The sequence below is a fragment of the Nerophis lumbriciformis genome, linkage group LG01 (genome assembly GCF_033978685.3).
Source record: "Nerophis lumbriciformis linkage group LG01, RoL_Nlum_v2.1, whole genome shotgun sequence".
NCBI classification, from domain to species: Eukaryota; Metazoa; Chordata; class Actinopteri; order Syngnathiformes; family Syngnathidae; genus Nerophis; species Nerophis lumbriciformis.
In genome coordinates this window covers 63,694,864-63,755,811 of record NC_084548.2, presented here as the reverse complement: position 1 = coordinate 63,755,811, position 60,948 = coordinate 63,694,864, and the positions used below count along the sequence as shown (strand labels likewise).

Below are 60,948 nucleotides of genomic sequence, written 5' to 3'. Positions count from 1 at the left end.
CAAAATGACAGTGTGAATGTTTGTTTACAAAATGACAGTGTGAATGGTTTCTTTTTTTTTACAAAATGACAGTGTGAGTGTTTGAATGTTTGTTTCCAAAATGTCAGTGTGAATGTTTGTTTCCAAAATGACAGTGTGAATGTTTGTTTACAAAATGACAGTGTGAATGTTTGTTTACAAAATGACAGTGTGAATGTTTGTTTACAAAATGACAGTGTGTATGTTTGTTTGTTTACAAAACAACAGTGTGAATGGTTTTTTTTGGTTTACCAAGAAACAGTCTGTATGTTTGTTTGCTTACAAAATGACAGTATGAATGTTTGTTTACAAAATGACAGTGTGAATGTTTGTTTGTTTACAAAATGACAGTTTGAATGTTTGTTTACAAAATGACAGTGTGAATGTTTTTTTTTTTTTACAAAATGACAGTGTGAGTGTTTGTTTATGAAACGACAGTGTGAATGTTTGTTTACAAAATGACAGTGTGAATGTTTGTTTCCAGAATGACAGTGTGAATGTGTGTTTGTTTACAAAACAACAGTGTGAATGTTTTTTTTTTGTTTACCAAGAAACAGTCTGTATGTTTGTTTGTTTGCAAAATGACAGTGTGAATGTTTGTTTGTTTACAAAATGACAGTTTGAATGTTTGTTTACAAAATGACAGTGTGAATGTTTTTCTTTTTACAAAATGACAGTGTGAGTGTTTGTTTATGAAACAACAGTGTGAATGTTTGTTTGTTTGTTTACAAAATGACAGTGTGAATGTTTTTTTACAAAATGACAGTGTGAATGTTTATTTTACAAAATGACATTGTGAATGTTTGAATGTTTGTTTACAAAATGACAGTGTGAATGTTTGTTTACAAAATGACAGTGTGAATGTTTGTTTACAAAATGACAGTGTGTATGTTTGTTTGTTTACAAAACAGTGTGAATGTTTTTTTTTGGTTTACCAAGAAACAGTCTGTATGTTTGTTTGTTTACAAAATGACGGTTTGAATATTTGTTTACAAAATGACAGTGTGAATGTTTGTTTACAAAATGACAGTGTGAATGGTTTCTTTTTTTTTACAAAATGACAGTGTGAGTGTTTGAATGTTTGTTTCCAAAATGTCAGTGTGAATGTTTGTTTCCAAAATGACAGTGTGAATGTTTGTTTACAAAATGACAGTGTGAATGTTTGTTTACAAAATGACAGTGTGAATGGTTTCTTTTTTTTACAAAATGACAGTGTGAGTGTTTGAATGTTTGTTTCCAAAATGTCAGTGTGAATGTTTGTTTCCAAAATGACAGTGTGAATGTTTGTTTACAAAATGACAGTGTGAATGTTTGTTTACAAAATGACAGTGTGAATGTTTTTTTGTTTTTTTTTACAAAATGACAATGTGAATGTTTGAATGTTTGTTTACAAAATGACAGTGCGAATGTTTGAATGTTTGTTTACAAAACGACAGCAGATTGAAGTCCTTAAAGTGCGGTGTAGAGAGCGAAAGTGATTTTGTGGGCCTGTAAAAAGGCAACATGTTGGAATGGAGAAGAGGCGTCCACCATGTTCATGCCCAGTAGCAAGGGTCAGAGGTCACAGGTCAGCAGGTGTGTGAATGTTTGCCAGCACATGTCTGAGAGGACACCAGTCTGACCAGATGGGATGTAAACGTTTAGATGGTTAGTTCACCCTCATTGCTTCTGCCATCTGCTGCTGGCCTCAGCCCGCCATGCTTCAAACGCTCTTCACACGCCAACACTTGTGTGTCAACGCATGCATCTTTCATTCATGTTTTTGTTTACATGACAAATCATATTGTTGATGTAGATCATCTTTATCTGCTTTCTGTTGCCTTATTTGTATTACACTTTATTTAATGGATTTATTTCATGTTTGGACCGGAGCAAGAAGGGATAGAAAGAAGAAAAAAGGAAGGCAGAGACACAACAACAACAACAAAAGCATCAACAAAAGCATCAACAAATAGGATATGTACAAACATGATAATAAAAGTGATATCAAAGAAGCAGTTAGTGAAATAAATAATAATAACACAGAAATGACAATGAGCATTATTACACTACAAATGGATCAATACAAATACCAATATAAATAATAATAATAATAAATAATTAATAATCTATTATCAACAATGCAATTGTTTCAAATGCAACAATACATATAGGTCATGATAACTTGAAACACAAACAAATGCAGATAAATGGAGGGGAAGAAAGAGAAGCCAACTGTATTAACCTTGTAGATTGTTATAGTAACAATAGGTTAAGCTTTGTCAGTGTGTTGCCCAGTTTCCTCTAGGGCAACAACGTTGATATTTGTTTGATGAAACAAGGCTTCACGGTGGCAGAGGGGTTAGTGCATCCGCCTCACAATACGAAGGTCCTGAGTAGTCTTGGGTTCAATCCCGGGCTCGGGATCTTTCTGTGTGGAGTTTGCATGTCCTCCCCGTGACTGCGTGGGTTCCCTCCGGGTACTCCGGCTTCCTCCCACTTCCAAAGACATGCACCTGGGGATAAGTTGATTGGCAACACTAAATTGGCCCTAGTGTGTGGATGTGAGTGTGAATGTTGTCTGTCTATCTGTGTTGGCCCTGCGATGAGGTGGCGACTTGTCCAGGGTGTACCCCGCCTTCCGCCCGATTGTAGCTGAGATAGGCTCCAGCGCCCCCCGCGACCCCAAAGGGAATAAGCGGTAGAAAATGGATGGATGGATGGAAACGTGATAATATGCATGAGTGTAAGTATGTACAGTATATGTACATATATATGTACAGTATGTGTATATGTATGTTTTATATGATGAGGAATATGAAGATGAAGATGATGAGGAATATGACAATGAAGATGATGATGAAGATGATTAACATGATGAGGAATATGACAATTACAATGGTGAGGAGTATGATGATGAAGATGATGAACATGATGATGAAGAACATGATCATGAGGAGGAATATGATGAGGAAGGTGAGGAAGAGGAGGAGGAAGAGGTGGATGATGATGATGAAGACGATGATGGGAAATATGACAATCACAAAGATGAGGAATATGATGATGAAGATGATAATGAGGAATATGATGATGAGGAATATGATGATGAAGATGACGATGAAGATGATGATGAGGAATATGACAATGAAGATGATGATGAAGATGACAATTAAGATGATGATGAAGATGATGATGAGGACTATGACAATGATGATGATGAAGATGAGGAATATGATGATGATATAGATGATGATGATGATGATGAAGATGATGAACATGACGAGGAATATGATGATGAGGATGATGAACATGACGATGAAGAACATCATGAGGAGGAATATGATGAGGAAGGTGAGGAAGAGGAGGAGGAAGAGGTGGATGATGATGATGAAGACGATGATGAGAAAGATGACAATCACAATGATGAGGAATATGATGATGAAGATGATGATGAGTAATATGACGAAGATGATGATGAAGATGACAATTAAGATGATGATGAAGATGATGATGAGGAATATGGCAATGATGATGATGAAGATGAAGAATATGATGATGAAGAAGATGATGAGGAATGACAATTACAATGGTGAGGAGTATGATGATGAAGATGATGAACATGATGATGAAGAACATGATCATGAGGAGGAATATGATGAGGAAGGTGAGGAAGAGGAGGAGGAAGAGGTGGATGATGATGATGAAGACGATGATGGGAAATATGACAATCACAAAGATGAGGAATATGATGATGAAGATGATAATGAGGAATATGATGATGAGGAATATGATGATGAAGATGACGATGAAGATGATGATGAGGAATATGACAATGAAGATGATGATGAAGATGACAATTAAGATGATGATGAAGATGATGATGAGGACTATGACAATGATGATGATGAAGATGAGGAATATGATGATGATATAGATGATGATGATGATGATGAAGATGATGAACATAATGAGGAATATGATGATGAGGATGATGAACATGACGATGAAGAACATCATCATGAGGAGGAATATGATGAGGAAGGTGAGGAAGAGGAGGAGGAAGAGGTGGATGATGATGAAGACGATGATGAGAAAGATGACAATCACAATGATGAGGAATATGATGATGAAGATGATGATGAGTAATATGACGATGAAGATGATGATGAAGATGACAATTAAGATGATGATGAAGATGATGATGAGGAATATGGCAATGATGATGATGAAGATGAAGAATATGATGATGAAGAAGATGATGAGGAATGACAATTACAATGGTGAGGAGTATGATGATGAAGAACATGATCATGAGGAGGAATATGATGAGGAAGGTGAGGAAGAGGAGGAGGAAGAGTTGGATGATGATGATGAAGACGATGATGGGAAAGATGACAATCATAATGATGAGGAATATGAAGATGATGATGATGACAATTAAGATGATGATGAAGATCAGAATCAGAATCAGCTTTATTGTCATTACGCAAGGTAACGAGATTGAGGATGATGGTGAGGAATATGACAATGAAGATGATGATGAAGATGATGATGATGAGGAATATGAAAATGATGATGATGAAGATGAGGAATATGATGATAATATACTGTAGATGATGATGAAGATGATGATGAACATGATGAGGAATATGACAATTACAATGGTGAGGAATATGATGATGAAGATGATGAACATGATGATGAAGAACATGATCATGAGGAGGAATATGATGCGGAAGGTGAGGAAGAGGAGGAGGAAGAGGTGGATGATGATGATGAAGACGATGATGGGAAATATGACAATCACAATGATGAGGAATATGATGATGAAGATGAAGAGGAATATGATGATGAAGATGACGATGAAGATGATGAGGAATATGACAATGAAGATGATGATGAAGATGACAATTAAGATGATGATGAAGATGATGATGAGAAATATGACAATGATGATGATGAAGATGAGGAATATGATGATGATGAAGATGATGAACATGATGATGAGGAATACGACAATGAAGATGGTGAGGGGTATGATGATGAAGATGATGAACATGATGATGAAGAACATGATCATGAAGAGGAATATGATGAGGAAGGTGAGGAAGAGGAGGAGGAAGAGGTGGATGATGATGATGAAGACGATGATGGGAAATATGACAATCACAATGATGAGGAATATGATGATGTAGATGAGGAATATGATGATGAAGATGACGATGAAGATGATGAGGAATATGACAATTACAATGATGAGGAATATGATGATGTAGATGAGGAATATGATGATGAAGATGACGATGAAGATGATGAGGAATATGACAATTACAATGATGAGGAATATGATGATGATGATGTTGAAGATGACGATGAAGATGACGAGTACGGTGAGGATGAAGACGAGGATGAAGAGGAGGTGGGAGGGTCGACTTTGAGATGACATTGAGGCTGAGCACGAGTTGCTGATGTTCGTCTGCTGTTGATCGTCCTCCTCTTCCTCCTCCTCTTCCTCCTCTCGCTTCGCGCCACACAGGACATTTTTTTCCCGCGCTTTGGACGCCGCGTTTTAATGGCAGTCCAATGCGCTGATTGGACTTTACGACTCGCTCCTCACCGCGGACTCACGCACGTCTGCCGCAAGCTGCGCGTCCTCCTCCTCAGTCGCTGCACGTCCGCGGTGAGTACACGCAAGTCTGTGTGCGCGTGTGTGCGTGTGCGCGCGCGACGCGTTTGAATGCATGGGCAAGGCGCGCGCGTGAGAGCGTGCGTGTTGCACACGGAGCCGAGCGCCCTCCACGCTAATTAAAAAAGGCGAGTTGTTGTGTTGTTGTTGTGCGCGCAGGAAGGTTGGCGCTGTTTGATGCGTAAAAAAGCTTTTACGCACGGACATCTTGCGCGTGCATGTGCGTGACGTGTCCTGGATGCTGGCAAACATCATTTGGAGGAAGTGTCCTAAACATCTGCAGGTGCTAATTGCAGCACATTATATTGATTATTATTAATTTATTATTATTATTATTATTATTATTATTGCTATGCTTCGTTCTCATTGGCTCGTCAGTTTTGGGATCACAATCAAAGTTGCTTTTCTCTTCAATTCTGTTTCCGTGCTGATTAATAATGACGATGAATAATAATAATAATGACATTGACCAATGTGCTGAATAACGACCACGACGGCTTCTGATGTTGACCAAAGTGAAACGTGTTCATGTTGCTTCATGGCCGACGGCTTCTGTCACGTCTGTTTGAAATGCGCGTCTGAAGGCCCCCCGAGCGGGTCTCTGACCAGCGTCACCGGGCGAGGAGCGAGTGAGTGAGTCTCGGTCCGCTCCCGACGACGTGTGCTGTTGGTGCCTGCAGGTGAACGCCCACTGACCACCACCACCGCACCTTCCACCTGGAACCCCCGCCGGCTGCAGACATGGCGACCAACGGCACCAAAGCGGACGTGGCGGAGGCCGGCGAGGCAAACGACAGACCCAAGTCTGCGCACGTGCAGCCCGACAAGAAGAAGAAAGAGTTGCCGGCTCGAGAAACCTGGGGAGGGAAATTTGACTTCCTGCTGTCGTGTGTGGGTTACGCCATCGGACTTGGCAACGTGTGGAGGTTCCCGTACCTGTGCGGGAAAAATGGCGGAGGTAAGACGAGCGTGATTGATCAGATTGATTAGGATTGATGACCGCTCCTTCATCTCCACCCAGGAGCCTTCCTGATTCCATACTTTCTGACTCTTGTCTTCGCTGGGATGCCCTTGTTCCTTCTGGAATGTTCTCTGGGACAATACACCTCCATTGGGGGTCTCGGGGTCTGGAAACTGGCCCCTGTCTTCAAAGGTACATTTTATTACATATTTTATATGATACCATAAGGTGTGCATCTTACCATCCATCCATCCATCCATCCATCCATTTTCTCCCGCTTATCCGAGGTAGGGTCGCGGACTTCCCCCTCCCCAGCCACTTCATCCAGCTCCTCCCGGGGGATCGCAAAGCGTTCCCAGGCCAGCCGGGAGACATAGTCTTCCCACCATGTCCTGGGTCTTCCCCTTGGACTCCTGCCGGTCGGACGTGCCCTAAACACCTCCCTAGGGAGGCGTTTGGGTGGCATCCTGATCAGATGCCCGAACCACCTAATCTGGCTCCTCTCAATGTGGAGGAGCAGCGGCTTTACTCTGAGTTCCTCCCGGATGACAGAGCTTCTCACCCTATCTCTAAGGGAGAGACCCGCCACCCGGCGGAGGAAACTCATTTCGGCCGCTTGTACCCGTGATCTTGTCCTTTCGGTCATAACCCAAAGCTCATGACCATAGGTGAGGATGGGAACGTAGATCGACCGGTAAATTGAGAGCTTTGTCTTCCGGCTCAGCTCCTTCTTCACCACAACAGATCGATACAGCGTCCGCATTACTGAAGACGCCGCACCGATCCGCCTGTCGATCTCACGATCCACTCTTCCCTCACTCGTGAACAAGACTCCGAAGTACTTGAACTCCTCCACTTGGGGCAAGATCTCCTCCCCAACCCGGAGATGGCACTCCACCCTTTTCCGGGCGAGAACCATAGACTCGGACTTGGAGGTGCTGATTCTCATCCCAGTCGCTTCACACTCAGCTGCGAACCGATCCAGTGAGAGCTGAAGATCCTGGCCAGATGAAGCCATCAGGACCACATCATCTGCAAAAAGCAGAGACCTAATCCTGCAGCCACCAAACCAGATCCCCTCAACGCCTTGACTGCGCCTAGAAATTCTGTCCATAAAAGTTATGAACAGAATCGGGGACAAAGGGCAGCCTTGGTGGAGTCCAACCCTCACTGGAAACGTGTCCGACTTACTGTCGGCAATGCGGACCAAGCTCTGGCACTGATCATACAGGGAGCGGACTGCCACAATCAGACAGTCCGATACCCCATACTCTCTGAGCACGTGATCTTGTCCTTTCGGTCATAACCCAAAGCTCATGACCATAGGTGAGGATGGGAACGTAGATCGACCGGTAAATTGAGAGCTTTGCCTTCCGGCTCAGCTCCTTCTTCACCACAACGGATCGATACAGCGTCCGCATTACTGAAGACGCCGCACCGATCCGCCTGTCGATCTCACGATCCACTCTTCCATCACTCGTGAACAAGACTCCTAGGTACTTGAACTCCTCCACTTGGAGAATCTTACATATCTGAATAATAATGATCATAATGTTACATACAATACACCTTCATTGGGGGCCTCTGGGTCTAGAAACTGGCCCCTGGCTTCAAAGGTACATTTTACAGTCCATTGTCTTCACTTGCGGTTTGTGTGGCATTGCGGGGGTTTCGCTTCCTGTTGGGCAGGAACCGTGCCCGTCAGCGCAGACCTCTTGTTTGGTGTGGGTGCTGTGTCTCGGTTGTTTGGGCGGGTTTGGATTAGGGAGTGGAGTTTTTTAGTGGCGAGCTGGCACTGGCTGGTCTTCATGATCCTGTTTTCGTGTGGTTGTCGGTCGCAGTTTTTCGGTCGTTTTGATTTGATCGAGTGGTGCTGGTTGTCTGGGGTATTGCAGCCGTTGTTTCTGGTGTGGGCGCCTGTGGCTGCTGGGTCCGGTGCAGGGGGGTGGCCGATGCTGTGGTTTGTGGCAGCGCATGCACGTGGTGGTTGTCGGGGCTGGCAAACTTGCCGACTTCGTTCTCGTTTGTTGTCGTGTTGGTTGGCTTGTCGAGTGTCGGCTCAGGCCTGCCCTTGCACTGTGCCGCACCGTCCTTAACACCGAGTTCGTGCCATCGCCTGGGTGCAGGCTTGTTAGGGGTTGTCTCTAGGGGTAGAGGGGTGCGCGGCCGGACCTGTGGTTTGGTGAAGTGATCGGTTGGTTCTCGGTGGACAGTTAGTTCCGGGGCTAGATCGCAGCCTCGCTGGCCTGTGTTTGGATTCGTCTGTTTATGTGCTGCTGATTTGGGTTGGGCTTTCCGGGTGGCTGGGGCCGTATTTTGCCTCCCGCACAACTGTGGAGACAAATATATTGTACATAAATACTCACATACACACAACTATTCATACATACAGTATATACACACATACGTATATTCATTCATTAATACAAAACCCAAAACCAGTAAAGTTGGCCCGTTGTGTAATTTGTAAATAAAAACAGAATACAATGATTTGCAACTTATATTCAATTGAATAGACTGCAGAGACAAGATACTTAACGTTCCAACTGAGAAATGTAATTTTTTTTTGTGCAAATAATCATTAACTTAGAATTTAATGGCAGCAACACATTGCAAAAAAGTTGGCACAGGAGCATTTTTACTACTGTGTTACATGGCCTTTCCTTTTAACAACACTCAGTAAACGTTTGGCAACTGAGGAGACACATTTTTTAAGCTTTTCAGGTGGAATTATTTCCCATTCTTGCTTGATGTACAGCTTAAGTTGTTCAACAGTCCGAGGCTCCGTTGTGGTATTTTAGGCTTCATATTGCGCCACACATTTTCAATGGGAGACCGGTCTGGACTACAGGCATGCCAGTCTAGTACCCGCACTCTTTTACTATGAAGCCACACTGTTGTAACACGTGACTTGGCATTGTCTTGCTGAAATAAGCAGGGGCGTCCATGATAACATTGCTTGGATGGCAACATATGTTGCTCCAAAACCTGTATGTACCTTTCAGCATTAATGGTGCCTTCACAGATGTGTAAGTTACCCATGTCTTGGGCACTAATACACCCCCATACCATCACAGATGCTGGCTTTTCAACTTTGCGCCCAGAACAATCCGGATGGTTATTTTCCTCTTTGTTCCACAGTTTCCCAAAAAAATTTGAAATGCGGACTCGTCAGACCACAGAACACTTTTCCACTTTGCATCAGTCCATCTTAGATGAGCTCGGCCCCAGCATTTCTGGGTGTTGTTGATAAATGGCTTTGGCTTTGCATAGGAGAGTTTTAACTTGCACTTACAGATGTAGCGACGAACTGTAGTTACTGACAGTGGTTTTCTGAAGTGTTCCTGAGCCCATGTGGTGATATCCTTTACACACTGATGCCGCTTTTTGATGCAGTACCGCCTGAGGGATGAAAGGTCCGTAATATCGTCGCTTACGTGCAGTGATTTCTCCAGATTCTCTGAACCTTTTGATGATATTACCGACCATAGATGGTGAAATCCCTAAATTCCTTGCAATAGCTGGTTGGGAAATGTTGTTCTTAAACTGTTGGACAATTTGCTCACACATTTGTTCACATTTTGTTAGCTTATTCCAAAATGGAATACATTATCTTTTGTCCTTCAAGTTATATAGATAATACCCCATAATGACAATATGAAAATGTTCTGTTTTTAATTTTGCAAATGTTAAAAAAAAAAATGAAAAAAAAATGACATGTACATAAGTATTCAGAGCCTTTGCTCAATACTTAGTTGATGCACCTTTGGCAGAAATTCCAGCCTCAAGTCTTTTTGAACATGATGCAACAAGCTTGGCACACCCATCTTTGGGCAGTTTCTCTCATTCCTCTTTGCAGCACCTCTCAAGCTCCATAAGGTTGGATGGCAAGTGTTGGTTTTCATTCAGGATGTCTCTGGACATTGCTGCATTCATCTTTCCCTCTATCCTGACTAGTCTAACAGTTCCTGATTAAAAATCACCCCTGCAGCATGATGCTGCCACCACCATGCTTCACTGTAGGGATGGTATTGGCCTGGTGATGTGCGGTGCCTGGTTTCCTCCAAACATTCACGCCAAAGACTTCAATTTTTGTCTCATCAGACCAGAGAATTTAGTTTCTCGTGGTCTGAGAGTCTTTCAGGTACATTCTGGCAAACTTTTGACTAAGAAATGGCTTCCGTTTGGCCACTCTATACCATACATGCCTGGTTGGTGGATTGTCCTTCTGGAAGGTTCTCCTCTCTCCACAGAGCAACGCTGGAGCTCTGACAGAGTGACCATGGTCTTGGTCACCTTCCTGACTAGACTAAGATGAATGCAGCAATGTCCAGAGACATCCTGGATGAAAACCAACACTTGCCATCCAACCTGATGGAGCTTGAGAGGTGCATCAGATGTGAGAGAGGACATCAGATGTGTAAGTGGGACAGTATTGACTGTCAAAGTTGCAACAGATGTGAGAGATGACATCGGATTTGTAAGTGACACAGTATTGACAGTCAAAGTTGCATCAGAGGTAAGAGATGACATCAGATGTGTAAGTGGAACAGTATTGACAGTCAAAGTTCCATCAGATGTGAGAGATGACATCAGATGTGTAAGTGGGACAGTATTGACAGTCAAAGTAGCATCAGATGTGAGAGATGACATCAGATGTGTAAGTGGGAAAGTATTGATAGTCAAAGTTGCGTCAGATGTAAAAGATGACATCAGATGTGTAAATGGGAAAGTATTGACAGTCAAAGTTGCATGAGAGGTAAGAGATGACATCAGATGTGCAAGTGGGACAGTATTGACTATCAAAGTTGCATCAGATGTGAGAGATGACATCAAATGTGTAAGTGGGACAGTATTGACTGTCAAAGTTGCAACAGATGTGAGAGATGACATCGGATTTGTAAGTGACACAGTATTGACAGTCAAAGTTGCATCAGAGGTAAGAGATGACATCAGATGTGTAAGTGGAACAGTATTGACAGTCAAAGTTCCATCAGATGTGAGAGATGACATCAGATGTGTAAGTGGGACAGTATTGACAGTCAAAGTAGCATCAGATGTGAGAGATGACATCAGATGTGTAAGTGGGAAAGTATTGATAGTCAAAGTTGCGTCAGATGTAAAAGATGACATCAGATGTGTAAATGGGAAAGTATTGACAGTCAAAGTTGCATCAGATGTGAAAGATGGCATCTGATGTGTAAGTGGAACAGTATTGACAGTCAAAGGTGCATCAGAGGTAAGAGATGACATCAGATGTGTAAGTGGAACAGTATTCACAGTCAAAGTTGCATCAGATGTGAGAGATGATATCGGATGTGTAAGTGGGACAGTATTGACGGTCAAAGTTGCATCAGATGTGAGAGATGGCATCTGATGTGTAAGTGGGACAGTATTGACAGTCAAAGTTGCATCAGATGTGAGAGATGGCATCAGATGTGTAAGTAGGACAGTATTGAGAGTTGCTAAGAATTAAAGGTTCATTAAATGGGAACATTATCACCAGACCTATGTAAGCGTCAATATATACCTTGATGTTGCAGAAAAAAGACCATACATTTTTTTACCCGATTTCCGAACTCTAAATGGGTGAATTTTGGCGAAATAAACGCCTTTCTAATATTCGCTCTCGGAGCGATGACGTCACAATGTGGCGTCACATCGGGAAGCAATCCGCCATTTTCTCAAACACCGAGTCAAATCAGCTCTGTTATTTTCCGTTTTTTCGACTGTTTTCCGTACCTTGGAGACATCATGCCTCGTCGGTGTGTTGTCGGAGGGTGTAACAACACGAACAGGGACGGATTCAAGTTGCACCAGTGGCCCAAAGATGCGAAAGTGGCAAGAAATTGGACGTTTGTTCCGCACACTTTACCGACGAAAGCTATGCTACGACAGAGATGGCAAGAATGTGTGGATATCCTGCGACACTCAAAGCAGATGCATTTCCAACGATAAAGTCAAAGAAATCTACCGCCAGACCCCCAGTATAAGAGAGCGGATGAGGGTATGTCTACAGAATATATTAATTGATGAAAACTGGGCTGTCTGCACTCTCAAAGTGCATGTTGTTGCCAAATGTATTTCATATGCTGTAAACCTAGTTCATAGTTGTTAGTTTCCTTTAATGCCAAACAAACACATACCAATCGTTGGTTAGAAGGCGATCGCCGAATTCGTCCTCGCTTTCTCCCGTGTCGCTGGCTGTCGTGTCGTTTTCGTCGGTTTCGCTTGCATACGGTTCAAACCGATATGGCTCAATAGCTTAAGTTCCTTCTTCAATTTCGTTTTCGCTACCTGCCTCCACACTACAACCATCCGTTTCAATACATGCGTAATCTGTTGAATCGCTTAAGCCGCTGAAATCCGAATCTGAATCCGAGCTAATGTCGCTATAGCTTGCTGTTCTATCCGCCATGTTTGTTTGTGTTGGCATCACTATGTGACGTCACAGGAAAATGGACGGGTGGTTAAAATCAGGCACTTTGAAGCTTTTTTTAGGGATATTGCGTGATGGGTAAAATTTTGAAAAAAACTTCGAAAAATATAATAAGCCACTGGGAACTGATTTTTAATGGTTTTAACAATTCTGAAATTGTGATAATGTTCCCTTTTAAAGATTTCATATGCCAAAATGACCCAAAGCAGTTCCTATAGACTGGGATATGGGAACATTGTATCTTATAAGAGAACATTATATCTTATAAAGGAACATTGTATATTATAAGGGAACATTGTATCATATAGGGGACCATTGTATTTTATAAGGGAACATTGTATCTTATAAGGGAACATTGTATCATGCAGCTACCTCCCACGGTACGCACAACGCTCGCCGTTAGTCACCACGGAAGATTACCGAGTTTTGGCTGAGGAGGTGGACAGGATTCTTCTATCTGCTCGCCAGTTCAGCGTCCGAGCCCTGCTACCTGCACCGACCTATAATGCACCTGAGGAGCTCGATGCTACCGCTGTGGCTGCAGTGTCGGACTGTCGCCACAGGGAGGCGGAGTTATGCTTTTACCACCGCTGTTTTGGGACCAAGGCAAAGCGCTGCGTGCCATCTTGCGCTTTCCCGGGCCAGGGAAACGCCAGGGTTGGTGCTTAGTGGAAGCAGTGAGCACGGGCAGAGCGGATAAGCTGCTGTTTGTCCCCGACGGCTTGCCGGGCCGCCCCCTGGCTGGTAGACTCCGGTGCCCGGCGGAGTATCCTGCCTGCATCAGCCGTGGATGCATTGGAAGATGGCCACGGGCCCACGCTGAGTGCCGCCAATGGAACCAGCACCCGCACTTTCGGCACCACGACTGTTTCGTTTTCTGACCGCACGTTTGCCTGGGACTTTGTTAGTGCCTTTGTGGCCATACCTATTCTGGGGGCAGATTTTTTGTGTGCAAATAGACTGTTGGTGGACGTCTCGAACGGCCGTTTAATGGACTCTTGTCGCTTTCTCCACTATTCCATGCACACTGTTGGGGCCGGAGCCTGTGGCCCTCGCCAACATGCTCGCTGTGGGGGATGTTTATCAACGGTTTCTTGCAGAGTTTGCAAAACTGACTGTACCGACGTTTTCGGCAGCGGTTGCAAAGCATGGGGTGGAGCACTTCATCCCGCCTGTTTTCGGCGGCTTGACTGCTATAATGTTGTGTCGTTCGCGAACGATTCGTTCGAACGAACGAATCTTTTGAGTGAACGTACTGAACCAAATCACTTCATGAACTGATTCGTTCCTTTCTCAGTTCAGTTGAGCTCCGCCGCGACCATGCCGGTATGAGTGGAACGGGCGCATTCTGTGACTCACTGAACCCTCGACGTCGGTGAACGACGCAGCCAGCTACTCATCATGGGGGCGGGGGGGGGGGGGGACTGAGCGAACGATTCGTTCACCGCGGATTAACGACATGAATCACTCAGTGAACGACAGAATCAGGACTCGCGAACCTACTGACACAGAGAACTGACTGTGTTGCGGAGGAGGACGTCACATTGAGGCTCTCGTTCAGTCACTGTGCGCGTCGTTCATTGGGTGCTGAGGGCTTGTGTCGTTCGCGAACTGACACACACCGACATCTGCCGCTGGGGAAGCTGTTACTGACTGACTCATGATTCGCCGACCTGCACACAGAACTGCTGCTGCAGAAGTGATTCAGGTTCACGTACTGAACTGTGCTGACTGTGGCGCTGTGTCAGTCACTCACTGCCTGGTGTACTGCATGCACAGAGCTGTGTAGGAACTAGCGTTCACCCTATTTTTGAACGACTCAATTTAAGGAACTGATTCTAGTGATTCAGTACAGTCAAAAGAACTGCCGATCCCATCACTATTCTGCTAAACTGGCCCTGGCACGGTAGAAATTTGCCACTATGGAGAGACTGGGGATTGTACGGCGTTCCAACAGTTCTTGGGCTTCGCCTCTACATATGGTACCGAAGCTTGGTGGGCTGTGGTGACTTTCGCCGACTGAATAATTTCACCACGCCAGACCGTTACCCCATCCCGCACATTCAAGACTTTTCTTCCCGGCTGGCTGGAGCGTCTATTTTCTTGAAGGTAGATTTAGTGCGTGGCTACCACTATGTACCTGTACATGAGTTGGACATACCGAAGACTGCCATACTAAGTTTTTGAGGATGCCATTTGGCCTGCGGGTGGCAGCACAAACTTTTCAGCGGCTCATGGACGCTGTTTTACGGGATTTACCATCTGTGTTTGTTTATTTGGACGATATTCTAGTGGCCAGTCATCAGCCGGGGAACATTTGAAACATGTACGGCTGCAGTTCCGCCTGTTGAACGAACATGGCCTGATTGTGAACCCGACTAAGTGCCAGTTTGGAGTAACAGACATTGACTTTCTTGGCCACCAGGTGTCCTCGCAAGGTGCTGTTCCCCTGCCTACACGGGTGGAGGCAATTTCCAAGTTTCCACGGCCAGTAACTGTCAAGCTGTTTCAGGAATTTCTCGGAATGGTCAATTTTTATAACCGTTTCATTCCACGTGCAGCTTATCTCATGCCTCCCCTGTATGAGGCATTAAAGGGGAGGAAAGGTTCACAGGACAAGTCTCAGGACAAGCTGCAAGCGTTTGAAGACACAAAGTCTTCTCTGGCCAGCGCAACCCTGCTAGCACATCCCCTAATGGGGCGGTATAGCTCGGTTGGTAGAGTGGCCGTGCCATTGCAGGTTCGATCCCCGCTTCCGCCATCCCAGTCACTGCCGTTGTGTCCTTGGGCAAGACACTATACCAACCTGCTCCCAGTGCCACCCACACTGGTTTAAAAAATGTAACATAGATATTGGGTTTCACTATGTAAAGCGCTTTGAGTCACTAGAGAAAAAGCGCTATATAAATGTAATTCACTTCACTTCACTAATGCTCCTTTGGCTCTCACTACTGATGCCTCAAATGTAGCCGTGGGCGCGGTTTGCGAGCAGTGGGTGGTGGGGACATCTTATAAGCGAACATTGTATCTTATAGGGGAACATTGTATCTTATAAGCGAATATTGTATCCTATAAGCGAACATTGTATCTTATCAGGGAACATTGTCTCTTATCAGGGAAAATGTTATCTTATCAGGGACATTGTATCTTATCAGGGAACATTGTCTCTTATCAGGGAAAATTTTATCTTATCAGGGACATTGTATCTTATAGGGGAACATTGTATCTTATAAGCGAATATTGTATCTTATAAGCGAACATTGTCTCTTATCAGGGAACATTGTCTCTTATCAGGGAACATTGCCTCTTATCAGGGAAAATTGTATCTTATCAGGGACATTGTATCTTATAGGGGAACATTGTATCTTATAAGCAAACATTGTCTCTTATCAGGTAAAATTGTATCTTAACAGGGAACATTGTATATAGTAAAGGGACATTGTATCTTATCAGGGAACATTGTATCTTATAAGCAAACATTGTCTCCTATTAGGGAAAATTGTATCTTATCAGGAAACATTGCATATAGTAAAGGGACATTGTATCTTATCAGGGAACATTGTATATAATAAAGGGACATTGTATCTTATAAGGGAACATTGTCTCTTTTCACAGAAGATTGTACCTTAAAAGGGAACATAGTATCTTATCAGGGAACATTGTCTCTTATCAGAGAACATTGTATCTTATAAGGGAACATTGTATCACATAAGGGAACATTGTATCGTATCAGGGATCATTGTCTCTTATCAGAGAACATTGTATCTTATAAAGGAACATTGTATCTTATTAGGGAACATTGTATCTTATTAGGTAATATTGTATCTTATCAGGGAACAATGTCTCTTATTAGGGAACATTGTATCTTGTTTGGGAACATTGCATCTTATAAGGGAACATTGTATCACATAAGGGAACATTGTATCGTATCAGGGAACATTGTATCTTATCAGGGAACATTGTCTCTTATCAAAGAACATTGTATCTTATAAAAGAACATTGTATCTTATCAGGGAACGTTGTATCTTATCAGGGAACGTTGTATCTTATCAGGGAACGTTGTATCTTATCAGGGAACATTGTATCTTAAAAGGAAACATTGTATCTTATTATGGAACAATGTCTCTTATTAGGGAACATTGTATCTTGTTTGGGAACATTGTATCTTATAAAGGAACATTGTATCACATAAGGGAACATTGTATCTTATCAGGGAACATTGTCTCTTATCAAAGAACATTGTATCTTATAAGGGAACATTGTATCACATAAGGGAACATTGTATCGTATCAGGGATCATTGTCTCTTATCAGAGAACATTGTATCTTATAAAGGAACATTGTATCTTATTAGGGAACATTGTATCTTATTAGGTAATATTGTATCTTATCAGGGAACAATGTCTCTTATTAGGGAACATTGTATCTTGTTTGGGAACATTGCATCTTATAAGGGAACATTGTATCACATAAGGGAACATTGTATCGTATCAGGGAACATTGTATCTTATCAGGGAACATTGTCTCTTATCAAAGAACATTGTATCTTATAAAAGAACATTGTATCTTATCAGGGAACGTTGTATCTTATCAGGGAACGTTGTATCTTATCAGGGAACGTTGTATCTTATCAGGGAACATTGTATCTTAAAAGGAAACATTGTATCTTATTATGGAACAATGTCTCTTATTAGGGAACATTGTATCTTGTTTGGGAACATTGTATCTTATAAAGGAACATTGTATCACATAAGGGAACATAGTATCTTATCAGGGAACATTGTCTCTTATCAGGGAACATTGTCTCTTATCAGAGAACATTGTATCACATAAGGGAACATTGTATCGTATCAGGGATCATTGTCTCTTATCAGAGAACATTGTATCTTATAAAGGAACATTGTATCTTATTAGGGAACATTGTATCTTATTAGGTAATATTGTATCTTATCAGGGAACAATGTCTCTTATTAGGGAACATTGTATCTTGTTTGGGAACATTGCATCTTATAAGGGAACATTGTATCACATAAGGGAACATTGTATCGTATCAGGGAACATTGTATCTTATCAGGGAACATTGTCTCTTATCAAAGAACATTGTATCTTATAAAAGAACATTGTATCTTATCAGGGAACATTGTATCTTATCAGGGAATGTTGTATCTTATCAGGGAACGTTGTATCTTATCAGGGAACATTGTATCTTAAAAGGAAACATTGTATCTTATTATGGAACAATGTCTCTTATTAGGGAACATTGTATCTTGTTTGGGAACATTGTATCTTATAAAGGAACATTGTATCACATAAGGGAACATTGTATCTTATCAGGGAACATTGTCTCTTATCAAAGAACATTGTATCTTATCAGGGAACATTGTATCTTATCAGGGAACGTTGTATCTTATCAGGGAACGTTGTATCTTATCAGGGAACGTTGTATCTTATCAGGGAACATTGTATCTTAAAAGGAAACATTGTATCTTATTATGGAACAATGTCTCTTATTAGGGAACATTGTATCTTGTTTGGGAACATTGTATCTTATAAAGGAACATTGTATCACATAAGGGAACATTGTATCGTATCAGGGAATATTGTATCTTATCATGGAACATTGTATCTTATCAGGGAACATGGTATCCTATCAGGGAACATTGTCTCTTATCAGAGAACATTGTATCTTATAAAGGAACATTGTATCTTATCAGGGAACATTGTATCTTATCAGGGAACATTGTATCTTATAAGGAAACATTGTATCTTATTAGGGAACAATGTCTCTTATTAGGGAACATTGTATCTTGTTTGGGAACATTGTATCTTATAAGGGAACATTGCATCACATAAGGGAAAATTGTATCGTATAAGGGAACATGGTATCCTATCAGGGAACATTGTATCTTATCAGGGAACATTGTATCTTATTAGGGAACATTGTCTCTTATCAGGGAACATTGCCTCTTATCAGGGAACGTTGTTTCTTATAAGGAAACACTGTCTCTTATCAGGGAACATTCTATCTTGTAAGGGAACATTCTATCTTTTTAGGGAACCTTGTATCTTATAAGGGAACATTCTATCTTTTTAGGGAACCTTGTATCTTATAAGGGAACATTGTATCACATAAGGGAACATTGTATCGTATAAGGGAACATTGTATCATATAAGGGAACATTGTATCTTATAAAGGAACATTGTATCTTATTAGGGAACATTGTCTCTTATCAGGGAACATTGCCTCTTATCAGGGAACGTTGTTTCTTACAAGGAAACACTGTCTCTTATCAGGAAACACTGTCTCTTATCAGGAAACACTGTCTCTTATCAGGGAACATTCTATCTTATAAGGGAACATTCTATCTTATAAGGGAACATTGTATCTTATCAGGGAACATTGTATCTTATCAGGGAACATTGTATCTTATTAGGAAACATTGAATCTTATCAGGGAACATTGCATCTTATAAGGGAACTTTGTATCTCATCAGGGAACATTGTATCTTGTTAGGGAACATTGTATCTTATGAAGACCATTGTTTCTTATAAAGGAACATTGTATCTTATTAGAGAACATTACCTCTTATCAGGAAACATCCATCCATCCATCCATTTTCTACCGCTTGTCCCGTTCGGGGTCGCGGGAGGTGCTGGAGCCTATCTCAGCTGCATTCGGGCGGAAGGCGGGGTACACCCTGGACAAGTCGCCACCTCATCGCAGATCAGGAAACATTGTATCTTATAAGGGAACATCGGGGAATATTGTATCTTATTAGGTAACATTGTATCTCATCTGGGAATATTGTATCTTATCAGGGAACATTGTATCTTATAAGGAAACATTGTATCTTATGAGGGAACATTGTGTCTTATCAGGGAACATTGTATTTTATAAGGGAACATTCTATCTTATCAGGGAACATTGCATCGTATTAGGAAACATTGTCTCTTGTCAGGGAACATTGTATCTTATTAGGGAACATTGTATCTTAATAGGGAACATTGTATCTTGTTAGGGAACATTGTATCTTATTAGGGAACATTGCATCTTATCAGGGAACATTGTATTTTATAAGGAAACATTGCATCTTGTCAGGGAACATTGTATTTTATAAGGAAACATTGTATCTTATTAGGGAACATTGTATCCTATTTTAATTTCCCCTCGGGGATTAATAAAGTATTTCTGATTCTGATAATGGATCAGTGTATCTTATTAGGGAACAATGTATCTTATACGGGAACGTTGTCTCTTTTCAGGGAACACTGTATCTTATAAGGGAACATTGTAATTTATTAGGGAACATTGTATCTAATAAGGGAACATTGTATCTTATCAGGGAACATTGTATATTATCAGGGAACATTGTCTCTTTTCAGGGAACACTATCTTATAAGGGAACATTGTAATTTATTAGGGAACATTGTATCTAATAAGGGAACATTGTATCTTATTAGGGAACATTGTATCTTATCAGGGAACATTGTATCTTATTAGGGAACATTGTATCTTATCAGGGAACAGTGTATCTAATAAGGGAACATTGTATCTTATCAGGGAACAATGTATCTTATACGGGAACGTTGTATCTTTTCAGGGAACACTGTATCTTATAAGGGAACATTGTAATTTATTAGGGAACATTGTATCTAATGAGGGAACATTGTATCTTATCAAGGAACAGTGTATCTAATAAGGGAACATTGTCTCTTTTCAGGGAACATTGTCTCTTTTCAGGGAACACTATCTTATAAGGGAACATTGTAATTTATTAGGGAACATTGTATCTAATAAGGGAACATTGTATCTTATTAGGGAACATTGTATCTTATCAGGGAACAGTGTCTCTTTTCAGGGAACACTGTATCTTATAAGGGAACATTTTAATTTATTAGGGAACATTGTTTCTTATCAGGGAACATTGTTTCTTATCAGGGAACATTGTATCTTATCAGGGAACATTGTCTCTTTTCAGGGAACATTGTAATTTATTAGGGAACATTGTATCTAATAAGGGAACATTGTATCTTATCAGGGAACAGTGTATCTAATAAGGGAACATTGTATCTTATCAGGGAACATTGTATATTATCAGGGAACAGTGTATCTAATAAGGGAACATTGTATCTTATCAGGGATCATTGTATCTTATAAGGGAACATTGTATCTTATAAGGGAACATTGTATCTTATGCTGAAGATGCTCACCATCCATCCTAGAAGAGACGTGTTTCAGTGTGTGTGTGTGTGTGTGTGTGTGTGTGTGTGTGTGTGTGTGTGTGTGTGTGTGTGTGACAGGTGTCGGCCTTGCAGCAGCCGTCCTTTCCTTCTGGCTGAACATTTACTACATTGTGATTATTTCCTGGGCCATTTACTACCTGTACAACTCCTTCACTGCCGTAAGTACCTAAGAGTACCTAAGAGTACCCAAGAGTACCCAAGGGTACCCAAGAGTACATGTAAAGGAGGTAAAAGTTTGTCTTTGTTTGTGCACGCAGGAACTTCCATGGAGTTCTTGCAACAACCCGTGGAACACCGACAAGTGCTACACCAACTATTCCATCACAGACACCACTAACCTCACCAGTGCCGTGGTGGAGTTCTGGGAGTAAGATTATGCCGACTGAAAAGAGTCCATGAGGACCATGTGTGTCTAAGAGTTCTCGCTCTGGTTTGTAGGCGCAACATGCATGAAATGACCGATGGCTTGGAAAAACCAGGCCAGATTCGAGTGCCGCTCGCAATAACCTTGGCCATCGCCTGGGTTCTGGTCTACTTCTGCATCTGGAAAGGTGTGGGCTGGACGGGCAAGGTGAGACTTTGTCCACGTTGGCATGTTTGAAAGAGGAGTGCATTATTGATCTGGTATCGGCTCCATTCATGACTTAAACTTGAGTCGGCTTCCTCACCATGAATTTCAAAATAAGAGACTGTCTCTGCTAATCAAACCCTGGTCTGATTCCAAGCTTCCTGCCTGTGGTTCCCAAAGCTGGATTGGTAGGTTGGCTGACAGTTCATGTCACGTGACTGACAGTTCATGTCATGTGACCGCTGCCAATACCATTAGGCCTGGTCACAGAACTGCACATTTCCTCTGCACGTCTTGCAAAGAAATGTTTTGCAGGGCGTCACGATTGGCTCTTTGTCCTGAACACATCCACAGTACGCATGGACGACTTTGATTGATTGATCGATTAATTGATTGATTGATTGTAGGGAAAATAAGTGCTTTATTTTTGCATAATTTTCATTCTGTCATTTTCAGAAGAAGAATGTTGCCTCGTTAATTTCCATGAGTGAAGTAACAAACATGACCATCAACTTCCTGTTCAGAACACAATCTAGTTCAGACTAAATCATCACTGCAGGTTTAATGATGAGTCAACAAGAAATTGATTATTATGTCACTGAATGAATCTTTTTGTAATTTCTGGCTTTCATCAACGCCTCAAACTTCTCAGGTGGTGTACTTCTCGGCTACTTACCCTTACTTCATGCTCTTTATCCTCTTCATCCGCGGAGTCACCCTCCCTGGGGCCAGAGAAGGAATTCTCTTCTACATCACGCCTGACTTTGAAAAACTGAAAGAATCGGAGGTAACGAGTTCAGACTATGAGAACACAACCACAGTGTTGCTCTCGCAGTCTAGATGTTTGTGCTCCTCTTGTCAGGTGTGGCTGGACGCAGCAACGCAGATCTTTTTTTCCTATGGACTGGGATTGGGCTCACTTATAGCTCTAGGCAGCTACAACCCCTTCAATAATAACGTTTACAGGTAAGAACCTACCCACAAATGTCAGCTACAACCCGTTCAATAATAACGTTTACAGGTAAGAACCTACCCACAAATGTCAGTTACAACTTTCAATAATAACGTTTACAAGTAAGAACCTACCCACAAATGTCAGAACCCCTTCAATAATACTGTTTACAGGTAAGAACCAACCCACAAATGTCGGCTACAACCTCTTCAATAATCTCAGCTGAATCAAAGTAAAGTCCGACTATGACCAAGACACCTTGACTCTCAGCTGAATCAAAGTAAAGTCCGACTATGACCAAGAACACCTTGACTCTCAGCTGAATCAAAGTAAAGTCCGACAATGACCAACAACACCTTGACTCACAGCTGAATCAAAGTAAAGTCCGACAATGACCAAGAACACCTTGACTCTCAGCTGAATCAAAGTAAAGTCCAACTATGACCAAGAACAGCTTGACTCTCAGCTGAATCAAAGTAAAGTCCGACTATGACCAAGAACACCTGGACTCTCAGCTGAATCAAAGTAAAGTCCGACTATAACCGAGAACACCTAGACTCTCAGCTGAATCAAAGTAAAGTCCGACTATGACCAAGAACACTTTGACTCTCAGCTGAATCAAAGTAAAGTCCGACTATGACCAAAAACACCTTGACTCTTAGCTGAATCGATGTAAAGTCCGACTATGACCAAGAACACCTTGACTCTCAGCTGAATACAAGTAAAGTCCAACAATGACCAAGAACACCTTGACTCTCAGCTGAATCGATGTAAAGTCCGACTATTACCAAGAACATGTTGACTCTCAGCTAAATCAAAGTAAAGTCCGACTATTACCGAGTACACCTTGACTCTCGGCTGAATCAAAGTAAAGTCCAAATATGACTGAGAACACCTAAACTCTCAGCTGAATCAAAGTAAAGTCCAACAATGACCAAGAACCTCTTGACTCTCAGCTGAATCAAAGTAAAGTCCGACTATTACCAAGAACGCGTTGACTCTCAGCTGAATCAAAGTAAAGTCTGTCTATGACCGAGAACACCTAGACTCTCAGCTGAATTAAAGTAAAGTCCTACTATGACCAAGAACACCTTGACTTTCAGCTGAATCGATGTAAAGTCCAACTACGACCAAGAACTCCTCGACTCTCAGCTGAATCAAAGTAAAGTCCAAATATGACCGAGAACACCTTGACTCTCAGCTTAATCAAAGTAGAGTCTGACTACGACAAAGAATACCTTGACTCTCAGCTGAATCAAAGTAAAATCTGACAATGACCAACAACACCTTGACTCACAGCTGAATCAAAGTAAAGTTCGACTATTACCAAGAACACGTTGACTCAGCTGAATCAAAGTAAAGTCCGACTATTACCAAGAACACCTTGACTCTCAGCTGAATCAAAGTAAAGTCTGACTATGACCGAGAACACATTGACTCTCAGCTGAATCAAAGTAAAGTCCAAATATGACCGAGAACACCTAGACTCTCAGTTGAATCAAAGTAAAGTCCGACAATGACCAAGAACACCTTGACTCTCAGTTGAATCAAAGTCCGACTATTACCAAGAACACGTTGACTCACAGCTGAATCAATGTAAAGTCCGACTATGACCAAGAACACCTTGACTCTCAGCTTAATCAAAGTAAAGTCTGACTATGACCAAGAACACCTTGTCTCTCAGCTGAATCAAAGTAAAGTCCGAATATGACCAAGAACACCTTGACTCTCAGCTGAATCAAAGTAAAGTCAGACTATTACCAAGAACACTTTGACTCTCAGCTGAATCAAAGTAAAGTCCGACTATGACCAAGAACACCTTGACTCTCAGCTGAATCAAAGTAAAGTCCGACTATGACCAAGAACACCTTGACTCTCAGCTGAATCAAAGTAAAGTCAGACTATTACCAAGAACACTTTGACTCTCAGCTGAATCAAAGTAAAGTCCGACTATGACCAAGAACACCTTGACTCTCAGTTGAATCAAAGTAAAGTCCGACTATGACCAAGAACACTTTGACTCTCAGGTGAATCAAAGTAAAGTCCGACTAAATGACCAAGAACACCTTGACTCTCAGTGTGTGTACTGAAGGACATCAAAGAGGATCACGTGTGTTTTGGAAACAATCTGTACCCTCCACTTTCACTTGTTCATGGTCCTCATCCCAGCCAGTCAGAACCGGACATGTATCTTTCCTTAGGGACTCCATCATCGTGTGCTGCATCAATTCCTGCACCAGCATGTTTGCTGGCCTTGTCATCTTTTCCATCGTTGGCTTCATGGCGCACGTGACCAAGAAAAACATTGCGGACGTAGCAGCTTCAGGTAACCTGGGCTCCCAGGTCAGAACTGCTCTTCTCATCGCTTCTGATGTGCTTTCACCCTTTCCTCCCCAGGTCCTGGTCTAGCGTTTCTGGCCTACCCAGAAGCCGTGACCCAGTTGCCCGTGTCTCCACTGTGGGCCATTCTCTTCTTCTCCATGCTCCTCATGCTGGGGATCGACAGCCAGGTAAAGGCTCAAGGGCTGACCTAAATATTACAATGCAGGTACAACATGTCGCCCCCTGCTGGCCGCAGGACAAGATGGCAATTTGCTTCTGGTGGACAGATAGTGCCCACTTTGTGACTTTGGCTGTCAAAGATGTTTAATGCAACATGATCACCTGTACGTTCCTGCAGGTCCGAGATCATCCATGGCTATCATATTTTGTTATATTACTCATAGCTTTCATATGTTGTTATATTACTCATAGCTTTCATATTTTGTAGTATCACTCATACTTTCACATTTTGTTAAATTACTCATCATTTTCATATTTTGTAGTATTACTCATACTTTCATATTTTGTTATGTTACTCATAACTTTCATATTTTGTTATGTTACTCATAACGTTCATATTTTGTGATATTACTCATAATTTTCTTATATTTTACTCAAACCTTTCATATTTTGTAGTATTACTCATAACTTTCATATTTTGTGATATTACTCATAACTTTCATATGTTGTGATATTACTCATAACTTTCATATGTTGTGGTATTACTCATAATTTTCATATGTTGTGATATTACTCATAACTTTCATATGTTGTGGTATTACTCACAACTTTCATATTGTGTTATATTACGCTTAACTTTCATATTTTGTGTTTACTCATAACTTTCATATTTTGCGATATTACTCATAACTTTCATATGTTGTTATGTTACTTATAACTTTCATATTTTGTGATATTACTTATAACTTTCATATTTTGTTATGTTACTTATAACTTTCATATTTTGTGGTATTACTCATAACTTTTTTTATTTTGCGATATTACTCATAACTTTCATATGTTATGTTACTTATAACTTTCATATTTTGTGATATTACTTATAACTTTCATATTTTGTTATGTTACTTATAACTTTCATATTTTGTGGTATTACTCATAACTTTTTTATTTTGTGGTATTACTAATAACTTTCATATATTGTTATATTACTCATAACTTTAATATTTTGTGATATTATTAATAACTTTCATTTTTTGTTATATTACTCATAACGTTCATATTTTGTGATATTATTCATAACTTTCATATTTTGTTATATTACAAATAACTTTCATATATTGTTATATTACTCATAACTTTCATATTTTGTTATATTACTAATAACTTTCATATATTGTTATATTACTCATAACTTTAATATTTTGTGATATTATTCATAACTTTCATATTTTGTTATATTACTCATAACCTTCATATTTTGTTATTTTACTCATAACGTTCATATTTTGTTATATTACTCATAACTTTCATATTTTGTTATACTAATAGCTTTCATATTTTGTAGTATTACTCATAACTTTCATATTTTGTTATATTACTCATAACTTACACTATAATAAACATTTAGACTATTTTACACATATACACTAATAAACACATATACACGATTATACGTTACTATTACACATTATATACACAATTATATATAGTATAGTGTGTATGTTTATAATAGTGTATACGTGTATAATAGGGTATACATGTATAATAGTGAGTGTTATATATATACTGTATATATATACGTGTATAATAGTGAGTACCGTATTTTTCGGACTATAAGTCACAGTTTTTTTTCCATAGTTCGTCCGGGGGTGCGACTTATACTCAGGAGCGACTTATGTGTGAAATTATTAACACATTACCGTAAAATATCAAATAATATTATTTAGCTCATTCACATAAGAAACTAGACGTATAAGATTTCATGGGATTTAGCGATTAGGAGTGACAGATTGTTTGGTAAACGTATAGCATGTTCTATATGTTATAGTTATTTGAATGACTCTTACCATAATATGTTACGTTAACATACCAGGCACGTTCTCAGTTGGTTATTTATGCCTCATATAACGTACACTTATTCAGCCTGTTGTTCACTATTCTTTATTTATTTTAAATTGCCTTTCAAATGTCTATTCTTGGTGTTGGGTTTTATCAAATAAATTCCCCCCAAAAATGCGATTTATACTCCAGTGCGACTTATATATGTGTTTTTTCCTTCTTTATTATGCACTTTCGGCAGGTGCGACTTATACTCCAGTGCGACTTATACTCCGAAAAATACAGTATTATATATATATATATATATATATATATACATAAATACATGTATAATAGTGAGTATTATATATTTATATATACAGTATATATATATATATATACAGTATATACAGTATATATATACATATATATATATATATATATATATATATATATATATATATATATATATATATATATATATATATATATATATATATATATAAATACAAGGTAAGGCCGTAATACAAGGAATCCAACAGGAAGTAGAAACAAAACCGGAGTACCAGGACAGGAAACCCAGAAAAATAGCGAACCAAATCAAAAGTGTCAAGTGGGGTCTCATAACGGACTCCAGAAGTTATTAAGCAATCCCAGACATCAATTAAAGTCCAAAAACAAGGGGGGGCTGATGGAGGGTCACTAAACATGCACCCCAACCATGACGAGACAGAGGGTTAGCCACCAAGTCCAGACCATGAGTCCCCACAGGTTGTGGACAACCTGTGGGTGGCGTGCCCTGGATGGAAGCTCCATAATTGTGGGGGACTACACCCAGGTCCTGCTGTTGGTGTAGAGGGCATCTGTGAAATGGCCAAATCTGTGGCTGACGAGGAGGAAGACAAGAGTGAGACGTGCGCTCTGGCACTCAAGGAGTCTTGCACAATGGTCTTGGGTGCCGCTGCTGTTGGCGAGAAGGATAAGCGCCAAACCAGCGCTTCTGCATCTCAAGGTCATCAGCCTGGACTGTGGAGAGAAGCGGGGCTGTCGTCTCGAGTGGCACTGTCAGAAGAGACCGTCAGAGACTGACATCACCCTCGAGCGGACTCGCCGGGACAAGAAATAATGGTGGCAGCATTGTGGGTGATTTCACCGAATAAAGAAAGAGTCATATCCCCCCATCCCCTTTGAAACTCAAGAGACGACTTCAACAGAACGCCAAAAGTGCAGGGAAGGAACTGGAGGGTCTCAAGTTTCGCCAACTCCGGCCGCCCTGCCAGAACAGATGTCAGGGATGGGTGGGAGGGAGCTTGGAGAAGGGCTGAGGAACCAGTCCACGCAGCCACCAAGCCAGGGAGCTTGTCCATAACGATGGCCCGCTCTGTATCAAGGGCCTCTTGACAAACAGCTCGCCAGCGCCACAAAAGAACCTTCTAAGTTTTCGTGAGGTCTGTTATGGGCTGGACCGTTCTGTTACGTTCTCTGGTCTGGACCTCAGGATGCTGACCAAGGGAGGCTATGTGCAGGCAAAAAATACAAACCCCGCTTCCATATGAGTTGGGAAATTGTGTTAGATGTAAATATAAACTGAATACAATGATTTGCAAATCCTTTTCAACCCATATTCAATTGAATGCACTACAAAGACAAGATATTTGATGTTCAAACTGATAAACATTTTTTTTTTTTTTGCAAATAATCATTAACTTTAGAATGTGATGCCAGCAACACGTGACAAAAGGAGTTGGGAAAGGTGGCAATAAATACTGATAAAGTTGAGGAATGCTCATCAAACACTTATTTGTGTGAACAGGCAAATTGGGAACAGGTGGGTGCCATGATTGGGTATAAAAGTAGATTCCATGAAATGCTCAGTCATTCACAAACAAGGATAGGGCGAGGGTCACCACTTTGTCAACAAATGCGTGAGCAAATTGTTGAACAGTTTAAGAAAAACCTTTCTCAACCAGCTATTGCAAGGAATTTAGGGATTTCACCATCTACGGTCCGTAATATCATCAAAGGGTTCAGAGAATCTGGAGAAATCACTGCACGTAAGCAACTAAGCCCGTGACCTTCGATCCCTCAGGCTGTACTGCATCAACAAGCGACATCAGTGTGTAAAGGATATCACCACATGGGCTCAGGAACACTTCAGAAATCCACTGTCAGTAACTACAGTTGGTCGCGACATCTGTAAGTGCAAGTTAAAACTCTCCTATGCAAGGCGGAAACCGTTTATCAACAACACCCAGAAACGCCGTCGGCTTCGCTGGGCCTGAACTCATCTAAGATGGACTGATGCAAAGTGGAAAAGTGTTCTGTGGTCTGACGAGGCCACATTTCAAATTGTTTTTGGAAACTTTGGACATCGAGTCCTCCGGAACAAAGAGAAAAAGAACCAAAGTTAAAAAGCCAGCATCTGTGATGGTATGGGGGTGTATTAGTGCCCAAGACATGGGTAACCTACACATCTGTGAAGGCACCATTAATGCTGAAAGGTACATACAAGTTTTGGAGCAACATATGTTGCCATCCAAGCAACGTTATCATGGACGCCCCTGCTTATTTCAGCAAGACAATTCCAAGCCACGTGTAACAACAAGCGTGGCTTCATAGTAAAAGAGTGCGGGTACTAGACTGGCCTGCCTGTAGTCCAGACCTGTCTCCCATTGAAAATGTGTGGCGCATTATGAAGCCTAAAATACCACAACAGAGACCCCCGGACTGTTGAACAACTTAAGCTGTACATCAAGCAAGAATGGGAAAGAATTCCACCTGAACAGCTTCAAAAATGTGTCTCCTCAGTTCCCAAACTGAGTGTTGTTAAAAGGAAAGGCCATGTAACACAGTGGTAAAAATGCCCCTGTGACAACTTTTTTGCAATGTGTTGCTGCCATTAAATTCTAAGTTAATGATTATTTGCCCAAAAAAAATTTTGTTTTTTCAGTGTGAACATTAAATATCTTGTCTTTGCAGTCTATTCAATTGAATATAAGTTGAAAAGGATTTGCAAATCATTGTATTCTGCTTTTATTTACGAATTACACAATGTGCCAACTTCACTGGTTTTGAGGTTTCCATCCATCCATCCATCCATTTTCTACCGCTTATTCCCTTTGGGGTCGCTGGAGCCTATCTCAGCTACAATCGGGCGGAAGGCGGGGTACACCCTAGACAAGTCGCCACCTCATCGCAGGGCGGTTTTGGGGTTTGTAGAACCAAAATAGGAGCACCAGTAGAGGAATTGAACCAAAAAACAGGAAACTCGCGAACAAAGTCCAAACTGTCATGTGTCCATTCATCCATCCTTTTTTGACCGTTTGTCCCCGACTCAAAGGAAGCCTCCTGGAAAGGTTCAAACATCCATTTTCCGTGATCACTGTAAAGTATACAAAGAAGGCATAATGAGTTATTGGAAGAGTCATAGAAGTAAATAATGTTTATTATGGTAAGAGTTTAATTGTTGAAAAAGTTATGAAGTGATAATTACAAAAATGATCTTTTACGCTCGATTCTGCTTCAGTTCTGCACGGTCGAGGGCTTCATCACTGCTCTAGTGGATGAGTTCCCCAGAGTGCTTCGCGGCAGACGAGAGATCTTCATCGCCGTGGTCTGCCTGATCTCTTACGTGATCGGACTTTCCAACATCACGCAGGTAAGTCTTCGTCCCAGAGGTGTTCCGATACGATGTCGGGCTGAACGCGTCGTCTGCCATCAGGGTGGGATCTACGTCTTCAAACTGTTCGACTACTACTCTGCAAGTGGAATGTGTTTGCTCTTCCTGGTCTTCTTCGAATGCATCTCCATATCTTGGTGCTACGGTTTGTGTAGCTCTTTTCTTCGACTTACTTCCAACCAATGAAGTTGAGAAAGGAGAAACTTGACCCTGACGGTAGTAACCTCGGCATCTTCGTGCCTTGATGTTGTCCTTGTTGAGCGTGTGAGGTAATCATGTTTGATGACGTGCAAAATTGAAGCAGATGCTTTTGTTTGCGCGGCAGGTGTGAACAAGTTCTACAACAACATCGAGGAGATGATCGGCTACAAGCCTTGTCTGTGGTGGAAGTTGTGCTGGGTGGTGTTCACCCCCCTCATCGTCGGTGTGCGTGAGCTCAGTACACTTGACGTGAAAAATTAGGCAATGTAAAAAAATCCATATTTGCTGCCGGCGGCCTCGTCGGTCTGAGACGAGGTTGCCGCCAGTCGTTGGTGTCCCCATGCATCAAGTGTCTTGTGTCTCCCATAGGGCGTGTTCTTGTTCAGCGCCATACAAATGGTTCCTCTCACCATGGGAGACTACGTGTTCCCAGGCTGGGGTCAAGGAGTGGGCTGGCTTATGGCATTGTCCTCCATGGTGCTCATACCCGGATACATGATCTACATGTACCTCGGACTCAAGGGCACCTATAAAGAGGTAAGAGAATTTGGGTGTCTGGTTCCCCTTATAGGCCTACTGAAATGCGATTTTCTTATTTAAACGGGGATAGCAGGTCCATTCTATGTGTCATACTTGATAATTTCGCGATATTGCCATATTTTTGCTGAAAGGATTTAGTAGAGAACATTGACGATAAAGTTCGCAACTTTTGGTCACTGATAAAAAAAGCCTTGCCTGTACCGGAAGTAGCAGACGATATGCGCGTGACGTCACAGGTTGTGGAGCTCCTCACATCCGCACATTGTTTACAATCATGGCCACCAGCAGCGAGAGCGATTCGGACCGAGAAAGCGACGATATCCCCATTAATTTGAGCGAGGATGAAAGATTTGTGGATGAGGAAAGTGAGAGTGAAGGACTAGAGGGCAGTGGGAGCGATTCAGATAGGGTAGATGCTGTGAGAGGCGGGTGGGACCTGATATTCAGCTGGGAATGACTAAAACAGTAAATAAACACAACTCTATTAGCCACAACACAACCAGGCTTATATTTAATATGCCACAAATTAATCCCGCATAACAAACACCTCCCCCCTCCCGTCCATAAAACCCGCCAATACAACTCAAACACCTGCACAACACACTCAATCCCACAGCCCATAGTATCGTTCACCTCCCCAAAATTCATACAGCACATATATTTCCCCAAAGTCCCCAAAGTTACGTACGTGACATGCACATAGCGGCACGCACGTACGGGCAAGCGATCAAATGTTTGGAAGCCGCAGCTGCATGCGTACTCACGGTACCGCGCCTGTGCATCCAACTCAAAGTCCTCCTGTTAAGAGTCTCTGTTGTCCCAGTTCTCCACAGGCCAATGGTAAAGCTTGACTGTCATCTTTCGGGAATGTAAACAATGAAACACCGGCTGTTTTTGTGTTGCTGCAGCCGCCCCCAATACACCGCTTCCCACCTACAGCGTTCTTCTTTGCTGTCTCCATTGTTCATTGAACAAATTGCAAAAGATTCACCAACACAGATGTCCAGAATACTTTGTAATTTTGTGATGAAAACAGACGACTTAATAGCTGGCCACTATGCTGTCCCAAAATGTCCTCTACAATCCGTGACGTCACGTGCCGGCGTCATCATACCGAGACGTTTTCAGCAGGATATTTCGCGCGAAATTTAAAATTGCACTTTAGTAAGCTAACCCAGCTGTATTGGCATGTGTTGCAATGTTAAGATTTCATCATTGATATATAAACTATCAGACTGCGTGGTCGGTAGTAGTGGGTTTCAGTAGGCCTTTAATCTTATATGACTGATTCTGTTTCCGTCCCAGCGATTGAGGATAATGTTCCAGCCACCTGCAGTCGTCAGGCGGCCGCAGGAGAACGGTCCTGAGCAGCTGGTGGAAACCAACGCTGCCAACCTTTCCAGCCCCGCCAATCCAGCTCCTGCCAACCTCGCCAGTCCAAGCAGTCCGACTGCGGTCAACGTAACCAGCCCTGTAGCGCCGGCAAAACCCACTCCGACGCCTGCCGAGCCCGCCGCTGCAGCTGCTAGTCCTTTGAACCCGGCAACAAGTCCCACAATCGTGACCACCATCACTACTGCCGCTACCACCACTGCCAGCGCCAGCCCAGCCACTGCTACAGCCATCCCTGCCGTCCCCACCGCAACAACAGTCAGCCCGACCAGTCCTCCGCCAAACCCAGCTAACCCGACTGAGCCAGTTAACCCAGGAACTGTGACCGTTAACCTGACCACTGCCGAGGCCAACTTGTAGACAACCAAGAACCCCTCATGGAGCATGTAGACAAAAGAGAACATTAAAAGGACTTCCAAGATTTGAATTGATTCACCTACCTCCGAGGGCAATACGTGATCCAAACGCATTTCATTTTCCTGCCGACGATGTCTCGTTGTTGCTTTGCATTCCAAAAAGACTGTTAGTGTCCGTACATCTGATCTAAAAAAGCTGTAAAGATACTGTGTCATACTGTGAGAAAAAGAAAAAACTACTTAGACTAGAGATCTGTTGAATATCTTCATGAATCCAGTGTTTGAATATAGTAGAAGAAGAAAAGTGGGCGGTCTGATGGTGGATGTTTACTAGACCTCACACTTGTCTCCCTCCCACAACGCTGCTCTCTGGGAGACCACCATGGAGGTCAGGACGCAGACCAGGAGCTCCTGAGAAGCACAAAGCCAAGAAGAAGTCCATGTTTAATCGGACGGAGGACTTCGGTCCAGTCTGCTGGGACGGAGACTCTTTTTTTCTTCCTTCCTTTTGCAGTAAAAAGAAAACTTTGTGTGATGGAAACATTTGTAGAATTCTTTTTAGGACGTTTTATACTCTCTTCTTGATATGATGGGACCAAAATCACTAGGCAGACAAAGCAAAAAAAAAAAAAACTTGGTTGGCAGAAGCACAGCAGAGTAGCACGAAGTAGTAACAAAGTACAGGGTTAGATCCAGTCCGACATCCACTCAGTCCTGTTTACGTCCCGCATGCTCTCCTCAGGAACATCGGCGAAAAAAGTCTGAAACTCCGGACAAAAAATGAAAAATGAAACGGCCTTAAGCCAAAAGAGAAATTTCAAGCTTTGTACATGACTGGCAACAAAAAACACCAACAACTGGCAACAAAAAACACCAACAACTGGCTACAAAACAACTCTGTCTTTTCGTACGTGATTGGATCAATCCTCGCCTGGTCAACACGTATTGATGAATATGTATCGATCAATCGTAGCTTGATTAACACGTATTGATGAATATATGCTGATCAATCTTAGCTTGATCGATACGTATTGATAAATAGGTATCGATCAGTCCTACCTTGATAAACACGTATTGATGAACACGTATCGATCCATCCTAGCTTGATTAACACGTATTGATAAATACATGCTGATCAACCCTCGCTTGATCGATACGCATTCATCAATGCGTATCGATCAATCCTAGCTTGATAAACACATATTGATGAATACGTATTGATCAGTCCGAGCTTGGTGAACACCTATTGGTGAATACGTATCGATCAATCCCAGCTTGATCAACACGTATTGATGAACATATGTTGATGAAAATGTATTGATCAATCCTCGCTTGATCGTTACGTATTGATGAATATGTATCGATCAACCCTAGCTTCATCAACACGTATTGATGAACACATATTGAGGAATACGAGTTGATCAGCGAGGATTAATCAACACGTATCGATGAATATGTATTGATCAACCCTCGCTTGATCAACACGTATTCATCAATCCTAGATTGATGAATACGTATTGATCAACCCTAGATTGATGGATACGTATTGATGAATACGTATTGATCAACCCTAGATTGATGAATACGTATAGATCAACCCTAGATTGATGGATACGTATTGATCAACCCTAGATTGATGGATACGTATTGATGAATACGTATTGATCAACCCGAGATTGATGAATACATATTGATCAACCCTAGATTGATGGATACGTATTGATCAACCCTAGATTGATGGATACGTATTGATCAACCCTAGATTGATGGATACGTATTGATCAACCCTAGATTGATCGATACGTATTGATCAACCCTAGATTGATTGATACGTATTGATGAATACGTATTGATCAACCCTAGATTGATGGATACGTATTGATCAACCCTAGATTGATGGATACGTATTGATGAATACGTATTGATCAACCCTAGATCGATGGATACGTATTGATCAACCCTAGATTGATGGATACGTATTGATGAATACGTATTGATCAACCCTAGATTGATGAATACGTATTGATCAACCCTAGAATGATGAATACGTATTGATCAACCCTAGATTGATGGATACGTAATGATCAACCCTAGATTGATGGATACGTATTGATCAAACCTAGATTGATGGATACGTATTGATCAACCCTAGATTGATGGATACGTATTGATGAATACGTATTGATCAACCCTAGATTGATGGATACGTATTGATCAACCCTAGAATGATGAATACGTATTGATCAACCCTAGATCGATGGATACGTATTGATCAACCCTAGATTGATGGATACGTATTGATGAATACGTATTGATCAACCCTAGATTGATCGATACGTATTGATCAACCCTAGATTAATCGATACGTATTGATGAATACGTATTGATCAACCCTAGATTGATGGATACGTATTGATCAACCCTAGATTGATGGATACGTATTGATCAACCCTAGAATGATGGATACGTATTGATCAACCCTAGATTGATGGATATGTATTGATGAATACGTATTGATCAACCCTAGATTGATGAATACGTATTGATCAACCCTAGATTGATGGATATGTATTGATCAACCCTATATTGATGGATACATATTGATCAACCCTAGATTGGTCGATACGTATTGATGAATACGTATTGATCAACCCTAGATTGATGGATACGTATTGATCAACCCTAGATTGATCGATACGTATTGATGAATACGTATTGATCAACCCTAGATTGATGGATACGTATTGATCAACCCTAGATCGATGGATACGTATTGATCAACCCTAGATTGATGGATACCTATTGATGAACACATGTTGATCAAGCTACGACTGATCACCGCGGATTGATCATGTATGTAGACGTAGACGTGCGGGCCAATCAGCAAGCTTCCTGTTTGTGTTTGTGTTGTGGTTACGTTGCCCGTGCTTTGATTGGCCAGACGTTAGCAAGGTTGTCAGCACGACGTCAGCCAGCGGCGGAGAAGCGGCGGGTCCGAGCGCGAGGCGAGCGAGCAAAGATGTTCATGTCCTGTGAATTTGTATTCTTTGTAGAAAGTGACTCAAGCACAGTTTTCTCTGGAACTTTGTCGTAAACGTGTGAAACATGTACGTGTAAATGTGTGTAACATGGAAGTTCATGTCTCAATGTTGCTGCAATAATCCTTTGGTCACACAAGCACACGTCTTGTAGAAGATGGAGGTGTCCGTTTTGTACATGTCCGACATGATGTAGACATGCTGTGTATTAATGGTGTCCATGATAAAGCACGATTGTTATGTTCTACTCAAGACTGAAGAAATAAACCACTTCGAGAAAATATGACAACAAAGTCTTTCAAGTAGCATTCCGACGGTTCGTAAAACAAACTTGTTGATCATGGATTTCTACTCCATAGGTGATCATGTTCGATCACGTTCATGCACAATAAGGTGTTCCATTAAAAATGAACAACTACGTGTACTCTTGACTTGTGTACTTTTCTTGGACTACTACAAGTGTGACGCAACCGAATAAGGAAAGGAAAGAAGATAAACGTGGGCTTCACTTTGTCTGATTGAGCACATGAAATTGGCTATATTATACATCATATATATGAAATAGGCTGTATGATGCATCATCTATATGAAATAAGCTATATTATACATCAAATATACAAACCGCGTTTCCATTTAAGTTGGGAAATTGTGTTAGATGTGAATATAAACGGAATACAATGATTTGCAAATCCTTTTCAACCCATACTCAAATGAATGCACTACAAAGACAACATATTTCATGTTCAAACTCATAAACTTTTTTTTTTTTTTTGCAAATAATAATTAACTTAGAATTTCATGGCTGCAACACGTGCCAAAGTAGTTGGGAAAGGGCATGTTCACCACTGTGTTACATGGCCTTTCCTTTTAACAACACTCAGTAAACGTTTGGTAACTGAGGAGACACATTTATTAAGCTTCTCAGGTGGAATTCTTTCCCATTCTTGCTTGATGTACAGCTTAAGTTGTTCAACAGTCCCGGGGTCTCCGTTGTGGTATTTTAGGCTTCATAATGCGCCACACATTTTCAATGGGAGATAAGTCTGGACTACAGGCAGGCCAGTCTAGTACCTGCACTCTTTTACTATGAAGCCACGTTGATGTAACACGGGGCTTGGCATTGTCTTGCTGAAATAAGCAGGGGCGTCCATGGTAACGTTGCTTGGATGGCAACATACGTTGCTCCAAAACCTGTATGTACCTTTCAGCATTAATGGCGCCTTCACAGATGTGTAAGTTACCCATGTCTTGGGCACTAATACACCCCCATACCATCACAGATGCTGGCTTTTCAACTTTGCGCCTATAACAATCCGGATGGTTCTTTTCCTCTTTGGTCCGGAGGACACGACGTCCACAGTTTCCAAAAACAATTTGAAATGTGGACTCGTCAGACCACAGAACACTTTTCCACTTTGTATCAGTCCATCTTAGATGAGCTCAGGCCCAGCGAAGCCGACGGCGTTTCTGGGTGTTGTTGATAAACGGTTTGCGCCTTGCATAGGAGAGTTTTAACTTGCACTTACAGATGTAGCCACCAACTGTAGTTACTGACAGTGGGTTTCTGAAGTGTTCCTAAGCCCATGTGGTGATATCCTTTACACACTGATGTCGCTTGTTGATGCAGTACAGCCTGAGGAATCGAAGGTCACGGGCTTAGCTGCTTACGTGCAGTGATTTCTCCAGATTCTCTGAACCCTTTGATGATATTACGGACCGTAGATGGTGAAATCCCTAAATTCCTTGCAATAGCTGGTTGAGAAAGGTTTTTCTTAAACTGTTCAACAATTTGCTCACGCATTTGTTGACAAAGTGGTGACCCTCGCCCCATCCTCGTTTGTGAATGACCGAGCATTTCATGGAAGCTGCTTTTATACCCAATCATGGCACCCACCTGTTCCCAATTAGCTTGTTCACCTGTGGGGTGTTCCAAATAAGTGTTTGACGAGCATTCCTCAACTTACTCAGTCTTTTTTGCCACTTGTGCCAGCTTTTTTGAAACATGTTGCAGGCATCGAATTCCAAATGAGCTAATATTTGCAAAAAGTCTTTGTGGTCTATTCAATTAAATATAAGTTGAAAAGGATTTGCAAATCATTGTATTCTGTTTTTATTTACCATTTACACAACGTGCCAACTTCACTGGTTTTGGGGTTTGTCCATCATATATCATATCTATGAAATAGGCTATACTATAAATCATAGATCAGATGATATGAAATCATATATTTCATATCAACTGATGATCTAAAGCCAGAAAGAACCAGATCAAGCATCTTATTTGCCTCAAGCCTTGTGAGCCCGACACCCCCCCCCCCACCCCCCATCTGTGTGTGTGTGTGTGTGTGTGTGTGTGTGTGTGTGTGTGTATGTGTGTGTCTCCCCCTCTCTTCCAAGTCTCAGTGGCTGCCATGAACTTCCATTGTGATAAAGAAGACAACACCAGCTGACACCACCATGACTCACCATGGATCAGAGAATGAGATGCCCCGCCCCCGCTGGTGAAAAATGTTGTGCGTGTGTGTGTGTGTGTGTGTGTGTGTGTGTGTGTGTGTGTGTGTGTGTGTGTGTGTGTGTGTGTGTGTGTGTGTGTGCAACTCAATGTGACTATATGACTAACTCAATGTGACAAAATTACTAACTCAATGTGGCAATATGATTAACTTAATGTGACAATATGACTAACTCATTGTGGCAATATGACTAACTCAATGTGACAATATGACTAACTCAATGTGACACTATAACTAACTGAATGTGACAATATGACTAACTCAATGTGACAATATGACTAACTCAATGTGACAATATGACTAACTCATTGTGACAATATGACTAACTCAATGTGACAATATGATTAACTCAATGTGACAATATGACTAAGTCAATGTGACAAAATTACTAACTCAATGTGGCAATATGACTAACTCAATGTGACAGTATGACTGACTCAATGTGACAATATGACTAACTCAATGTGACAGTATGACTGACTCATTATGACAATATGTCTAATTCAATGTGACAATATGACTAACTCAAAGTGACAAAATTACTAACTTAATGTGACAATATGACTAACTCAATGTGACAGTCTGACTAACTCAATGTGGCAATATGACTAACTCAATGTGACAATATGACTAACTCAATGTGACAACATGACTAACTCAATGTGACAATATGACTAACTCAATGTGACAGTATGACTAACTCAATATGGCAATATGACTAACTCAATGTGACAGTATGACTAACTGAGTGTGACAATATGACTAACTCAATGTGACAGTATGACTAACTCAGTGTGACAATATGACTAACTCAATGTGACAATATGACTAACTCAATGTGGCGATATGACTAACTCCGTGTGACAATATGACCAACTCAATGTGACAATAAGACTAACTCAATGTGACAATATGACCAACTCAATGTGACAGTATGACTAACTCAGTGTGACAATATGACTAACTCAATGTGAAAGTATGACTAACTCAATGTGACAATATAACTAATTCGATGTGACAGGAAGACTAACTCAATGTGACAATATGACTAACTCAATGTTGCAAAATGACTAACTCAATGTGGCAATATGACTGACTCAATGTGGCAATATGACTAACTCAATGTGACAATATGTCTCACTCAATGTGACAGTATGACTAACTCAGTGTGACAATATGACTAGCTCATTGTGACACTATGACTAACTCAATGTGACAATATAACTAATTCAATGTGACAGTAAGACTAACTCAATGTGACAATATGACTAACTCAATGTGGCAAAATGACTAACTCAATGTGGCAATATGACTGACTCAATGTGACAATATGACTAACTCAATGTGACAATATGACTAACTCAATGTGGCAATATGACTGACTCAATGTGACAATATGACTAACTCAATGTGACAATATGACTAACTCGATATGATAATATGATTAACTCAAACTGACAATATTACTTACTTAATGTGACAATATGACTAACTCAATGTGACAGTATGACTAACTCAATGTGACAATATGACTAACTCAATGTGGCAATATGACTAACTCAGTGTGACAGTATGACTAGCTCAATGTGACACTATGACTAACTCAATGTGACAATATGCCTAACTCAATGTGACACTATGACTAACTCATTGTGACAATATGACTAACTCAATGCTACAATATGACTAACTCAATGTGGCAATATGACTAACTCATTGTGACAATATGACTAACTCAATGCTACAATATGACTAACTCAATGTGGCAATATGACTAACTCAATGTGACAATATGTCTAACTCAATGTGACAGTATGACTAACTCAGTGTGACAATATGACTAACTCAATGTGACAGTATGACTAACTCAATGTCACAATATGACTAACTCAAAGTGACAGTATGCCTAACTCAATGTGGCAATATGACTAACTCAATGTGACAGTATGACTAACTCAATGTGACAATAAGACTAACTCAATGTGACAATATGATTAACTCAATGTGACAATATGCCTACCTCAATGTGGCAATATGACTAACTCAATGTGACAATATGACTAACTTAATGTGGCAATATGACTAACTCAATGTGACAGTATGACTAACTTAATGTGGCAATATGACTAACTTAATGTGGCAATATGACTAAGTCAATGTGGCAGTATGACTAACTCAATGTGACAGTATGACTAACTCAATGTGACAGTATGACTAACTTAATGTGGCAATATGACTAACTTAATGTGGGAATATGACTAACTCAATGTGACAATATGACTAACTCAGTGTGATAGTATGACTAACTCAATGTGGCAATATGACTAAGTCAATGTGGCAATATGGCTAAGTCAATGTGGCAATATGACTAACTTAATGTGGCAATATGACTAACTTAACGTGGCAATATGACCAACTTAATGTGGCAATATGACTAACTTAATGTGGCAGTATGACTAAGTCAATGTGGCAATATGACTAAGTCAATGTGGCAATATGACTAACTTAATGTGGCGATGTGACTAACTCAATGGGACAGTATGACTAACTCAATGTGACAGTATGACTGACTTAAAGTGGCAATATGACTAACTCAATGTGACAATATGACTCACTTAATGTGGCGATATGACTAAGTCAATGTGACAATATGACTAACTTAATGTGGCAATATGACTAAGTCAATGTGACAGTATGACTAACTTAAAGTGGCAATATGGCCGCAGTGATTAATCCCGCCAGCCCACTTGGAGCAAGAGAAAGTGATTGAAAAGACGGATAATTATGTTTACACGTGTTTGTTTCTTCCGTTGTCATGGTGACGCTCAATTGGCTTCATGTCACTAAACATGTCACATCTTTTTGACAATAGCCTGCCCGCGATCATGGCTGACATGTGTCCTGTGGTGTGTTCAGTCGGGCCCAGACGTGTGCCACACAGAACTGAAGAAGTCCCCTTGGCAGATGCATGAATCTCCATATCAATGTGATGGGCGGATGTCGTGTGCGTGCCTATTTCCAGCACAGGCTGAGAGGAAGTCAAGCATGCAAAGCCTCTCTGCGTATTCTGCATTTATGCTAATCCTTCTTCTTCGATGGGAATATCAACCTCGCTCAAATAAACTTCTCCTGTTTCACTCACCTAAGTGGACCTTTTTCATGCAAGCTCGTCCGAGAGGAATGGATTATGTGATCACCACAGAAACCCCAGCCCAAATATTGATGACTAAGCACTTGTGTTTTTGTGCTGATGCTAACTCCAGAGTGTGAAGTCAAAGAAAGTAATTCCGGTTTAAAACGAGTCAAGAATGGCTTTGATTTACATGTGACCAGGGTTAATGACAGCATTAATATTTTCTATTTTTTTTGTTTAAAACCACCTTTTTAGTCAAAATGCTGCTTTGTCTTCACTGCATTGGTCTGTTTTCTGTCCTAAGACAACTTTTATGGCCCTTGTGCATTCCTGGGGCTTGCTGGAGATGTCTGTACTTGGTTCTTCTTACACCCTAACCCCAACTTATTTATTTCTTTCTCTCTCTCCCTCTCTCTCAATGGACTCAAGTTCCCCCCCTCAGTGAGCTGTGGAGTCCCCCAAGGCAGTATATTGGGGCCTTTACTGTTCCTAGTATACATAAACGACATGTCATCAGCATGCGACTGTGAATTGTTCTTGTTTGCGGATGACTCGGCCCTGCTGGTATCAGACAAGGACAGGTCACAGGTGGAGAAAATCCTCAGTGCTGAACTCTGTAGAACTTGCACCTGGCTCGCTGACAACAAGCTATCCATACACTTGGGTAAAACGGAATCCATCCTGTTTGGATCCCACATCAACCTTAAGAAAGTCAATGACTTCACTATAAAAGTGGGTGACATTGTTATCACCAGGAAGGATGAGGTCACCTAACTAGGTTCCATTCTAGAGGCTAATCTTTCCTGTGATCAAATGGCAACCAAGGTAATCTGAAAGGTCAACCAACGAACGAGATTTCTCTATAGAATCTCCTCTCTGGTCAACAAAAGCACCATGAGGGTTCTAGCGGGAACTCTCGTTCAACCCTTTTTCGATTACGCATGCACCTCCTGGTACCCTAGCACCTCCAAAACCCTCAAATCTAAACTCCAAACATCCCAGAACAAGCTAGTCAGATTACTTCTAGACCTCCACCCCAGATCACACCTCACTCCTACCCACTTCTCCAAAGTGGGCTGGCTCAGGGTGGAGGACAGAGTAAAACAACTTGCACTGAGCCTAGTCTATAAAATCCGCTACACCTCCCTGATACCGAAGTACATGTCAAACTACTTCCTTAACTACTTCTATGACCGCCATAACCACAACACCAGGGGGAGCTCCACTAACCACGTTAAACCCAGATTCCGATCTAACAAGGGTCTTAACTCATTCTCTTTCTATGCCACATCAATGTGGAATGCGCTCCCAACAGGTATAAAAGAAAGGGCATCTCTATCCTCCTTCAAAACCGCAATAAAAGTACACCTCCAGGCAACTTCAACCCTAAACTAACACCCTCCCCGGATTGTTAATAATCAAATGTAAACAATCAAATGTAGATACTTTTCTTATGCCTCCTGATGTCTCTCTCTCTCTATGTCCAATACTTGCTGTACATATCCTACCAAGTCAGACCTACACTGTTTCAATATCCATTTCTCTGTTCTCAATTGTTGATGACTGATGATAACAACCAAACCTAACCCCCCCAACACCCCGAATTGTAAATAGTGTAAATAATTCAATGTATACACCCTGATGATTATCTTGTGTGATGACTGTATTATGATGATAGTATATATCTGTATCATGAATCAATTTAAGTGGACCCCGACTTAAACAAGTTGAAAAACTTATTCGGGTGTTACCATTTAGTGGTCAATTGTACAGAATATGTACTTCACTGTGCAACCTACTAATAAAAGTCTCAATCAATCACTCAAACCCTTCTCTCCCCCTACCGTTGGAGTGCTCCTATCACTCGAGCCACAGGTATGATGGTCACCGGAGTGGTTTCCTCAGCAGCAAGGCCCTAAACTCTGGAGAGCACATCGGGCTTGGTGTTGCAGGAGCTCGGTCTGTAGGTAATAGAAAAGTTGAAGCGTTTAAAAACCAGTGACCGACGTGCTTCATCCATCCATCCATCTTCAACCGCTTAGCCGGAATCGGGTCGCGGGGACAACAGCTCCAGCAGAGACCCCTAGACTTCCCTCTCCAGAGCAACATTAGCAACTTCCTTCCGGGGGATCCCGAAGCATTCCCAGGCCAGAGAGGAGATGTAATCCCCCCCATCTGGTCTTCGGCCTGCCCCGGGGTCTCCTCCCAGTGGGACGTGCAACGAGGACCTCCCTAGGGCAGTGATTTTCAACCTTTTTTGAGCCAAGGCACATTTTTTTCATTGAAGAAATGCAGAGGCACACCACCAGCAGAAAACATTAAAAAATGAACCCGATATTGACAATAAAAAGTTGTTCTCGCAATTGTTGGATATTAATTAAACCATAACCAACCATGCATCACTGTAGCTCTTGTCGCAAGTACTCTCACGACCTGTCACATCAGGTCGTGACTTATTTTGAGTTTTTTGGTGTTTTCCTGTGTCTGGTGTTTTAGGTCTTGTCTTGCACTCCTATTTTAGTGGCTTTTCCTATTTTGTTGGTATTTTCCTGTAGCAGTTTCATGTCTTCCTTTAAACGCTATTCACCGTTGTTTTAGCAGTCAAGGCTATTTAAGTTGTGCGGATGCGATCCTTCTTTGTGTGGACATTGTTGATTATCATGCCATGTACGGATGTACTTTGTGGACAGCGTCTCTGCTCCAGTCTTTGCTGTCGTCCAGAATTCTGTCTTTGTTTAATTTGTTGCCAGTTCAGTTTTAGTTTCGTTCTGCATAGCCTTCCCTAAGCTTCAATGCCTTTTTTAGGGGCACTAACCTTTTGTTTATTTTTGGTTTAAAAATTAGATACCTTTTTAGCTGCACACTACCTCCCGCTGTCGGTTGCATATAGTGATCATGACAGACCATGTTCCCAACATCTACAGAGCAGTTAGCTACCACAAGCCACCTACTGGTATGGAAGAGTATAATATGGTTAGTCTGCGGAGCTCTAGACAGCACAGACACTCAACAACCGCACATTATTTGCGGTGTATAATTACTGGTTTGCAAACAAGATTTTTAGACTTAGACTTAGACAAACTTTAATGATCCACACAGGGAATATTTTCCACACAGTAGCTCAGTTACAAAGGATGGAAAGGATAAAGATGGAAAGGATCGTGCACACAAGGGCACAAAAAGAGGGCGAAAACAAAAGGTTTAAAGTAAACTAAAAATATACAAACTTTTAACCCAATTAGGTGAAATGACAATCTCCCACGGCACACCAGACTGTGTCCCACAGTGGTTGAAAAACACTGCCCTAGGGAAACGCTCGTGAGGCATCCGCACTAGATGCCCGAACCACCTAAGCTGGCTCTTTTCCAAGCGAAGGAGCAGCGGCTCTACTCCGAATCTCTCTTGGGTGACTGAACTTCTCACCCGATCTCTAAGGGAGATTGCCAGCCACCCTTCTGAGAAAACTCATTTCGGCCGTTTGTATCCGCAATCCTATCCTATCGGTCATGACCCATACTTCATGACCATAGGTGAGAGTAGGAATGTAGATAGCTCGGTAGCTTCGTCACAACAGTGCGGCAGAGAGACTGCAATACTGCCCCAGCTGCTCAGATTCTCCAAAGTTGCTAATGTTGCTCTGGAGTAGGAAGTCTGGGGGTCTCTGCTGGAGCTGTTGTCCCCGCGACCCGATTCCGGATAAGCGGTTGAAGATGGATGGATGATGGAAGGATCAACGTGCTTAAGAATTGGTGCTTTCGTAAACACTTTTTAAGGGAAGAAAACACGGCCTCTGCTTCTAGGGTCTACCGGAAAGATATCTTACAGGGTGTGAGTCTTGTCAAAGGTTCAGTTTTGCTACTAAAGTTCAATCACCTACAGAAGTTAGTCAAACCCAAGAACCTTTGCAAGTGTTTCCTTGTTGTACGTAGGAGATGGTCACTCCACCACTGCCTGGATTTGGGCGGGATCAGGTTTGAGAAGGCCCTTCTCCACAATGAACCCCAGAAACCACATTAATTTCGCACTTCTCAGCATTGACGTATAGCCGATTTTCCAATAACCACTGTAAGACGAGACGGACAGGTTCCTGCAGATTTCTGGAAAAGATAAGTATGCCATCAACGTACACAAAACTAAATTGATTGATCATGTCCCGGAGGATATAAATCGATTTTTGAAAAGAGGCCAAAAGACAGAACTAAAGAGTCCAAATGCCCCGTAGTGTCACCGATTGCTGCCACATTGTGGTTCGTATTTTCAGTTTCCCTGCATTTTTCTTCCTTCTGCTAGAGTTCCTGTGTTTCCCCTTGTGGGCAGAGCTGTGATACATGCCCAGATGCTTCCAATTTGCCTTTGCCCTTCTTAAGCAGCATCTTGTTAGCTGAATGGTACTCAGCGGTTCTCTCCTTGGCTCTCCATACCTGGTGACTTCTCTGGAGCTACGAGTCTCGTGTTAAAGCTATCTTGGCCGTTCCCATTGCCATCCAGCTTAGTAGTTCTGTAGCTAGCACGTCTTGCAACTCCTCCCCGATTTTAGTTGATTTTTGGATCAAGCAGTTGTTTTTTTCCACAGTGCCCATTGGTTTTCCTTTTTTGTCTAGCGGGTTAAACTGCAACATACGTGGGGCAACAAGTAAAGCCACCCCTTGCCCGTCACCTCTCACTGCTGGCAATGCCAGAGTAGAAGAGAGTCTAGCCCATCTCAAGAAGCATGGTTCCAGGGCCCTTGTTGTGCCTGATGAAACACATTTTACTATTCAGGACTACTTTTAGGGACAAGCCGACATATGCAAACAAGTTCAGTCATTTGCCTTCCTTGAACAGCACACACGCACACATACACACAAACACACAAATACGCATGCACACACAAACACACACACAAAATGATTAAGAGGTCTGAGGGCCCGGGGGGACACTCAGACTGGAAGCTGCTATGAATCATAACGATGACGTTATATTCTGATCTGTCATGTCGGTTATGAAGTTGTTTACTGACCAGAGAGCAAGATCCAGACTTTCTTTGAGACACGTCAGACTGTCCAGACCGTCCTGTAGACCTGCACCACCTCTCTGGAGCTGCATGGAAGGGTACCCACTGGGGGGCATGGACTTGGACAAAGTGCTGAACTTAAGCAGGTGTTTGTCACAGGAAAACCATGTGATGTCTCTCAGCCAATCCCTGAAGAAAGGTACCAATGTAAGAAAACTGTCAACATTATCAGGGCCCAGATAGGAGCCGGCAACACAGACTAGGAAGACGTCGTAGTACTCATGGTGCTAAAACCTGAGTTACTCGGTGGGTCCAGACTACGCTTGGTGTCATCGGCCAACCTGACTACTCGGTTTAAAGGGTTTCTCTCGCCTTGTTTAAGTCTGAGACTTCCAAGTCAGGGGCCAGGGAGACTCTCTCATCCAACCCCTAAAGAAAGGTACCAATGTAAGAAAACTGCAACACATCAACATTATCAGGACCCTGATAGGAGCCGGCAACACAGACTAGGAAGACGTCGTAGTACTCATGGTGCTAAAACCCGAGTTACTCGGTAGTCCAGACTACGCTTGGTGTCATCGGCCAACCTGACTACTCGGTTTAAAGGGTTTCTCTCGCCTGGTTTAAGTCTGAGACTTCCAAGTCAGGGGCCAAGGAGACTCTCTCAGCCAATCCCTGAAGAAAGGTACCAATGTAAGAAAACTGCAACACATCAACATTATCAGGACCCTGATAGGATCCGGCAACACAGACTAGGAAGACGTCGTAGTACTCATGGTGCTAAAACCTGAGTTACTCGGTGGGTCCAGACTACGCTTGGTGTCATCGGCCAACCTGACTACTCGGTTTAAAGGGTTTCTCTCGCCTTGTTTAAGTCTGAGACTTCCAAGTCAGGGGCCAGGGAGACTCTCTCATCCAACCCCTAAAGAAAGGTACCAATGTAAGAAAACTGAAACACATCAACATTATCAGGACCCTGATAGGAGCCGGCAACACAGACGAGGAAGACGTCGTAGTACTCATGGTGCTAAAACCCGAGTTACTCGGTTGTCCAGACTACGCTTGGTGTCATCGGCCAACCTGACTACTCGGTTTAAAGGGTTTCTCTCGCCTTGTTTAAGCCTAAGACTTCCAAGTCAGGGGCCAGGGAGACTCTCTCAGCCAATCCCTGAAGAAAGGTACCAATGTAAGAAAACTGCAACACATCAACATTATCAGGACCCTGATAGGATCCGGCAACACAGACTAGGAAGACGTCGTAGTACTCATGGTGCTAAAACCCGAGTTACTCGGTGGTCCAGACTACGCTTGGTGTCATCGGCCAACCTGACTACTCGGTTTAAAGGGTTTCTCTGACCTTGTTTAAGCCTGAGACTTCCAAGTCAGGGGCCAGGGAGACTCTCTCAGCCAATCCCTGAAGAAAGGTACAATTTGTAAGAAAACTCTTAACACATCAACATTATCAGGACCCTGATAGGAGCCGGCAACACAGACTAGGAAGACGTCGTAGTACTCAAGGTGCTAAAACCCGAGTTACTCGGTAGTCCAGACTACGCTTGGTGTCATCGGCCAACCTGACTACTCGGTTTAAAGGGTTTCTCTCACCTGGTTTGAACAATTCGCATACCTCCCTCGACAAACTGAAAGTACTTCCATTTTTGTTGTATTTTATCTTCTATCTATACATATTAGTAAACAATATGTTGTATTTGTTACTATTTTTGTTGTATTCTGTCTTCTATCTATACATATTTGTAAATATGTAGTATCAATTACTATTTTTGTTGTATTTTATCTTCTATCTATACATATTAGTAAACAATATGTTGTATTTGTTACTATTTTTGTTGTATTCTATCTTCTATCTATACATATTTGAAAATATGTAATATCAATTACTATTTTTGTTGTATTTTATCTTCTATCTATACATATTAGTGAACAATATGTAGTATTTGTTACTATTTTTGTTGTATTTTATCTTCAATCTATACATATTTGTGATTATGTGTTTATTACTATTTCTGTTGTATTTTATCTTCTAAGTACCGTATTTTCCGCACTATAAGCCGCCCCGGGTTATTAGCCGCACCTTCAATGAATGGCATATTTCAAAACTTTGTTCACCTATAAGCCGCCCCGAGTTATAAGCCGCGCCTACGCTGCGCTAAAGGGAATGTCAAAAAAACAGTCAGATAGGTCAGTCAAACTTTAATAATATATTACAAACCAGCGTTCTAACAACTCTGTTCACCCCCAAAATGTAATGTGCAAATGTGCAATCACAAAAATAGTAACACTCAAATTAGTGCAGAGCAATAGCAACATCAATAACTCAACGTTGCTCGAACGTTAATGTCACACAACACACAAAATAAACATTTAAAGCTCACTTTCTGAAATTATTCCTCATCCATAAATCCCTCGAATTTTTCTTCAGTGTCTGAATTAACAAGTTGGGCGAATACGGCATCCAAAATGGCCGGCTCCGTCTCGTCGAAGTCATCAGAGTCAATGTTGCTGTTGTTGTCCAGCAGTTCCGTGAATCCTGCCTTCCGGAAAGTTCGGACCACAGTTGAGACTGATATATCCGCCCAGGCATTTACAATCCACTGGCAGATGTTGGCGTATGTCGTCCGGCGCTGTCTCCCTGTCTTAGTGGCGCAGGTCATCTTGTTGCTTCCTCTACCTACGCACCATTTATGTTCAATTCTCTTGCTGCTGCTCTATTTCCGTGTTCTACTGCGTGACTTATTGCCTTGAGTTTGAATTCTGCGTTGTACGCGTGTCTCTTAATAGGAGCCATTTTGTGGTCTTTACAGATGTAAACACACAAATGAAATGAAACGTAATATCCGCGCGCTTCTTCTTCTACGGGGGCGGGTGCTTACCTTGGCGGTTGCTTACCGTAGAAGAAGAAGCGCTTCCTCTTCCACGGGGAAAAAAGATGGCGGCTGTTTACCGTAGTTGCGAGACCTAAACTTTATGAAAATGAATCTTAATATTAATCCATATATAAAGCGCACCGGGTTATAAGCCGCACTGTCAGCTTTTGAGTAAATTTGTGGTGTTTAGGTGCGGCTAATAGTGCGGAAAATACGGTATACATATTACTGAACAATATGTAGTATTATTATTATTTTTGTTGTATTTTATCTTCTATCTATACATATTAGTAAACAATATGTAGTATTTATTACTATTTTTGTTGTATGTTATCTTCTATCTATACATATTACTGAACAATATGTAGTATTAATTACTATTTTTGTTGTAATTTAACTTAGTTAACAATATGTAGTATTTGTTACTATTTTTGTTGTATTTTATATTCTATGTATACATATTACTGAACAATATGTAGTATTTATTACTATTTTTGTTGTATTTTATCTTCTATCCACACATATTTGTGATTAATATTTATTTATCACTATTTTTGTTGTATTTTATCTTCTATATATACATATTAGTGAACAATATGTAGTATTTATTACTATTTTTGTTGTGTTTTATCTTCTATCTATACATATTAGTAAACAATATGTAGTATTTATTACTATTTTTGTTCTATTTTATCACTATTTTTGTTCTATTTTATCTTCCATCCATACATATTAGTACATATGTAGTAGTAATTACTATGTTAGTTGTATTTCATCTTCTATCTTTACATATTAGTGAACAATATGTATGTTACTATTTTTGTTGTATTTTATCTTCTATCGATACATATTAGTGTGCAATATGTAGTATTTATTACTATTTTATCTTCTATATATACATATTAGTGAGCAATGTGTAGTATTTATGACTATTTTTGTTGTATGTTATCTTCTATCTATACATATTAGTGAACAATATTTAGTATTTTACTATTTTTGTTGTAATTTAACTTAGTTAACAATATGTATTTATTACTGTTTTTGTTGTATTTTATTTTCTATCTATAGATTTTAGTGAACAATATGTAGCATTTATTACTATGTTTGTTATATTGTATCTTCTATCTATACATATTAGTGAGCAATATATAGTATTTGTTACTATTTTTGTTGTATTTTATCTTCTATCTATACATATTAGTGAACAATATGTAGCATTTATCACTATTTTTGTTATATTTTATCTTCTATCTATACATATTAGTGAGCAATATGTAGTATTTACGACTATTTTTGTTGTATTTTAACTTATTTAACAATATGTAGTATTTATTACTATTTTGTTGTATTTTATCTTCTATCTATACATATTAGTGAACAATATGTAGTATTTATTGCTATTTTTGTTGTATTTCAAATACTAGCTATACATATTAGTGAACAATATGTATTACTATTTTTGTTGTATTTTATCTTCTATCTATACATATTAGTGAGCAATATGTAGTATTTACTACTATTTTTGTTGTATTTTAACTTATTTAACATCCATCCATCCATCCATTTTCTACCGCTTATTCCCTTTGGGGTCGCGGGGGCGCTGGAGCCTATTTCAGCTACAATCGGGCGGAAGGCGGGGTACACCCTGGACAAGTCGCCACCTCATCGCAGGGCCAACACAGATAGACAGACAACATTCACACTCACATTCACACACTAGGGCCAATTTAGTGTTGCCAATCAACCTATCCCCAGGTGCATGTCTTTTGGAAGTGGGAGGAAGCCGGAGTACCCGGAGGGAACCCACGCAGTCACGGGGAGAACATGCAAACTCCACACAGAAAGATCCCGAGCCCGGGATTGAACCCAAGACTACTCAGGACCTTCGTATTGTGAGGCAGATGCACTAACCCCTCTGCCACCGTGAAGCCCCTTATTTAACAATATGTAGTATTTTTTTTACTATTTTTGTTGTATGTTATCTTCTATCTATACATATTAGTGAACAATATGTAGTATTAATTACTATTTTTTGTTGTAATTTAACTTAGTTAATATGTATTTATTACTATTTTTGTTGTATTTTATTTTCTATCTATAGATATTAGTGAACAATATGTAGCATTTATTACTATTTTTGTTATATTTTATCTTCTATCTATACATATTAGTGAGCAATATGTAGTATTTGTTACTATTTTTGTTGTATTTTATCTTCTATCTATACATATTAGTGAACAATATGTAGCATTTATCACTATTTTTGTTATATTTTATCTTCTATCTATACATATTAGTGAGCAATATCTAGTATTTACTACTATTTTTGTTGTATTTTAACTTATTTAACAATATGTAGTATTTACTATTTTTGTTGTATTTTATCTTATATCTATACATATTAGTGAACAATATATAGTATTTATTACTATTTTTGTTGTATTTAAAATTTTAGCTATACATATTAGTGAACAATATGTAGTATTTGTTACTATTTTTGTTCTATTTTATCTTCTATCTATACATATTAGTGAACAATATGTAGTATTTATTACTATTTTTATTGTATTTTATCTTCTATCTATACATATTAGTGAGCAATATGTAGTATTTACTACTATTTTTGTTGTATTTTAACTTATTTAACAATATGTAGTATTTATTATTATTTTGTTGTATTTTATCTTCTATCTATACAAATTAGTGAACAATATGTAGTATTTATTACTATTTTTGTTGTATTTTATCTATACATATTAGTGAACAATATGTAGTATTTTTTCTTACTATTTTATCTTCTATCTATACATATTAGTGAACAATATGTAGTATTTATTTCTATTTTTTGTATTTTATCGTTTATCTATACATATTAGTAAACAATATGTAGTATTTATGACTATATTTAGTTTTACTTCTGGTACTTTATGTAAGAACCTGCACTGCAACAAGGTCATTTCCCCACTAAGGGGTAAATACAAGTAAATTGGGCGGGGTCAAAGGTGTCATGTGACACATCACGCCCTATCACTCGCCTCACAGCTGACCACCTCAGAGCAGATATGTCAGGTGTGATAACGTCGCCAGACGCAAACCTACTCTGAAGCTTGACCTCGCACGCGCGCACGCACACACACAGTTTTTGTCCAATTATTTTCATGGTTTGAATGCTATCTTCATCGGCCTGGATCATTTGTTTTCAATATGAAAATGTTTGTTTACATAACACAAAATGGACATAAACACACACTTTCACAAATGCTTAGGGCTCGTGGCACTAAGGTAAGATAGAACAACATTTACCCTAATGTAGTAAATAGATCAAACTATATAAATAGACCAAATAATATAGATTAAACAATATAAATAGATCAAACAATAAGTAAATAAAACAATATAGATAAAACAATATAAATAGATAAAACAATATAAATAGAATAAACATGGATTAAACAATATAAATACATCAAACAATATAATTAGATTAAACAATAAATAGATCACACAATAAAGAAAACACAATATAAATAGATAAAACAATACAAATTAAACAATCTAAATAGATAAATATAGATTAAACCATATGAATAGATTAAACAATATTAATAGATTAAACAATATAAATAAATCAATATAGATAAAACAATATAAATAGATCAAACAATATAAGTAGATTAAACAATATAGATAAAAAAATAATAATAATAAACAGACTAAACAATATAGATAAAACAATACAAATTAAACAATATAAATATAGATCAAACGATATAGATTAAACCATATAAATAGGTAAAACAATATAAATAGATTAAACAATAAAAATAAATCAATATAGATAAAACAATATAAATAGATCAAACAATAGAAGTAGATTAAACAATATAGATAAAACAAATAGATAAAACAATATACATAGATAAAACAATTTAAATAGAATAAACATAGATTAAACAATATAAATAGATCAAACAATATACATTAACCAATATAAATAAATATATATAGCTTAACCAATATAGATTAAATAATATAAATAGATTAAACAATATAGATTAAACAATACAAATATATAAACAATATAGATACAACAATATACATGGATAAAACAATATAAATAGATTAAACAATATGAATAGATAAAACAATATAAATATATTAAATATAAATAAATCAATATAAATAGACAAAACAATATAAATGGATTAAACAATATAGATTAAAAAATATATAAATTAAAAATAATGAATAAATCAATATAGATACAATATAGATTAAACAATAAATATATCTAAATACATTTAAAGAATATAAATAGATCAACAATATAAATAGATCAAACAATAAATAGATTAAACAATATAAAAAGATTAAACAATATGAATAGATAAAACAATATAAATATATTAAATATAAATAAATCAATATAAATAGACAAAACAATATAAATGGATTAAACAATATAGATTAAAAAATATATAAATTAAAAATAATGAATAAATCAATATAAATAGATACAATATAGATTAAACAATAAATATATCTAAATACATTTAAAGAATATAAATAGATCAACAATATAAATAGATCAAACAATAAATAGATTAAACAATATAAAAAGATTAAACAATATAAATAGATTAAATAATATGGATAAAACAATAAATAGATCAAACAATATTTCGCATCAAATGGTGAACAAGTTGAGATATTCCTGCTTCAGTGAGTGAGGAACATTTAGTTCATGTAAACACAAGTGATAACATGCATTGAACACATTTTTCATCACTAAATAATTGACTCCATTAAAGTAACGAGTAGTGATTCATCTTCAAGAACAACCTTAGAAATGTACTATTAAATGTACTATTACTGTATACTATGGTATTATCTTTCTTACAGTGTGGCAGCACAATTACAGTCAATCATGTTCATAAATACCACTCTCAAACATATTTATATCTATTTATAATTATTCACCTCACATTCTTCACAGCTAAGTTATGTAGAAGCTCATGCTAGCTGTGCTAATGTCTCAGAGCCTGTTGACTTTCAGCCGACAGACGAGAGCGTATGCCTCCACCTTCTAACGGGGTGACAGGTCCTGTTTCAGCCAACAGACGAGAGGGTATAACTCCACCTTCTAACGGGGTGACAGGTCCTGACTGTTTCAGCCAACAGATGAGAGGGTATGCCTCCACCTTCTGATGGGGTGACATGTCCTAGCTGTTTCAGCCAACAGACGAGAGGGTATTCCTCCACCTTCTGATGGGGTGACAGGTCCTGACTGTTTCAGCCAACAGACGAGAGGGTATGGCTCCACCTTCTAACGGGGTGACAGGTCCTGACTGTTTCAGCCAACAGATGAGAGGGTATGCCTCCACCTTCTGATGGGGTGACATGTCCTAGCTGTTTCAGCCAACAGACGAGAGGGTATTCCTCCACCTTCTGATGGGGTGACAGGTCCTGACTGTTTCAGCCAAAAGACGAGAAGGTATGCCTCCGCCTTCTAATGGGGTGACAGGTCCTGACTGTTTCAGCCAACAGACGAGAGCGTATGCCTCCACCTTCTAATGGGGTGACAGGTCCTGACTGTTTCAGCCAACAGACGAGAGGGTATGGCTCCACCTTCTAACAGGGTGACAGGTCCTGACTGTTTCAGCCAACAGACGAGAGGGTATGGCTCCACCTTCTAACAGGGTGACAGGTCCTGACTGTTTCAGCCAACAGATGAGAGGGTATGCCTCCACCTTCTGATGGGGTGACATGTCCTAGCTGTTTCAGCCAACAGACGAGAGGGTATTCCTCCACCTTCTGATGGGGTGACAGGTCCTGACTGTTTCAGCCAACAGACGAGAAGGTATGCCTCCGCCTTCTAATGGGGTGACAGGTCCTGACTGTTTCAGCCAACAGATGAGAGGGTATGCCTCCACCTTCTGATGGGGTGACATGTCCTAGCTGTTTCAGCCAACAGACGAGAAAGTATGCCTCCACCTTCTAACGGGGTGACAGGTCCTGACTGTTTCAGCCAACAGACGAGAGGGTATGCCTCCACCTTCTAACGGGGTGACAGGTCCTGTTTCAGCCAACAGACGAGAGGGTATGGCTCCACCTTCTAACAGGGTGACAGGTCCTGACTGTTTCAGCCAACAGATGAGAGGGTATGCCTCCACCTTCTGATGGGGTGACAGGTCCTGACTGTTTCAGCCAACAGACGAGAGGGTATGGCTCCACCTTCTAACGGGGTGACAGGTCCTGACTGTTTCAGCCAACAGATGAGAGGGTATGCCTCCACCTTCTGATGGGGTGACATGTCCTAGCTGTTTCAGCCAACAGACGAGAGGGTATTCCTCCACCTTCTGATGGGGTGACAGGTCCTGACTGTTTCAGCCAAAAGACGAGAAGGTATGCCTCCGCCTTCTAATGGGGTGACAGGTCCTGACTGTTTCAGCCAACAGACGAGAGCGTATGCCTCCACCTTCTAATGGGGTGACAGGTCCTGACTGTTTCAGCCAACAGACGAGAGGGTATGGCTCCACCTTCTAACAGGGTGACAGGTCCTGACTGTTTCAGCCAACAGACGAGAGGGTATGGCTCCACCTTCTAACAGGGTGACAGGTCCTGACTGTTTCAGCCAACAGATGAGAGGGTATGCCTCCACCTTCTGATGGGGTGACATGTCCTAGCTGTTTCAGCCAACAGACGAGAGGGTATTCCTCCACCTTCTGATGGGGTGACAGGTCCTGACTGTTTCAGCCAACAGACGAGAAGGTATGCCTCCGCCTTCTAATGGGGTGACAGGTCCTGACTGTTTCAGCCAACAGATGAGAGGGTATGCCTCCACCTTCTGATGGGGTGACATGTCCTAGCTGTTTCAGCCAACAGACGAGAAAGTATGCCTCCACCTTCTAACGGGGTGACAGGTCCTGACTGTTTCAGCCAACAGACGAGAGGGTATGCCTCCACCTTCTAACGGGGTGACAGGTCCTGTTTCAGCCAACAGACGAGAGGGTATAACTCCACCTTCTAACGGGGTGACAGGTCCTGACTGTTTCAGCCAACAGATGAGAGGGTATGCCTCCACCTTCTGATGGGGTGACATGTCCTAGCTGTTTCAGCCAACAGACGAGAGGGTATTCCTCCACCTTCTGATGGGGTGACAGGTCCTGACTGTTTCAGCCAAAAGACGAGAAGGTATGCCTCCGCCTTCTAATGGGGTGACAGGTCCTGACTGTCTCAGCAAACAGACGAGAGGGTATGCCTCCACCTTCTAATCGGGTGACAGGTCCTGACTGTTTCAGCCAACAGACGAGAGGGTATGCCTCCGCCTTCTAACGGGGTGACAGGTCCTGACTGTTTCAGCCAACAGATAAGAGGGTATGCCTCCACCTTCTGATGGGGTGACAGGTCTTGACTGTTTCAGCCAACAGACGAGAAGGTATGCCTCCGCTTTCTAATGGGGTGACAGGTCCTGACTGTCTCAGCAAACAGACGAGAGGGTATGCCTCCACCTTCTAATCGGGTGACAGGTCCTGACTGTTTCAGCCAACAGACGAGAGGGTATGCCTCCACCTTCTAACGGGGTGACAGGTCCTGACTGTTTCAGCCAACAGACGAGAGGGTATGCCTCCACCTTCTAACGGGGTGACAGGTCCTGTTTCAGCCAACAGACGAGAGGGTATAACTCCACCTTCTAACGGGGTGACAGGTCCTGACTGTCTCAGCAAAGAGACGAGAGTGTATGCCTCCACCTTCTAATCGGGTGACAGGTCCTGACTGTTTCAGCCAACAGACGAGAGGGTATGCCTCCACCTTCTAACGGGGTGACAGGTCCTGACTGTTTCAGCCAACAGATGAGAGGGTATGCCTCCACCTTCTGATGGGGTGACAGGTCCTGACTGTTTCAGCCAACAGATGAGAGGGTATGCCTCCACCTTCTGATGGGGTGACAGGTCCTGACTGTTTCAGCCAACAGACGAGAAGGTATGCCTCCGCCTTCTAATGGGGTGACAGGTCCTGACTGTCTCAGCAAACAGACGAGATGGTATGCCTCCACATTTCAATGGGGTGAGAGGTCCTGACTGTTTCAGCCAACAGACGAGAAGGTATGCCTTCGCCTTCTAATGGTGTGACAGGTCCTGACTGTTTCAGTCAACAGACGAGAGCGTATGCTTCCACCTTCAAATGGGGTGACAGGTCCTGACTGTTTCAGCCAACAGACAAGAGGGTATGCCTCCACCTTCTAATAGGGTGACAGGTCCTGACTGTTTCAGCCAACAGACAAGAGGGTATGCCTCCACCTTCTAATGGGGTGACAGGTCCTGACTGTTTCAGCCAACAGACAAGAGGGTATGCCTCCACCTTCTAATGGGGTGACAGGTCCTGACTGTTTCAGCCAACAGAAGAGAAGGTATGCCTCCACCTTCTAATGGGGTGACAGGTCCTGACTGTTTCAGCCAACAGATGAGAGGGTATGCCTCCGCCTTCTAATGGGGTGACAGGTCCTGACTGTTTCAGCCAACAGACAAGAAGGTATGCCTTTGTCTTCTAATGGTGTGACAGGTCCTGACTGTTTCAGCCAACAGACAAGAAGGTATGCCTTTGTCTTCTAATGGTGTGACAGGTCCTGACTGTTTAAGCCAACAGACGAGAAGGTATGCCTCCACCTTCTAATCGGGTGACAGGTCCTGACTGTTTCAGCCAACAGAAGAGAAGGTATGCCTCCGCCTTCTAATGGGTTGACAGGTCGTGACTGTTTCAGCCAACAGACGAGAAAGTATGCCTCTGCCTTCTAAAGGGGTGACAGGTCCTGACTGATTCAGCCAACAGACGAGAAAGTGTGCCTCCGTCTTCTAATGGGGTGACAGGTCCTGACTGTTTCAGCCAACAGACGAGAAGGTATGCCTCCACCTTCTAATGGGGTGACAGGTAGTGACTGTTTCAGCCAACAGACAACAGGGTATGCCTCCACCTTCTAATGGGTTGACAGGTCCTGACTGTTTTAGCCAACAGATAAGAGGGTATGCCTCCACCTTCTAATCGGGTGACAGGTCCTGACTGTTTCAGCCAACAGACGAGAGGGTATGCCTCCGCCTTCTAACGGGGTGACAGGTCCTGACTGTTTCAGCCAACAGATAAGAGGGTATGCCTCCACCTTCTGATGGGGTGACAGGTCTTGACTGTTTCAGCCAACAGACGAGAAGGTATGCCTCCGCCTTCTAATGGGGTGACAGGTCCTGACTGTCTCAGCAAACAGACGAGAGGGTATGCCTCCACCTTCTAATCGGGTGACAGGTCCTGACTGTTTCAGCCAACAGACGAGAGGGTATGCCTCCACCTTCTAACGGGGTGACAGGTCCTGACTGTTTCAGCCAACAGACGAGAGGGTATGCCTCCACCTTCTAACGGGGTGAAAGGTCCTGTTTCAGCCAACAGACGAGAGGGTATAACTCCACCTTCTAACGGGGTGACAGGTCGTGACTGTTTCAGCCAACAGATGAGAGGGTATGCCTCCACCTTCTGATGGGGTGACATGTCCTAGCTGTTTCAGCCAACAGACGAGAGGGTATTCCTCCACCTTCTGATGGGGTGACAGGTCCTGACTGTTTCAGCCAACAGACGAGAAGGTATGCCTCCGCCTTCTAATGGGGTGACAGGTCCTGACTGTCTCAGCAAACAGACGAGAGGGTATGCCTCCACCTTCTAATCGGGTGACAGGTCCTGACTGTTTCAGCCAACAGACGAGAGGGTATGCCTCCGCCTTCTAACGGGGTGACAGGTCCTGACTGTTTCAGCCAACAGATAAGAGGGTATGCCTCCACCTTCTGATGGGGTGACAGGTATTGACTGTTTCAGCCAACAGACGAGAAGGTATGCCTCCGCCTTCTAATGGGGTGACAGGTCCTGACTGTCTCAGCAAACAGACGAGAGGGTATGCCTCCACCTTCTAATCGGGTGACAGGTCCTGACTGTTTCAGCCAACAGACGAGAGGGTATGCCTCCGCCTTCTAACGGGGTGACAGGTCCTGACTGTTTCAGCCAACAGATAAGAGGGTATGCCTCCACCTTCTGATGGGGTGACAGGTCTTGACTGTTTCAGCCAACAGACGAGAAGGTATGCCTCCGCCTTCTAATGGGGTGACAGGTCCTGACTGTCTCAGCAAACAGACGAGAGGGTATGCCTCCACCTTCTAACGGGGTGACAGGTCCTGACTGTTTCAGCCAACAGATGAGAGGGTATGCCTCCACCTTCTGATGGGGTGACAGGTTCTGACTGTTTCAGCAAACAGATGAGAGGGTATGCCTCCACCTTCTGATGGGGTGACAGGTCCTGACTGTTTCAGCCAACAGACGAGAAGGTATGCCTCCGCCTTCTAATGGGGTGACAGGTCCTGACTGTCTCAGCAAACAGACGAGAGGGTATGCCTCCACCTTTTAATGGGGTGAGAGGTCCTGACTGTTTCAGCCAACAGACGAGAAGGTATGCCTTCGCCTTCTAATGGTGTGACAGGTCCTGACTGTTTCAGTCAACAGACGAGAGCGTATGCTTCCACCTTCAAATGGGGTGACAGGTCCTGACTGTTTCAGCCAACAGACAAGAGCGTATGCCTCCACCTTCTAATGGGGTGACAGGTCCTGACTGTTTCAGCCAACAGACAAGAGGGTATGCCTCCACCTTCTAATGGGGTGGCAGGTCCTGACTGTTTCAGCCAACAGAAGAGAAGGTATGCCTCCACCTTCTAATGGGGTGACAGGTCCTGACTGTTTCAGCCAACAGAAGAGAACGTATGCCTCCACCTTCTAATGGGGTGACAGGTCCTGACTGTTTCAGCCAACAGAAGAGAAGGTATGCCTCCGCCTTCTAATGGGGTGACAGGTCCTGACTGTTTCAGCCAACAGACAAGAAGGTATGCCTTTGTCTTCTAATGGTGTGACAGGTCCTGACTGTTTCAGCCAACAGACAAGAAGGTATGCCTTTGTCTTCTAATGGTGTGACAGGTCCTGACTGTTTAAGCCAACAGACGAGAAGGTATGCCTCCACCTTCTAATCGG

At 41.4% G+C, this 60,948-nt stretch overlaps 1 protein-coding gene across 2 annotated transcripts; it reads left to right on the top strand.

Moving 5' to 3' along the window:
* The first annotated feature begins 5,385 nt into the window (after positions 1-5,385).
* On the top strand, positions 5,386-36,876 carry slc6a1a (solute carrier family 6 member 1a). Of its 2 annotated transcripts, none has more exons than XM_061923968.1 (15): positions 5,386-5,677; positions 6,364-6,641; positions 6,705-6,836; positions 21,384-21,484; positions 21,584-21,693; positions 21,765-21,897; positions 22,547-22,681; positions 22,757-22,860; positions 25,048-25,172; positions 25,244-25,356; positions 30,693-30,824; positions 30,888-30,990; positions 31,171-31,271; positions 31,416-31,583; positions 32,892-36,876. In XM_061923968.1, the coding sequence occupies exons 2-15, from the start codon at positions 6,425-6,427 to the stop codon at positions 33,336-33,338; spliced, it is 2,121 nt and encodes a 706-aa protein (XP_061779952.1). In that variant the 5' UTR covers positions 5,386-5,677; positions 6,364-6,424; the 3' UTR covers positions 33,339-36,876. The 2 variants fall into 2 exon arrangements, with proteins under 2 accessions (XP_061779952.1, XP_061779962.1); XM_061923978.1 differs by lacking the exon at positions 5,386-5,677 and adding an exon at positions 5,821-5,966.
* The last annotated feature ends 24,072 nt before the right edge of the window (positions 36,877-60,948 follow it).

What these genes read in the sequence shown, in the direction of transcription:
- slc6a1a (XM_061923968.1), top strand. Translation starts at nt 6,425, where the DNA reads ATGGCGACCAACGGCACCAAAGCGGACGTGGCGGAGGCCGGCGAGGCA. An exon ending in ACTGGCCCCTGTCTTCAAAG is followed by an intron (nt 6,837 to 21,383) that starts GTACATTTTATT and finishes TGTGTGTGACAG; the next exon opens with GTGTCGGCCTTGCAGCAGCC. An exon ending in TGCTGGGGATCGACAGCCAG is followed by an intron (nt 25,357 to 30,692) that starts GTAAAGGCTCAA and finishes ATTCTGCTTCAG; the next exon opens with TTCTGCACGGTCGAGGGCTT.